The 72,089-nt window shown below is 40.4% G+C and overlaps 2 protein-coding genes across 2 annotated transcripts; one reads left to right on the forward strand and one right to left on the reverse strand.

Moving 5' to 3' along the window:
• Positions 1–19,981: 19,981 nt before the first annotated feature.
• On the reverse strand, positions 19,982–24,462 carry ptgs2b (prostaglandin-endoperoxide synthase 2b). Its single transcript, XM_015970949.3, has 10 exons — positions 24,328–24,462; positions 24,033–24,149; positions 23,794–23,937; positions 23,570–23,713; positions 23,103–23,284; positions 22,929–23,012; positions 22,589–22,835; positions 21,999–22,285; positions 21,767–21,914; positions 19,982–21,269 (listed from the first exon to the last, which is right to left on the reverse strand). The coding sequence occupies exons 1-10, from the start codon at positions 24,404–24,406 to the stop codon at positions 20,857–20,859; spliced, it is 1,845 nt and encodes a 614-aa protein (XP_015826435.1). The 5' UTR covers positions 24,407–24,462; the 3' UTR covers positions 19,982–20,856.
• A 948-nt stretch (positions 24,463–25,410) lies between these two features.
• LOC107392886 (cytosolic phospholipase A2) lies at positions 25,411–60,638 on the forward strand. The gene is made up of 19 exons (XM_015970951.3): positions 25,411–25,601; positions 27,227–27,324; positions 29,498–29,579; positions 30,072–30,220; positions 33,733–33,846; positions 35,070–35,107; positions 35,341–35,485; positions 37,716–37,852; positions 41,145–41,367; positions 41,468–41,582; positions 43,244–43,381; positions 43,450–43,539; positions 45,683–45,745; positions 54,098–54,228; positions 54,323–54,434; positions 55,233–55,417; positions 55,511–55,700; positions 57,185–57,342; positions 60,296–60,638. Exons 2-19 carry the CDS (start codon positions 27,307–27,309, stop codon positions 60,446–60,448), a joined length of 2,241 nt encoding a protein of 746 aa, XP_015826437.1. The 5' UTR covers positions 25,411–25,601; positions 27,227–27,306; the 3' UTR covers positions 60,449–60,638.
• The last annotated feature ends 11,451 nt before the right edge of the window (positions 60,639–72,089 follow it).

Raw genomic sequence — 72,089 nt, forward strand, 5'->3', positions numbered from 1 at the left:
CAACAGCCTTCTCTGCCGTAAGTCGAGATGGGTGAGACATGAGTGTTATGTGACAGTGTGACCTAGATCTATTTTCTATCAGAAGCTAAAGCAGGATATAGGTGTAGGAGACTATTCTCATGTTCAGCCTGCATGGAAAACTCAGAATGACCGATTATAATCAAAATTAATAATGGAAAATGATTTGTCAGTGAAGGACCTCTTTGATAAAGTCTATAGAAACCTTCCTGACTAAATCACACAGACTTGATGCGGGAGTTAATGCCCAGCACAGTTTTAATGATCCTGCCGCTCCAGTGCCATCAGCTAACACAACTTTTGACTAATAATAATAATGAGTTAATCACATATTCTGACCATATTCAATCTCCCATAAGTTTTATGGAAACATAAAGACACAGATATGTGGTTTAAATCAGTTAATTAATAATGACAGAAACTTAAACAATAATCAGTTAATAATTTCATGTGTAAAACATTTTTTCACCCCTCTTTGTGTTGGAAAAAATGTTCCAAGAAGGAAGTTTTAAAAGCTAAACAAGTATAGTCTGCATGACTAGTTTAAAACTAAAGATCCTTTTCAGTGAACTGAGCACCTTCATACCACCGTCAATATTTACTGACAGTCAAATGATGCTTCATGTATTGTTCACAAATGTTGTAAACCGGTAAACGTTCTTAAATTATAAAGCAAACATGAGAAATCATCATAGTGTATGCAAACTAAAGCCACGCGTCTGAAAATAACCATAGAAGAGGAAACTGACATATGAAATAGGGATGTTTGAATGTTCTTTGTGCATGAAAGTAAATAAGCAGAAACTTGTCTGACTTATGGAAATTATTATATAACAAGATTAGCTTTGTTGGTGTTTCTCTGTACAAAGAGATTTTATTTCCTAGTTGGTCAAAAGTCACAAGAAGACAAGGTTCTCTTAAAAAGAAAGAAGGAATATAATAATTAAAATTCATCCATCCATCGATTTTCATCCACTGATCCGGATTCGGGTCGCGGGGGCAGTAGCCTAAGTCGAGAGGCCCAGACTTCCCTCTCCCCAGCCACTTGGGCCAGCTCCTCCGGGTAAATCCCAAGGCGTTCCCTGGCCAGGTGAGAGACATAGTCCCTCCAATGTGTCCTGGGTCTACCTTTAGGCCTCCTCCCAGTTGGACGATCCTGGAAAACCTCACCAGGGAGGCGTCCAGGAGGCATCCTGACCAGACGCCCATGCCACCACAACTGGCTCCTCTCGATGTGGAGGAGCAGCGAATCTACTCCGAGCCCCTCGCGAATGACCGAGCTTCTCACCATATCTCATATGGGCCATTCCCATCTGAACCGGGTCGGCCCGGGCCGGGTAGCCCCAGTCGGCCCCAGCCTGGCCCGGTTGATTCCACACATCCTTGTCTTAAGCCCATGTGGGCTGATTCTACCCACTAATCAGAGGCTTGCTCTAATGGAAGGTGTGAATTTGCTGTCAGCAGTGGGTGTGTTGGCCCTGGTCGGCCTGAAGCAGACCCCCGCGAGAAGAGGGCTGAGAATGAGCCTTTGTTGGCCCGGAAAAATACCAGGCCACCCAGATATGTAAACAACCTACGCTACCCGGCCCGGGCCGACCCGGTACAGTTGGGAATGGCCCATAAGGGAGAGCCCAGCCACTCTGCGGAGAAAACTCATTTTGGCCGCTTGTATCCGCGATCTTGTTCTTTCGGTCTCTACCCAAAGCTCATGACCATAGGTGAGGGTAGGAAAGTAGATCGACCGGTAAATAATTAAAATAGTTTTGTTTTAAACGTGTTTAGGCTGTTCACCATCCCACTTATGCGTTAAACTCAGATCTTTCTTCTTTTTTTTTGCGTGTTACCATTTTCAAGTTAGTTCTTACTTCAGTATCATAAATAAGAAAATGTAAGAAACCACCTGTAGCTCATGTGAACTTTAGATTTTAGGAGACTTATCTCAAATATGGGCAGATTTTAGAACACGTTCAAAAGTAACTTGTGGTCCATTTTTTATTTATGCATGAATCCACAAATTATGCAAATCCACTTTTAAACAATTAATTTATTATAATTCAGGTGATCAAAAACTTTTTATAGGGAGTCATTTTGATGTTGGTGGTGGTCAGAGGGGCTGATGAAGAAAAATGGCAACCTCGCCTCTGTCAGACCACCCCAGGGCGGCTGTGGCTACATGGTAGCTTTCCATCACCGGGACTGCATGAATAATGGAAAGCCCTTTGGGTGCCTTGAAAAACGCCATATCATCAAATTATTATTATTATATGAATTTTTGTAAAAGTTTTCTAATTTTTCTAAAAACATTAATTTAAAAACAATTAATTAATGCTTTTAAAAACACAATAAATTTAATAAAAATCATAATTAAAACGATTGCTAAAACACCTTTCATTACCTAAAATATCACAACAGATTAAACAATAGTAATAAAATAATTAGCGAAGTTGCTGTTTAGGACGTTTATGTGTTTTTTCCCGCTTCTTTCCCTACTTTTTTTCAACCAGGACTGATAGCTTCTATATGATTAAAGTCATGATGTGAAAACACAGCTGCTATTTAACATGTTTAATAAGACATTATTCTGTATTTTCCTTTTTATAATTCCCAGTTTATCATTGTCATAGTGATGTTGGGAAATAGGAGAAAGTTAAATGACACAGGATGAGGTGGTTGTCAGTCAGCAGGTAAGTGGTTAGGGCTCTGCTTCACCATCCATACATGGTGAGTGTGTGTCTGTTGTGTAATGACGTGACATATCTGTGTCCAAGCTGGGAGTGGTTAGGCAGCCTTCGCGCTCATCCTCAGCCCAGCCTCTGCTGCTCGGCTCATTCATGGATGTTAGTCATTCCTCAGTTACGTTAGTGTTTCTGTTTGCAGCGGAGGGCCCCCACATCACTACTCCAAACACTGTTCATTCATTCGTTTTTCCATTCTGGCACTGTTTTGTCAAGGGGGCGGTGCGTAGGTGTGATGAGGGCTTTTCTCAGAGTTTGAAAGCTCCTTCCTGTGATGGCCACAGTGCAAGATTAGACTCTAATATTTTGGGTGAGACTTAATTAAAAATGAGAAAACTAATTAACAACATGAGTAAACAACCTCAAAACAAAGGGTAACCTCACCCTATTGGTAAAGGAAGCTGATCAAACAATTTATTTCTCGAAAATAAACAAAGTTTTTATAACTGATGTAAACTTTTAGGATTGGAATAAAGTTTTGTTCAAATTACATTTTAGCTTTAAGGTGTTCTTCTGAGTTTTCCTCTTTGTTTTAATAGTTGGTAAAAGAATAAAAACAGTCCATCTGCAGATTTCTCAGCAGTTTGAGTGAAAAATGACACCGGAAGTACAGATCTTTACTTTCTGCATGAGTCAGAGATCCTCACTGCAAACAAAAAGCACCTGGAAGTGGTTTGGAGCAGTTAGAACCAGCAGCAGGTTCAGTCACAGGGCGTCTATCAGACACGTGACTCTCAAAGATCCTCCCAAAGCGCTGACTGTGATTTATGCAACACAGGAGCTTTAAAGGCGGAAATCTGAGAAGTTTCAAATTTGCTGATACATCAACACAGCTCACATGTCCTGAGACGAATTGAATTTAGAGAAAACAAAGCTTTGTTTTGAAATTGTTTTCTTTAAACAAATGGTACGCATTTATCTGTAGATCTACAATTTCCTGAATGGAAACCTGCTATCTCTTTGCTCTGCTTCATTGCTCTCCGCCCCCTTCCGCTTGTCTCACATGCAGATCAACCGACTCATGCTAAATCCGGCTATGACTCATTTACTCATTTATTACAAACGGAAAAGCATTTAATAGCTTCTTCTAAGAATTATGTTGCAGCGCAATCACGAAGGACTATTTTTACTCTATTCATCCATCCATTCAAATCCATGATCACAAAGCAAAAACACAAAGAAAAGTTTGTATATTAGAATGTTTCATTACTTTATCTGTTTTATTTTACCTTTATTTAAGATCCAGTTGAGTGTAAGTGTGTGGTGTTGGCTCAAAGGGCAGATGAGTGATCAGCTGAGGCAGCCAGGTAAATGCAAAAATAACGTCAACAATAAAATGTTTGCAAGCAGAAACGTTTAAAAAACTGGGAGGTGCAGGAGACACGGGCCACACAAAGTCGGATTTTTGTAAAAACTAAATATTCTCCCCACCCATCTAGGCAAAGTCTTGGATTCACACCACCTTGCTTTCTGCTAAGAATCCAGTACATTGTAAAGTACATTCATAGGCAAGACCGTAGATAGTGATAGTTCCCAGAGGTGTGGACTCGAGACACATGACTTGGACTTGAGCCAGACTCCAGTCATTAATGACTTCTGACTGGTCTTGATAAAATCTATGAAGACTTGAGACTTGTCTCGGACTTGAACGCCAATGACTTGCGACTTGAATTGACTTGCATCTGTTGACTTGATGATGACTTGAGCATATTCGATATTTTAGCACAAAAGTGGCACGACATGGACAAAAAGGGCTGAGTAGGCTCTTTTGCCAAGTTCAGTTTGTGCAAGAATCACAGTAATAAAAAACAATTGTGTCAATCATGTATTTGTGAACTGAATAAATGAACATAAACAAAAAGAAACAGATTAAAATAGTTTGATTCCCCCCTTTACTCTGAACCAGAACTGTTAAAGATAAATCAAGCCTGAACAAAAGGCTGGGTGAAAAAGTCCATCCTGCAGACATTTGTGCTTCGTGTAACCTCTCAAAAGTCCTCATTACATTGCAAATAAAACACTCCTTAGCACTCAGAGTCCCCATAATGTTGACTATTAAAACTTTCTATCTTTCTTCATGTCTTTTATCTGCATCAAATGCCTTTCCCTTTCTCTTGTCCCTTCAGGGGTCATCTGTTTCCATTTACTCCTGTCTTCTGCATCCTCCATCCTCAAACCAACTAACTTCATGTTCTCTTTCACCGCATCCATAAATCTTCCTTTTGATCTTCCTCTGAGTCTGGTGGCTCCAAACTCAGCATCCTCCTACTTATGTTATCATTGTCTCTCCTCTGGACTTGTCCAAACCATCTCAGTCTGGTCTGCCTGACTTTACTTTAACCATCTCAAATGAGCTGTCCTTCTGAGGTATTCTTGCCTGATCCTTTCCATGCTCATCGTTCCCAAAGAGAACTAAGGTCAACAGCCCCAATTTGGTGTGAAATCACTGTTTGTGATTCTGTGACCTTGTCGCGTGCCCGTCCCATTTACCGGTTCCTTTAAAACCCAGTTCCGTTAGAACTTATGAGACGGTGCATCCATCAGGGTTCGGGGGTGTATCGACGAGTATAATCGTACCAGATCCGGGTTTGGACTATCTAATTAGAATCTTGTCTTTTATTTTAAAGGTGAAATGACTTGCACGAATAGCCAGCCTCAGAGTGCTACACTTCTTTTAAACTCGTTACCTTTTGGTTAAGATACTAGAGAGAAGTCTGGAGGCAAGCCAAGCCTCTCAGCAATTGTTTGGGCTACCCGGAATTAATTGCGCCCCTAACAGCTTATGTGGGAGGTTGGTAACTATAAAATGATTTATGCTAGTTGATCAGGCTAACATAAGTTTATCAATTTATTTATTAATCCAACCTTCCAGCTGATTAGAGACTTTTTCAACCTGCAATCAGAGCCAAAATAACCTCGAATATTTTGCTTTTATCACCCTTAAGACAACTCGTTACTCGCAAGGGGAGAGAAGTTAAAACTTCCCTTATCTTAAGGTTTCTTTATATTATTCTGTTATAAACTGTAAAGTAAGTCCTGATAATTCAGAGACCGATCTTCGACATGCTTACCTCTGTGCAATTATGGCCAGGGCCCCAAACGTGAAGCTTTAGAGAAAACCTTAAAGAATCAGGATTATGTTTCTTTTTCAAAAAAGGTTTATTACAAAATCAAAATACAAAAATGGGTAAAATAAAAAACAACTACTATCCCCCACGGAGGAATTAGTTCAAAATGATTAAATAAGAGTCAGTTTCCACCAGCTCTCGTCTTCTCAGAATCTCCCCAAGAACGAAGCCTGAAGCCCTCTCTAGAAGAACCAGCCCCTCCTCGATCTGAGCTGCATCCTTTTATATCATTTCTGAGACTGCTCTAAACAATGCAAGAGTCACAAGTCATTCTCTCCTGACAGTTTAGGTCAAGGGGTCATCTACCAGATACACTTTTTTAGCTCTACATAAGACATTTAGTATCATTTCACTACATGCAGTATTCACATGAGGGCACAAAAGTTACATTCTGCACTCCTGGAATGAGAGCACAGGTCATAAATCTTCATATTGGTAGCAAATTGTAGATCTTCTTTCAGCATTCCTGAGAGCTCCTGGGTCCAGCTGGGCTTCTCCTCACTCCATGCCATTCCTTCTTTTCCCGCCAGAGGTGGAGTTAGGGGCGGGCCCAGGGGTGTGTCCATGGGTGGATCTAGAGAAGACAGCTTGTCTTTTGACCCTTTGCCTAGTTCTGTCCTCACCAGCAAGTCCTGAACTCCTGTCCTCTTGACCCTTGTGTGACCCTTGTCTCTGACCACTGTTTCTAAGCCTTGACTGGTTGCTCGGGCTTGCAACAACCTAAGCAGCTGGTGGATGGTCTATTATCATTTACTTGTAATTTCTTCCAAAACAATCATTTAAATACTTTTACAATATTGTGCAAAAGTTTTGTGCAGTAAAAGCACTGTAAACAAAGAATGCTTTCAGTAGGGATGGGTACCTTTGACATTTGAATCGATCCGGTACTAATTCCCGGTACCTAGGGATCGATACCGGTACTTAACGGTACCAATTTTCGATACTTTTGAGTGTTTAATATTTTAATTCTCTTTTATAATTAAATATATATTTTTCTCAATATATAACCATATTTGATAAATATCACGATAAATAACATTCAACTGTTTGTATTTTAACATCGTCCTTGTAGTTTTATAAGCTGATAATTAAACTGAAGCAAACATCTTTACTGTGAACTAAATTTACTGTGTATCTTCATTCCTTTTGCCGTCCTTTATCATTTGATTTTTCCTACTGGGAAGTTAGAATTTCCGAGGAGAAAGCGAACGCACCGTTAGCTGATAACAATGGTAGCAATGGAAGCTAACATATAAAGCTAACGTTATCTTAACAGTTTATTTAGCTGCTGGAGCAGATTAAAACGATGATGCCTCACACTTAGATCGTTGTCGCTGGTTTCATCTTCACCCAATCACCCGTCGCATTTAGTAAAGTGAAGCCAAACTTTAGAGCGCGTTCATGTTCTTCTAGTCGAAATTTCGGAGTTCCGAGGAGAAAGCGAACGCACCATTAGCAAAACGGAAGCTAACATATCAAGCTAACGTTATCTTAAACATTTTATTTACCTACCGGAGCAGATTAAGATGAGGATGTCTCACTTAGATCGTTGTTGCTGGTTTCATCATCACCCAGTTACCCATCACATTTAGTGAAGTGGACCCAAGCGTTAGCGTGCGTTCTTTCTACCATGCTGCTCTGTTTACAACTGGCTCGCAGCGAGCGACGATATAACGCTCTTGCGCATGCGCAGCTGTCTTGGCAAGTTCTCGTTATGAAGGACGGGTACCGAAACGAGGCACCGTTTGAAATGACGTGAATCGGTGCTCGGTCGGTACTGTGGAATTCGGTCGGTACCTTAAAAAGTACCGAATTCGGTACCCATCCCTAGCTTTCAGAAATATGAATAATGATTGTTTGTTTTGATCAATTTACAAAAGGCAACGTGAGTCCAAACGTTAGGCTTGGGCGGTATCTAAATTTTAATGCCGCCTAGCTTCCTCCACATTTTACCAAGGTGTGCGGAATTACCGGGCCTAGTTCAAAAATTATGACGTGTGCCTGAAGTGGTATTACCAAGATGTTTGTCTTCACCGTTCAGAAACTGAATAACAAATACTATACCTGAAACAACAACAACAACATAACACACATAATATTAACAACCTTTCAAAAACGCAGCTTATAAAAAGATTTTTTGCCTGAAAAAGCAGCGTGTTCACCTTTCGCGGCTTCAAACTCCGACTGATAACCCGCTTCGATGAGCTTGTGGCCAGGGGCGGCGTTAGGCCCGGCTATTTGGGCTGAAGCCCCGGATCTTTCATGATAAGCCCCGGATCTAAATCGTGGAAGTAACATGCAGTACCAAAGTCCAACAGAGAGGGAGCAGCTGGCAGTAGTTTGTATACAGCCTGTCTGAGCCTCCACCACTGAAGAAGAAGCCCTTCAGCAGCTGGCTTCTTCTACAGTCTCTGCCTGAAACGCATGAGTGAAGATAGACATAAGGACGTTTTTTAGACCAAAAGTACAACAACAGAACCCCAGCTTTGATGAGACTGGTGTTGACTCAGGTTTGTGAGTCTTATTTGAAAATATTTGTTGTGCTGCTGGTTTGCCTAAAGTTAGCTTATCAGGTAAAGTTGTTGGGGAAAGAAAGGGAATATTTACTATCATCTCACACTAAACACTAACAGGAACAATACTCTGCCCTGAATATGCTTAATATGTGGAATGGAAGAGGATGATAATTACGAGGAAACGGAGAGAGAGCGTGATCACGGTGGAGAGCGGGACGGCAGAGAGGAGCAGGAGTCCAGGCAGCGAACCGGTGAATAATCCTTTCTCTCCAAGACGGGAGAGGACCCAGAGGTAAAGCAATCCTGTGGGTAAGTATCCAAGAAACGAGTTCAAGTTAAACGAGTTCAAAAAATCTTACAAAGTCAAAGACGAGGTTCAAGGTTACGAAGGGCTAGAGACTACCAGTCAGTAGTTAATCATCCGGCGTCGAGTCAGGGTAACCGTCCTCCTTTTAACGCCGCCCCGCTGATCAGGCTGATGAGAATCAGCTGCGTTCCCTCTCCTGCAGGCAAAAACTCAAAGATGGTAAATGATGGGCAGAGTACTCACCCCGGCTCATGACAGTTTACAGCATTTTTATTTCAAACCTGCCTAAAGTTGTCTGTGTGTCTGACAAAAGGAAATTGTACATAAATGGATTATTTCTTCTGGAAAAGGGGGCAGAAATTATAAGATGTTTTTCTTCATCCTGCTCCTTTTCGTTCAAATTTGATTTCTGTTATGTATATCCTATTGTTTATATGTTTTTTGTTTTTATTTTGAATGAAATAAACGAATTATAAATAATTTTTTGCACTGTACTGTAATGGAATCAAGATGTTTACTAAATATTTTCACGTTTATTTACCTTTTTAATCTACTAACTTAACGTTGTTTTAGCTAATCAGGAAGCCGTTATTAAGTCTAATAAATAAATCAGTCAAAGGCTCAGACAAATGAACTAACAAACAGCATTTTAATATTCCTACTTTGACATATTTTTTCTTTTAATTAATCTAATGTGTTAAATAATTAATTTACCAACTCCTGAGTTTATCGTAAATAAGCATGTTTTCTGTTTTGTTGTGACATGAGTTACAGATCTAAAGTGCTCTTTCATCAGTGCACCGTTTTCAGTAAATAAAACCTCAGTTTGTAAACAGCACTGACTAAAGTGTGCATAAGGAGTTAAATTATTCTGAAAGTGATCGTGTTTTAAATGTCAAATATTCAACCCACAAGCATAGTTAGTAAATAGTTTATACTTAATCATCTGATTTAGGTGCTTTTATGAATTATTTTTTGTTTTCTTGGAATATTCCAAATGGACTCACAGAAAGACAAATTGCTGAGAACATGGGCAGCACAACAAAAACAACTAGTTGGAGAATATTATACATTTTAAACAAACACATCATTCGTCATCGATATGAACACATATTGGGACAGATTTTTAAAAGGATAAAAACATACAATAGTTTTTTTTCAATGAAAGAACGTCCTGAGTCGTGATCTTTGTTGACTGATTGGTTTTGATCCCTAAATGTGCGTAAATAGTTGAAAAGTTTTTTACGACAGATCAGAGTTTAGGGGTTTATCTGTGCTGCTTCCTGTCAGTTTTAATGAATCTTTTTCTTACTTTGTAGGTTGTTGTTGAAGCCCTGTTTTTATTTTTACTATAAAAGTTATTTCTTGTTAATTCAGATCCATGCCTGCCCCCTGAATCTATCTTCCATTGCTTTTGATGACTCAGGAACGTTGCTAAGCTGAGTCCCATTCTGTCCCGCTCTGAACTTGAGACTGTTCTCCACACCTTCATCTCCTCACGCTTAGACTACTGTAACTCTCTTTTCACGTGTCTGAGCAGAACCTCCCTGAACCGTCTACAGGCGGTTCAGAATGCCTGTGCTCGGCTTCTGACCAAGTCCTCCAAACACACCCACATCACCCCGCTTCTCCTCCAGCTTCACTGGTTGCCAGCCAACTTCAAGGTTCATTTCAAGATCCTGGTTCTGGTCTATGGGGCCTTACATGGACAAGCACCATCTTACATTGGTGATCTTCTTAGTCTCTACACCCCCAGCAGGTCCCTGAGGTCCAGTGATCAAAGCCTACTGGTTGTGCAGCACCAGGCTAAAGACCAAAGGTGACAGATCATTTGCTGCTGTGGCCCCCAGACTCTGGAACTCTCTCCCCCTGAGCCTGAGGTCAGTGGACTCAGTGGACTCCTTCAAAAAGCAGCTGAAGACTCACTTGTTCAGGCTGGTTTTGGTGTGACCTTCATCACCACTCTCTCCTTGTTCCTCCTTTCCTCATTTTCCCAGGATCGACTGATTTCCCTCCTTCTAATTCATTGTCTCTCTCCTTTCCTCACATTCAAATCACATTTTTTTAATATTTTATTTATTTTTATAATTGAAATCATTGAAACAATTTCTTTATTTTGTAATAGCTCTTGCGAAGTGCCTCGTGATTTTTATCTTGAGGCGCTACATAAAATAATTTCTTTCTTTCTTTCTTTCTTTCTTTCTTTCTTTCTTTCTTTCTTTCTTTCTTTCTTCTCAGTAAATAATTCCAAATGTTTATTTGTACTTTTTGTATTCAGTTAAAGATCCAGGAAAAAGTGACTGAGCTCGGTTTTGTGCAGTGACAGGGTGAGGGTTGGAGTGTGTGTGAAAGAGCCGAACTGATCGTGTATTATTGATTGGCGAAGGCTGAGTTTCAAGCTGAATGTTGTTGTTTTAATTCAAATAAATCACTTTGTACTGATGTTATCATGAAAAGTTCTCTACAAATAAAGTTTGATTTGATCTGATTATGCTCCCTGGACAAAAGCCCGTTTAATTACTCTTCCTCCATTCTGATTTATTAACGTAATAATTGCATCCTGGTTGATGATGAAGTCGCCTGATTGATTTTGAGGAATGTAAAACTCAGAGCATCTACATATGCGTGTTTTTCCACCTCTTATCTTCCTGAAACGCTTTGTTAAGACTCACTCCTCATCACGGTAATAAATCATGAATAACTGCAGCTGAGGAGGAATGTCGCTGGTGACAGAAAAGCTCTTATTATGACAGCTTCTGTGCGTAAGTGCAGTTGCTTCATCTGTCTGGGTGAGGGTGATGGTGGTTTTCATCTCAGCGGGGGTGTCAGTGTTTACCTCCTGCATTTGTGTGTTTTCACATATTCTCCCCCTCCTTCTCCATGAGTGTGCGTGCCCGTTGCTTAAAATTTTTTATTTTCTCCTTTGAAATACACGCCAGCTCCTTCTCCTTGACTCTGAACAGGATTGTGTTGGACGGACGGATGTTTGACGCTTGTTTTCCCGTTTTTAAGGAGACTAGCTGTTCGAGATTTGATTGTTGTTTCCGTTTTGTCTTGATAACGCACCAGAAACACCCTTTCATGTCCTGGTAATCTACTTGGTGGAGCAGCACATTTTATTCACCGCGTCAAGATAAAACCTTAAGTCATCTCCACCTCTGGTTTAGATATGGCCTTGGACAAGTTGGCTTTAAAACATCTTACCAAGCTGTAACTCTCAGATGGGATGGCTTTGACCATCAGGAGGTAGTCTCATTTGTTCAGATTTACAGTATATAAAAGGCACTACTTGGTCTGCTACCTTCCTATATAACTTCCCTACTTAAAATGAAAATTGCAGGTCGTTATTCTCTTCGTTTACAAGACACTTAGATGCTTTTTGTCCCATTTGTACGTACTGAACTTCGAAAGAGCGCTTTTGCCCATTCAGCGCCGTCAGCAGGGAATGAGTTGCAGGAAAAATGGAAGATGACAGAGTTCATTTCATTGAATGTTTTAAAATCTAAACTAAGAAATCTTGAGACTAACTCAATAACATGCAACTGTTTTATTTAGACAGTTTTTATTTTTTGGGCTTGTTTAAAGTTTTAAATATTTGACTTAACTTTGTTCTTAGAAATTTTATTTGGGATTGTTTGTTTTCATACAAGTTTAAATTGTAGATTTTGTCTTGTATATTTGTGTGATGTTTGCTGCAAGACTCCCTTGTCAAAGAGGTTTTAAATCTCAATGGGACTTTTTTCTGGGTAAATAAATGTTCAATAAAAAAAATAAAAACTTCTCAATTCTTTTCTAAATAATAGTGACCAATAACTTAAAAAACATGCACACACGCAACTTATTTTCTAATCTTTCCTCGGAGAAGACATCTCATCACTTGATGTCACAAGTTTAAAGATGAATGAGAGGAAAGGAAACAGCTGAGTGTCAACACATCTAACCCACATTCACAACATCTTTCATCAGCTGCTACGTGCAGATTCTCAAAACCAATTAAGTGTTCATGAATGTTCTTCCCTCGCTGTTCTGAGGTTGTTCTGCCAAATCCTCCTTGTCCTCCCCTGTGGACTGAGATCCAATGAGCTCTCCAACAAAGACACACACGTCCTTTCATTTACACCATTGGCCAAAATCATCATTTAGGTGGAAAAAGTAATGAGAGCTGTTGTTATCAGGAATGAGTCCACTGACGTGTTTAATTTGAGTTGTCAGTTGTTGCTGCTCTCGATGGAAAATGACTGATTTTATTCAAACATTGCTGTTGTAACACAGGATTTTTAGGCTCCGGGTCAGTGCGTGATAAATGGACGGAAACAAATGAATTCTCTTTTGGCAAATTTTCAAGATGATTGCATGAGTAAGACTTTCAGACTTCCTGTTACTAACGTGGAAGACGTAGCAGATCAATCATCGTTTTTCAGTTGAGATGTGTTGTTAATCACTCAACGTTCGAGACACAAAGGCAGATAGAAACGTGACAACCTGTGTCAGGGTATTTTACTGAATGACATCATTTAGCTTGGAAGGGTGTGGGTTGGGTTTTTCTTTTTTATTTGCTTTTGCATAACTGTTTGTCGCAAGATAAAACAAAACCCGTTAACGTCCTTTAGGTAAATATGGAAACAAGTTGGGAGCTTAAATCTTTATTTAAGAGTAAATCCATGACAGAAATGTTTACAAATGTTTCTCCTACGACCTGAAAAGTAAACACAGCTGGCTGAAGTTTCACTCGTCATAAACTTTCTTGCTTATCTGTTTTTTTTTTAGCGGTAACTGAACTCTTAGGTTTTCTGAGAGTCTCTGGTGGAAGTTTTAGTCCAGATCAATCAAAGGTGTTCTGATTCATGTTAAACCACCAAATAGTTCCCGAGCGCAGTCAGAGCTGCAGCTCACCACTCCACACAGGGATGGGTCAAATGCAGACATTCAATTCAATTCAAGTTTATTTATGTAGCGCCAAATCACAACAAGAGTCGTCTCAAGCTCTTACTCCGACTCACACTCCAGCACAGTAGGTGGTGGAAATGCACCTAGAAGTTAGATGCCACCCGCCAATAAACAAGAAGAAGAAGAAGAAGAAGAGTCTCAAGACACTTCGCACAGTAGACGTTCCAATACAGCCAATCATTAAGCCAATCAGTAAAAAGTTTCCTATATAAGGAACCCAGCAAATTGCATCGAGTCACTGACTTGTGTCAGAGTCTTTACAGCAATCCTCATACTAATCCTAAGACATGAATTTCACCAGTGTGTGATGACTAATGGGACTTAACTTTAAGTGGAGATTTTCATCAATTTAATGTCTTGAAGGTGCAGCTTAAAAGCAAGGTGATGGAGTTTTCATTGTGCCATTAATTCCCCTCAAATGCTGTAGTTTCACCCTAATATGCACTTTAAATTTCACCAAGTTCATCTCTTTAGTTTGTTGTTTCAGTCAAGTTTTGTTTTTCATTCTGAAGCACATAATACATTATATCAATTTAGTTTCAAGGTCATTTTAACCAACTCAGATGTTTACAGGAAACATTTTCACGATCAGTTATAGTTTACAACTTTCCTTGAGCGGCGTCACGTTTCCAGTATCAGTTGAACAGATTTTTAAACAGATAGCAAACGGGGAATCCCATTTGCTACTAGTGTGGAAACAGGTCAACGTTATGGAATTTAAACTACAGCTTAAGATCCTTGTTGAGATAAAACTTTAGGTCTGATGCTTTAAATTAGTCTGTTTCACAGATTAGTCATCAGTTTAAGTGCAGGTCAGACGATAGAAGCTCTCTGACATTTCTGGTGTGTTGTGTCACCTACGGCGTCTGCCTCTTCAGGCCCCTACATGGTTATGTGTAACGTGTAACAGAGATGTGTATGTCTGGGGATGAGTATCGGGGTGTCCATGGGAACATTGTTTACTTGCTGTTTTGTAGATTCCTAGAGGTAAAGAAATGAAGAATGAAGTCAGAAATGTAGATAATTTTGAAACAACAACACCAAAGCATGGGAGGAATGATGATGATCTATTGCTCAATTGTTGGGAAGCTCTAAGAAATATCAGGTGATGGAAATTCTTCTTAGCCGAAAGTCGCATCGCGATGATCGTTACACGCTGGCATGAATGAAAACCATAAAGTGGGGTGTGTTCTTGTCATTTCCTGTTGTGTTTCTTCTTGTTCCCCTGACTGTGTACTCACACTTTCTTTTTGCACTTGCTTTTGATTAAATGTATTTCAGAGCATGCATCCCAAAAGTAAAATGGTAGGGCAAACAAATAAAATGACCATTAATCAGCCAATCTTTTCTGTTTCAGCTCAGAGGAATTTCTGTTTCATCATATGTAAATATGTTGCTTCTAATAAAAAAAAAACAATACTTCTGGATAATAAATTCCCAACTTGGTTTACATTTGTTTTGTTTTTTATTGGCCTAACCAAACAAACCCAAGCATGAAACAGTTTACGACTTGGAATTCCACCCCGACATGTCATCTTCTTTGGGCTTCGTCCTGACACGGTCTCTGTGACCTAAACTGTTGTATTCTTGTGAAGGTATGAACACAATGTGATTAGAGAGAATGTGTCAATAATGAGGTGAAACCCACATCACACACAAAAAATTACATTATTGACAGTAAAGTGATGTCATGTTGGAGAAATCTGCTTACTCTTTAGAAGAAACAATCTTTTATATACAGTAGCACCTCTCAAGATAAAAATCAGGAGGCGCTTCACAAGAACAAAAATTGAAAAATAAAATAAAAGATTAAAAAATGTTTATTTATTAACTTATATTTTAAGAGGATAAAACCACTTGAGATGGAACTTCCCATTTACGAGTGGGTCCTCCTACCGAGGACAGACAGAGGCAGTACACTATAGAATGAAACAAACTCAGTCAAAAAAACAATCAACAAATGACAACTGAGAAAATTAATGAATAGATAATTAAAGAAAAACTGGACAAAATGAGATAAAAATAAAAATATTAATAAATATTATTATTATAAATAATAAATCCTGCTTTGGTACAGCAAAAAGAATGTCAGGCAGTAGCTTCAAAACAATTACAGATCGGTTTCACATACTCGTAGAGAGAGAGAGTTCTAAAAAAATCATAAAAATGAGAAAAGTAAAAAAAAGTGATAAATGTAAGGAAGGGGAAAGAGAAAATGATAAGGAAGAGGTGAGCAGTGGATCCAGGGAAAGACAGAATTGGTAGGAAGAGCTGAATGAAGAGAGGTTGATGAACTAACCAAAGGTCAATCTGAACAGGTGAGTCTTCAGCTGCTTTTTAAAGGAGACCACTGAGTCTACTGATCTCAGGCTCAGGGGGAGAGAGTTCCAGAGTCTGGGGGCCACAGCAGCAAATGATCTGTCACCTTTGGTCTTTAGCCTGGTGCACTGCACAACCAGTAGGTTTTGGTCACTGGACCTCAGGGACCTGCTGGGGGTGTAGGGACTGAGAAGATCACCAATGTATGATGGTTCTTGTCCATGTAAGGCCCTGAAAACCTGAGGTCGTTTTTCCCATCTGTGAAGAGTGTTGTATGTTCTGCAGAATGAAAACATTGATGCTTGACCATGAGAATTACAATGTTTTTAAGAGCAGTCAGTGCTTTTCCTGCTTTTGGTCCCTTACCAATTTTCACCATCCTACACAACCCCGGCCAGAGAGTCCGAGCAGTTCGGGGCAGGCACATATTTTCACACCTTGTCATTTTTGCATGAGACAGTTGTTCATTTTGAGACTACGGTCTGATTTGCAGCCCTAATAGAGGTGTTAAGCCACTCGCACAGGAAATGAAACTAACTACGGTCACTATAAGCATTGAGCCCACAGCTGAAATGAGGAGTCCAAAAAGTCCCAGTGTGCTGCGCTGGGTGACTGAAAAGGCATCCAGGAAGCAGTTAGCTTCTCCAGTTGCACCTTGAACGCAGCATAAAATGTTTGTTATATTGTTGGACAAAAGCCCCGGTGTTGCATTTAGCAAGCAGAGGAAAGTGAGCCGTGGTGCTCTCTCAGCAGCAGCTTTTGTTCAGACTGCTTACACACTTATCCACGTAAATAAAAATTGATGATGCATTTCCTTTAATGTTTAAGATTGAAACCAGTTTATTATATTTACAGGTATTGCCATTATCCCGCCCATTTAACTTCAAACGATTAAGGCGTTTTTGAGCATCAAATTACAACTAAACACATCACAGATCATTTCAGATTCCCTTTCTGAAGTAAAAACACTAAACAGAGCCTGTGTAGTAAATCATTATGGGTGTCAGGGACTTTTTTTAAAGGATGAATGAAAAAAAAGTCTGTGCCAGTGATTCAAAAGCTACATCAACAGCCAGCTGACCTCTGCTGCACCACCTGTGAGGTGCCACGTATCTCTGGTCTCAGTCACATTCTCCACATTAGGTCCGGCTCCAGAGCGGTCAGACGGAAAACACACAATAATTTTTCTCCCGAGCTTCTCCTGCCCACGTTTTGCTCATGCTCGTTATGTCCCCACAAAGCAGGATGTGTTCTCCTTGCCCGTTTCGTAGATTAGGATCTGAGCACGCCACACATTGATGCACAATCAAATAGTAACAGTCATGCTCGGGCATCTGATAGGGAAGACTTAACAACTAACTAATAATGTGCTCAGACAGTCAGGTCACTTTCCTTCCGTGTGGTCAAGCTCCTTCCATCTGGACATCCCATGCCTTTGAAGTGCAGGACAATGATGATGAGACGGAGAAGCAACTGTTTGTCTGGTTCAGCTGAGGTTGAGGACTGATGCACATGACTTGATTTATACAATGTATTCAGCTCTGTGTGGGTTTTCAATCGGATAGCGGAAGTAAAAAGAGTAAATAAGCTCCATGCTTCAGTTGGGAGCTTCGATGGAAAATTCGTTGTCTGTGTGAAAAAGGGTGATGCCTGGAAGTCTGACGCACCCTTCTGTGCCACGGCTCACGTCTTCATTCTTTTTCACTGTGTTTGTTTTGGACCTTCACATCTCTCTATCCCCTACAAAGCTGCCAGCACATCGTGCTGAGGCACAGTTTACTGTACGCTTGTGGAAGTCCTCACACCTCATACAGTAAAGCATTGTTTTTATTCCTTCAGATCTTTTCCCAGCAGAGACGGTTACTGGAAAATTTTAGAATCCATTGACTTTTATCCCTTTTCCCTTAGCTACGTGCTCCAAAATGGGATTATGTTCCATAATCAGAACAAACGCTCTTCCCGTCATCAAGTTTTTCCTTTAGATAATCAGACTTTCACTCAAAGCCAGACAAGGGAAATCCAAACCGTCTGAACATATTTGTTGTACTGTATATCTGATCAGCTTGGTGGCAAAAAATCTTTACAAGCATCTACAGTTTTATCTTCTCCTATCAAAAAATAAACTTCTTCAGCCGTAAATGAAAATGCAGGTTGGAATAAGAAACAAAAAGGTCTTAGTTTAGCTTATTTTGTTCAAATTTAATGACGTATTCATTACTGTGGACTATGGAAGCTTTGTAGTTTGCAGGCAGCGTTTGATACTGTTGACTATGGGTTTCTTATCTCATTAGATTAGAACAGCACTAGATTGGTTTTGTTCTTTCCAGAGTTACAAGTGCGTCTGCAGTAACACTGAACATTTTCTGTCCGCTCCAGCTCAATTTTCCTGTGGGGTCCCACAGGGTTCAATCCCTGGACCTCTTCTATTCTCCCTCTTACTGCTCCTATTTTAAGGAAAATGCTATGCAGATGACTGCCAGATTTATCTGCCTTTAAACCCAAACACTTTTTCAAATTACAAAAGAAAAAATTTTGGATGATGACACAAGCTGCAACATCCTACTTCCTTCCCTTTCGGGCAAATTCGTTTAACATACTCTAACATATTTCCGATAACAAAAACAAATCAACTGTTCTTCTTGAGGTAGGTGGGGTAAATGCACTTGTGACCAAATTACTTCTAATTCCTCCTATCTCAGGTCCCCTCTAACTTTTACTGGCATGTGATCCCAAACATACATTGCCACTCTTGCCCCATTTATATTGCGATCAGTTGCATATATATTGTACCCCAATATACTCAATAAAAGAAGCTCCGGTGCACCTCTTCTGTACGTTCATTCTGTGTATCTTTTTTAACTTGCATCTCCTGGTTATTTTTAAAATGCTAAAGGTTAGCTTCTTCTACTAGTCGAGACGTTCTCTGCTGTTTTCTGAATGCTAACCCAACAACAGCCTTCTCCAATGCAAATCAAGGTGGGTGAGTCCATGAAAATTTAGTGACAGTGTGACGTAGATCTGTCAGGCTTTTCTAATCCTGCGTTTCACCGTCCATTTTCTTTCAGAAGCTAATGCAGGAGATAGGTGTGACTCAGAGTGATTGATTATAATCAGAAATAATCATTAAAAAACATTTATTTAGAGAGGCACTACTTAAAAAATTTATTTTTAATGTTCAATCATACGGTGGGAAGTTTGTTTCACAACATCTTTTTAACATTTTTAGTCTATTTTTGGTTTTATAAGCTTTTAATTTATTTTATTCTTGTACCTCTTTGGTGCTGTTTAACTCGTTTTTATCGCTTTCTGTGTGTGTTCAGTTTTTACATTTCACTATTGTACAGCACTTTGCGTTAACGTGTTTTTTATTGTTGTATATAAATAAATTGGATTCAATTGAAACCTTGGAGGGAGTTTGTTCTTGTTTTGTGCCTCTATGGTTGTGACCCAGATAAATTATCAGTTGGTTATTTGTTCTCCACTGCAGTTGCACTTTCAGGACAGTAGGAAATGTATTCAGACACTGGATGCACTGGAGTAACCCTTGCTATCAAGTTTAAATCTTAAATCTCAAATTCTGACCTCGTAAAGAGAAGGTGATGAAACGTTGTCAATCATTAAGTAATTTTTTTTTTACAAATTGATCATGATTCGAAGTCTTTGGGAGATGCAGACTGATATTAAATCCTTGTTTTGCGGAAAACTCAAACACATGTTCTGGAAAAAGAAAAATCATCTCTTTGGATTCAAGTGCTTTTTTCATGTAAAAGTAATATCTGGAGATTTGCCTCTTTGATTTATTTTAGTATAGTATCACAGTAAAATAACTGATTTTTATTCATCATTTGTGATTGAATTTACACTAATTAGAAACTGGCTATAATTTAAAATTAACAGCACTCTGTGCCGTAAAAATTTGATGCAAAAAAGCAATAAATCTGGAAAATCCTGTCAGATTTAATGTTTAAACCTGAAAAGGATTATACAAGAACACAGTGACATTTTTGTTTAAGAAAATGAAATTTTATTTCAGAGACGTAGGCCTTCAGTGCAAATCAGTAGCAACAAGCTGCCATTTCACCATCGTCCAATGACAGAACACAGTTTCTCCAGGACAAGAAGTCACACAGAAGAGTTCTGCTGCTTAGACAAGAGCAGACATTCCTATTTTCCTTTGCCAGAATTCAGTGACTAAAAATAGAGAAAAACTAAACAGAATGGGGATGAATGACACTGTACGCTACATCAGATCAAACGCCATTGTCAGCGTCTTTAGTATACTGTACTTATTACTCTGCAAAATGTCCAGTTGTTCAGCTCTCCGAACACATAAAAAAGAAATAAAAGAATGAATTTCAAGAAAAAACATTTGCTAGCATGCAGCCAACAGTTTCAAGTAAACTATAAAGGTTAAGACACAATTTCTCATAATTTCACTTATTCACTTGTCTGATCTCATTTAAAGTTGCAGGTCAGACACCATGTAAAAATGTACGCACACAATTTAAAATCTCCTATTGACCTAACAGACATGTTAAATTTTTATTTTTTATTTTGTAAGTTTTATGTTTTTTTACTGTGGGAGGAAACCGGAGCGCCCGGAGAAAAAATCCCAGCACAAGTAGCTTGTGGTTTTCAGACTGAGGCGATAGTGCTAACCACTGCTCCACATTGCAGCCATAAATGCTAATTGTTGTAAGAATAAAAATGATTTTTTTCCCATAAATAAACGACAAATGTTTAAGTTCTTAATGACAAAATATACATAGTAAAAATAAATCTGCTTCAAATGAATTTTTTTACATAAATAAAAAAGTATAAATAGAAAAATAAATAAATAAATAAGTAAATATTAACTAAATTCTAAAACCTATTTAACCCAATCGTTAGAGCTCGGATGTCCTCTCTTTCAGGATGATGGTGGGGTTGATGTCACTGGCTTGGGCGTGGGATGTGCTTGAGTTGATGACCGTGGGCCCGGTTTCTTTAATGTCGGGCACATGGAAGGACGCCACGGGACAGGGGCCCTGCACATTGTTGCAGACGAGCTTCTGCAGGGAGGCGCTGTTGACGATGTCGAAGCCCACGCTGCCTCCAAAGGTGCTGGGCTTCCAGTACTCCGGGGAGCAGATGGGATTCCCCATCAGGCCTTTGAGTGAGAAAGGAGCGCCCATCTCCACCATCGTCTCCCCGAAGATGGCGTTGGGTCGGGGTTTCTCCACCAGCAGACCAGGGTAGAGCTCCACGGCATCTACATCACCGTACATCTCCTCCAGCAAGGCAGCCATTTCTTTTTCGCCTGATGAAAACGAACAGAACGGTTTTAAGACTTAGTTTAGGTTCTAAATAAGTCCAACATCAATGTGAAACATGTCTTCTCTCTGTGCGGCTGGCTTCTGTTTACCTCCCTAGAGACACAAACTGTTTCTTTGCTAATAAAGTTAGTTTTCATCTACTATAAATTCTCCTGCTGTGAGTTTTATGCCGTCTGCTGTGAAGCAGCAAGCCTCAGTGTGTTTACATCTTGCTCTTTGTGATGACATTCTGTTTATGCTACATCAAGATTAAATGGACGTCTGGCTTTTAGAGTCATGGAAATAAATACCTAACCTCCAAAGCTGCAAGGGTATGAGTGCAGATCACTTCCTTAATAATGAGTAAACTGTGGCGTGAGCTGCGTTCAGCGGACGGACGTGAAGCAATGGTATGAAACCAAAGTACCCGAAATTCTTCACAATTCTCTTACGTCACATTTTCCGAATACAACTGAAAAGTTTTGTAATGAGTTGATCTCACCTGTCAGGTCTTCAAAGGAGCTGTAAGGCTTCATGGAGAATCGCTTCCTGTAGGCGTTGAGGGACTGGTAACGCATCTGCCTGCTTTGCTCAATGGACTTCATGGCCACATACAGGATGGGTCCCGGCACATTACGGCCACCAGCAACCTGTCAGATAAAATTCACATTAATCCCGGAGGTTTTAAAACCGTAGAGGGGCCACAGCCTCAATGTTGCTGCAACAGCTCTTACCCGTCCTGCAATCTGATTGGTGAATGACTCCACCAGGCTGCTGATGCCGTGCTCAGTCATCACAGAGGTGTTAAAGATAAACTCTTTGTAGCTGTAATCTCTCTTCTCCACCTGGAAGCTGTCCGGCATCAGTGGGTGCCAGTGGTATAGCATGTTGAATTCAGATGCGATGCGGTTTTGGTACTGGAAGCGCTGGTTAAAGAGCAGCTCTGGGTCAAACTTGAGTTTGAAGTGGTACCCACTCAGGTGCTGCACGTAGTCCTCAATCACAATCTTAATGGTCTCACCTGACGGATAATAAAAAAAAAAGGTTGATATATCTAATTTGCATGTTTTAAAAGGTTTTGAGAGCAGAGTTAAAAATAAAAGTAAACAAAAATGCTTCCTTATTAAGATGCTGAACAGAAACTGTAAAACCAGTTTCTGCTTCTCTGAATTTGCAACAATGCATCAATGATTGCCAAAACGAAGAGCGCAGCTTCCTCAATTCAAAACCTTTGCTTCATGCAACCTTCTCATTATTTGACTTTTCCAGCAACAAAATAGGAAGTCCTTTATATTCCTCTTTGCGGGAACTCCTTGAAACTCACCAATAAGGATGAGTCGGGAGGTCTGGAAGAGTCTTTCGTCATCCCAGTCTGGGTGGACTTCCTTCAGGACGTCACAAACCCGGTTGTGTTCACGGAGCCAGATGGTGGCGTACATCATGAGTCCAGGGACCAGACCGAAGGCCTCATGGCCGACGGCCAGGCGCTGAGAGTCTGGGACATGAGGGGGGTAGTGCATTTCAACACCCACATCCTTGACTGTTGGAGGGTACACCTCTCCGTTTATTACCTGTGGAGATACAACAGGAACAAACTGTGAGACACGGATGAAAGTGGGACACATTTAACCACCAGAAGTGCACCTGTCTGTCACCTTTCCTACCTGATATTTAAGCTTGCCGTCCTTGAAGAGCCTGAGCTTGTGCTGCTTCTCCAGGTCAACACCGTAGACGTGACTCAGGTCCACCTGAAAACACAGAGACACAACATTGAGCCAAAGATTTCAACTGAAGGTTTGCTCTTTTTGTTTGTCCGATACATAATCTGCTGTACTCACCCCGTGACCTTTAGACACGGTGAAAGCCGGTCCGTTCTTCATATCAGATTTAAAGAACTGGTGCGTGAAGTGTTGTGCAAAGAAGGCAAACATCAAGCTGGTACCCTGTGGGTCTGGAATGAACTTTCTCCTCACCAGGAGCTTCTCAGCTAAAACCTTCACATCCGGCAGCTCTTTTTTACCTGGAAGCAAAAAAAAAAAAAAAAAATGAAGCAGAACAATGAGCTTTAAACATGACACCACACAGACGGAGGACAGTTCCTGTGTAAAACTCCCAAAATGTTGTTTTGTTGTTATCTATTTTGGTCACCATGGCAGATTTTTGGTGTTCCTTCCTGTGTGAAGGACAACAAAAAGAAAACACCAACTCTGTTTTCTTCCAGGTGATGTAATGGGACCAAGACGTTATTGCGCAGTATTTAAGAATCTAAGAAAACTGGTTCTGCTGAGGCAAACAGTGTCCTCACCTACGACTCCCATAGGGGTTGGGCAATCCTGCGGCACAGGTGGGAGGGCACGTGTGTAGTAGGACAGGTTGGAGTAGGCTTCCCAACTTTTATAACCATAATGAGCATTGTAAGTGGGAGGGCTGTCAATCATGTGGGATCGAGCTGGGATTAAGAAAAAAAGACAATATTATTGATATACACTGAAACAAGAGCAAGACTTCATGTGAGCTGAGGGAACTTACACGTCAGCACATATCTCATGATGGCATCTCTGAGAAAGGAAATGCTGTTGATGATGTTCCAGAAAGCCTTGAAGTGGGTGAGAATGTGGTGAACGGTGTTAGGCGATGGCTTCAGGGAGACTTTTATCCTGGTGAGGAATTCAGCTGTGGAGAACGAGTGGAGGATGAGTGAACAAGTCTGGACAAGAGGCAGCTTTTAGTTTTACATTCATTTCATGCCTGATCTTGGTTTTACTTACGCGTTGTGCAGTTTTGGCCATAATATCCAGTACGTGTGCAGTCACATTCATATCTGTCTGCTCCCATTGCTGTGCACACACCTCTGTTCTGGCATGGCTCTGAGCAGCAGGGGTTACCTGTTAACACAGTTAAACTTTTACTAAGAAATCAATGCAGTGTTCGTTTAACCAGGGTGGTTTATTGCTGCTAAGTATTTAATTTCATCCTTAGAATTAAACCGACACAACACTCTTAAGTTTCTCTAACTAAGATACATTTTTTAATTCTGAGGGAAAACTCCAATTGTTGACTTACCTCCTTCGCAGACAAAGCACAGAGCCAACAGGGACAACGCAAATGTGAGTCTGTTCATACTCCAAAAGCTCCGGCGCATTATTTTTGTTCTAAATCCTTTCTCTCCTCTCTCTGATAATCGTCAATGTGTGAGCTCTCAGACATGCGCTTCTCTATATATCAGGAGCTAGTGACGTAATAGCCACGCCCCTTAAAATAAAGAATGAAGAAATTCTCTGAAAATTAAAAGATTTTATTATTTATTTAAAGACTCTGCTCCTTGGGAATTTCTTCGTCCTCTGATTGATTTTGGCTCCTCGGTCAGTGAGAGCTGTTGCTTCACCAGGTTTCCATTTTTTCCAGGTTTCTCACCTGTTGATCCAATGTGTTACAACACCTGGCATCAGAACATCCATCTCCTCCTGGATCCCAAAAGTGGACTCTAACCCTGCCTGATAAACCATTTTCAGCTTTCCATCACTTTTCTGGGTTTCTTGTTAAGGTAGGACGCACGTCTGCCGGAAGATATGTAAGAGAGTGAAAATACGGAAAACAGCAAATAAAAAATTTGTTTATTTGAAATAGGAAAACTAGTTAACTGAGAAATGGAAAAAAATAAGACAGGGCGTTCTGTGGTGATTACACATTTTGTTATTTGTATTTACTCATGTTTTCTAAAAGTCCCTTGTCTAATTATCATATTTTATCAAAATCGTTTAATTGCCTTAATTGAATAGTTTTTAAGAAGAACAGCAGGTGGAAAGTGAAATATAAAAATGCATTTACAATAATAAAGACTGCTCTTCTAAAAGTCTCAAAGAACTTTTAAACATGTATGGAATAAAAACTATAATTAGAATAAAAATCTGCAGCAGGTCTGCTCTACATTATATATTTGAAATAAAGTTATCGTCAATGAATCATCCTTATTAGTAATAATATTAAAAGGGAGAAAAAGTTAGTCAGTGCCCCCGCGTGGAGGAAGTTGCGCAGTGGAGCGCAGTGTGGAGCAGTTTGACGCACGTCAGCCGCAGTTTTGTCTGCCGAGTCAAACTTTTGACCCTTCTTTGGGATTTCCTTTCCACGACGATTTTCCTGCAACGTGATTGTTCTTTATTTGACTTTTGAATCATTTTGTCAGTTTGCCCACCTTTCTCCACTTTGGTGTGATCGCGAATCTTCCTGCCTGACCGACTGCCGGGTGTGAGTGCCGAGAAGCGCCTCCTTATTTTTCTATTTCTACCAACATGGCACATTTAACAGGATTCATTAGTTAGTAACGTCGTCCCGCTGAGGTATGTTGCGCTTCCTTCTGTTTACACATAAATGCTGGTGTTCATTAAAGAGAATTCATGTTTATTGTGGGGATGTGGAGTAAAGGCTGCTTTGAGCCTCTCTTCTGGCACAATAAAGTTACATTTGAACTGAAAACGCACAGCTGCATACGCGATTCAAATATTATGAATTAAGGCAGATGTGTACAGATTAAATACAGAAGGGGGAGATCGAGACTTATTAATTTTCTCACCTATTCTGATCTCTGTTTTGGATTTTTACCCTTCAAGGTTAGGGTTAGGGATGCATTAACAACATTGAAAGTTGCACATTCATTCACCTGCCAGCCCCTTTCTGTTCAGATAATAAGAATCAGGCAGAACCAGTTGGTGATGTCCTTTGACTTGTTTCCAACTTTAAATGCTTTAAATGCTCTTAAGAATGCACATGCAGCCAATCCTGTTGTCTTAAACTCTAAGGTGGAAGTGATGCTGCACGAGGAAGCATTATGTGTGTCTATTAAAAGGTGCATTCACTGCAGCTGTTTTGCATCATGCAATGTTGCTATTGGCCCTTCTCACACATATGCAGCCTCATATGAAAATTTAGTGCTGGGAGGTCTGAGTTATTTTGGCTCAGGAGCAGAGCTCAGCCACCTCTTTGTTCTGAATGCTGCAGAACACGGTCAGTGCACTGAGCTGGCAGCCTGGCACTGCCAAAAGTTGGACTCCTGCTGCAAAGTACGTGACGGCTGCTGTGAACACACAGACTCTCTACGTGCTCTGAGTCCCCCCGAATAACCACACGCATTGATGAACAGCTGAGAAAAGGCTGAATAAGCTCGATATGCTTTTGTCACTCATGCAAATTCCTGAACATCGTAAAGATAAATCATTAATGTAGCTAAATACAATCACCTCATCTACAAATACACACTGAGCTCTGTATTTTACTGTGGAGTACTATATAAACACATCTTTATCAAATATACTCAGCCCTTTCTTGGCATCTTATGCACGCATCACACACATACCCACACACACACACACACACACACACACACACACACACACCGCATCATTGCATTCCCTACTGCCTTGCTCTGACTTTAAACAAGGAGAAAAGGAAACAATGGGGCGGATGAACAGATGTTCACATATAGTCCTGCCTGATATGGTCCATTTTGAGCTGCTTTTTGAAGGAGAACAATGAAAAAAAGAGAATCCCAGAGTCTCAGTCATGGGATTAAATGTTCTGTCACCAGCTCTAACCATCAACACTAACTCTAATCATGGCTATATTTATACCAAGAGCTAACTTGAACAATCCCTTTGTACATACTAATTGGTTCTCACATCCCCCTCATTTACACACACACACACACACACACACACACACACATGCATGATAATACGTCTTCTGCCTGGTTTTCTTATCATGAATTTGTGGCTAAGCACACTTCCTCTTAGCCCTGCCAAGATGCAATAGGCTGTACTGATATGCTTCTTCAGCTAAGTGGAATTTTGTTTGAGGAAGTTCTGAATGCAATTTTCTGTTGTTGCAAAGAGTACTTTTGTTTTTCTGTATTATTATTCTTTACCAGTGCTTTAAAGTCTTAAATTATGTTTGCATTTCTTTGTTGCAGACTCTGAAACTGAGATGTTCTCCTGAGTAAAAGTTCAGATCTAGTTGAAGACTTCCCTAAATTACTCAGCAGAAAACACAATGGCGACCAATATAATTGTGAGTACAGCAAAGAAGAAGATACCAAACTCTGAACTATATCCTTGAAGCATTTAATGTTTTTTAGCGGTAGAGTGAGTTTCCTTCTTTTACTACAAGTACAAATAATGCAGCTATTGAAAGGTCAACACCAAGGTCGAATCGATTAGAACTGTAGGGATTGTCAGCGTTGTTTTGAAGTTTTGAATATCTGCATGAGATTATCTGTCGGATGCATTCAAAACATTGTCATGCTATTTCACCTCTGTCAGTTTCTCACTCAGCATGTTATATTTTAGGTATTAACCAGGTGGTTGATGCTCAAGGTTTTTATATAGATAAATGCTAATAAAAAAACACACAAATGACAGATTTTGTAACTTATTTCCATTACGAATCATGCAACCTCGTTATGATCCTGAATGTTAATAAACTGCAAAATCAACAGTGACGCATCATATAAATCCCCTTTTGTCTCTTAAAAACACAAATGAAAAATTGTATACATATGAACTGATTTCATAAATTCCATGGGGTGTAACCGATAGGTGCAGACAACGATAGATAGGTGAGACTATTTCTAATAATAGCAAGAAAAACAAGTAATTTACATTTGTGAGAGGTGACTCAACTCACAGGTTTTGTGCACACCAAAATGTGGACAACTCAAACATCATTCATCTGTGGGAAGCAGTTGCTGCATAAATGACGGTGGAAAAATTTTAATTAGTATAAGTTGAAAGTGCTTGGAAAGTTTTAAGTCTGAGTTGTCTTTAAGTGGGCATACACTCATTAGAATGAATGAATGACTGCGTTGTGAAAGGTTGTGGAAAAAACGCAGTGGAGAAAAGCTCTTGTGCTTCAGGAAGTACAAGTTAGTTGGTGGCGTGGGCGATGGATAACGGCAGGATTTTTAGTAGAGGCAAACCAATGTTTTTTGAAGGCCGATGCCAATACCGATTTTTAAAGAATTTACTTGCCGATGGCCGATATCTAAAGCCGATTATTAAGGCCGATATAAATACGTATTAGCAGCACATCGATTGTGAAAGACAACTGAACACTCACTGAGTGCAACATAAATTAAATAAGTCAACACATCTCTTAATATTTATTGAACTTCAAATATAAAACAAACTCAAAACATAAAAAAATGGTGTGTTGGGGTCCTTTGGGTCCTTTCTTCAGTCTAGTAGTGGTGGTAGTTGGTCACACAAGTGCCTGATTTTAATAAAAATAAATTTTATCGGCTATTAAAAGTCATTTCGGCCGATGGCCGATATAGAAAAAATCTGAATATATCGGTCGGCCTCTAATTTTTAGCCGTGTTCATTAATACTCATGATAAGTGAACATTTGGCCTCTGATTAGCTAACAGCAACATGACTCTTCCACTGCCTCCATTCGTTCTACAGTCTTGGATAAAAAATATGCAGCATTGATGTTTTATCTCCACAAATAACACAAGCTTGAAGAAGTGATGCCATGTGGTGGAATTGCTAATGCTAACAGTTACCTTCTACTAGCCAAAACATGCATTGCTTTCTCCTGGATGCTAAATAAACAGCAGCCTTCCATGGTCACAAACCACTGTGGACGGGGCCATGAATGCAAATTTCACACTAGGACATAGATCTGTGAGCTTTTTCTGACCCGATCGTTTATCCGTTCATTTTCTTTCAGCGGCTAATTCAGGCAATGGAAGACTGTTTTCCGTCCTGCATGCTTGTGAAACTCAGAGTGACTGATCATATTTAAGAAAGAACAAGACCACACGTTTCTCAATGAACCCCACCTTTAATGATTGGAATGTCAATATTAAATGTTATAGCTTTTAGCATGATTTCCTTCTCAATCTATGAAAAGTCATCAAATTGCTGTCTGCTGCAAGTCAGACGCTGACTAGTCGTTAGTACTCCACAAAACCCCACTTCAACCCAACAAAGCTTTAATTTCAAAGTGAAATCTTGTCATTTTAGAACAAATTTTTGTATTTGCACGTTTGCTTGTTAATAAACTATTTATCCACACACGTGAACCAGAGTTATGCGTTGTTAGAGTCACCTGATGTTCTGACAAACTGGAAATGTGCTGTGAACATACCGATGTTAGGACTGTGTTACTCATGCAGATTTGTCATGGTGGTTTGACAACAATGGATCTAAACTGAACTGATTGAGTCCTCGCATTGCAGGTGGAGCATCAGATTTCTCATAAATTTACAGTGACGGTGGTTCGGGCGGAGAACGTCACCAAAGGAGCGCTGGGTGACCTGTGTGAGTCCTTAATTCGATTTTGTTTTAAATATGCTGCATGCTTGGATTACTTGGAGCTATGGCATTGTTGGAATGGAGTTCAAAGTTATCTGAGTTTCTAATGGGCCATTCCCATCTGTACCGGATCGGCCCGGGCCGGGTAGCGTAGGTTGTTTACATATCTGGGTGGCCTGGTATTTTTCCGGGCCAACCAAGGCTCATTATCAGCCCTCTTCTCGAGGGGGTCTGCTTCAGGCCGACCAGGGCCAACACACCCACTGCTGACAGCAAATTCACACCTTCCATTAGAGCAAGCCTCTGATTGGTGGGTAGAATCAGCCCACATGGGCTTAAGACAAGGATGTGTGGAATCAACCGGGCCAGGCTGGGGCTGACTGGGGCTACCCGGCCTGGGCCGACCCGGTACAGATGGGAATGGCCCATATTGTCACTCAAATGTGTGTGATGTGGTTTCTGCTGTTCAGTAAGACATCTGAATATGTCTGTGCTTAGTGGATACCCCAGATCCTTACGTGGAGCTGTTCATCCCGACGGCCCCAGAGAGCAGGAAGAGGACCAAACACATAGATAACAACATCAACCCCATATGGAACGAGACCTTTCACTTCATACTAGACCCCAACCTGCCAAATGTCCTGGAGGTTAGACCTGCATTTCATTTAGTCACCTCAGGATGAGATGCAAAAATGCATTGAAGTGTGAATCCATGTAAACACAGTTTTCTATCTTTAGACTGGTCTGAGGTAATGTAGAACTAGAAAAATTGCATTTATTGCACAAATGCTGTTTGAATGCTGGATAGCTGAAACTGTAAGCTGAAGCTGCTTAACAGCTGAACTGAAGCTGAAACTAAGCTAAACTGTCAAATGAGCTGAATGTAGTGAAAGATGTGAAAGCAAAAAGCACCAACAAGCAAATAAAGTACAAAAAGTAAGTGAAGAATCAAGAAACCTAATCCTGAACAGCAGAAAACTGAAATCTGTGAACATTGTTTAAAAAACTGGACATCTAAAACATCTAAACACCTGTTATTTCAGTAGGACTATTTTAACAGTTGCATTTTTACATTTAGCTGAACTGTGAAATTAGCATCATATGCTGAATTCAGAAACTAATTGCTGAAGCTGCTGAATAGCTCAAGTGAAGCTGAAACTAAGCAAAACTGTTAAAATGAGCTGAATGTTTTGAAAGATTTAGAAGCAAAAAGCACCAAAATGTAAATAAAGCACAAAAAGTGAAGAACGGAGAAAACAATCCTAAACAGCAGAAAACTGAAATCTGAACATTATTTAAAAATCTGGACAGCAAAAATGTCTAAACACTTGTTGTTTGAGTAGGACTAGTTTAACAGTTTAATTTTTATATTTAGTTAACTGTGAAATGAGTAGCATAAGCTGAATTCAGAAACTGATTGCTGAAGCTGCTGCATAGCTGAAGTGAAGCTGAAACTAAGCTAAACTGTCAAAATGAGCTGAATGTATTTAAAGATTTAGAAGCAAAAATCACCAACAAGTGTAATAAAGCTCAGAATATAGGTAAAGAATGGAGAAAAATGCTAAACAGCAGAAAACTTTAATCTTTGAACATTGATTGAAAAGTCGAAATTTGAAATGTTAAACAGCTGGCCTTTGAAAGAGAATAGTTTAACGGGTACATTTTTACAATTGGCTGAGCTGTGAATTTAGAAATATTTGCTGATATCTGAAACTGATAGATTAACATATGTTAAGATTTGATATGGGATGGATGAATGGTTGGATGAATGAAATAACGGATGGATTGTTGGATGGATTTTAGATGGTTTATTGGATGGATTGATGGATGAATGGATGAATGGATGGATGGACGGATGGACGGACAGATGGATTTATATGTGGATGGATGGATTCCTTAGGCCAAGCCGATCGATTTGATGTCTCACATGTGTGGGTGTGTAATTTCATTTAGCCAGAAGATGATTGACCTCTCTCAACCAATCAGGGGGCTGGGTGGGAGTGGCGCACTTTCCCATCTTCTGAAGGTCAATCAAATTTAACTTGTTTCTAGTTTTAAGTACAAACAGTTAAAAAAGATCAAAAACAGGAGTCTGTTATTGGCTCAATATTCAGCTTTTTATATTCATTCCTATGAGACTTGGTTAAAGTGATTTGTAGTTCCTTGTGTTGCCATGGTAACAGATGACATGAGTCTGCATGAATAAAGCAATGCACAATGTCACATGACTCTTTTAAACTTTGAATAACATTTCTATATTAAAGTATGTTGATAAGTTGTGTCTAAAATGTTGTCAAATGTTGTTGCTAAGCACGTTGCCATGGTAACACAGAACACAATATCAAGTTAATACAAGACTCCTGGGACCAAGCAGGTTGAATTGATGTATGATACGTGTGGGTGCATATTTCCTTTTAGGCAGAAGACGATTGAAAACTCAGCTAATGAGAGAGCAGCGAAGGAGGAGGGGGCGGTTCCTGCCTTCTGACTACTGTTAAAATGTCAGCTATGCTGCTAGTTTTAAGTGTATAGAGCTCAGAAAGATAAGAAACAGCAGTATGTTATAGGCTCAATATTAGGCTTTTCACATTCATTTCAATAAGACTTGTTTGGCGGTATACTTATGCACTTGTGTTACCATGGTAACAGATACATTTAAAATTGAATACAAGATTCCTGAGACAAAGCTGGTCGATTTGATGTGTCATATGTGTGGATGCTGGATCCTGCATGGACAGAAAATGGTTGAGCACTCTCAACCAATCAAAGAGCAGCACTGTTTCCCCGCCTTTCCCCCGGCTGTTGGAGGCCTGCAGCTGTACTCCTGTTAATGAGAGAAGCCTTTAAATCTGTCCTTCAGAAGTGAAATTGGACCTGTCAATGTTCTCATCACCGTTTGAAAAGTATTGCACAGATTTGAAAAATTCAAAAAGTTTGAGCGGCAGAAGGCTTTGATGGTCATCTGTGTGAATTTTTATGTGCCTTCCATGAATTGTCTAGAAGCTATGATGAGAACATTTTAGCTGTCTGAAGCCGATCAGAGGAGAAAATCTCTTTTCCTTTAACATGGGTTTCAATGAGACAGAATCAGGGTCTCTCCTCCTTCTGAGGCTTGTAGTGAAAGAATGGTAACACTTACAGATAAAATGAAACCCATTCTGATTTCCTACTTTTTGAGATATAATTTGTTTTGGTAGTCCAAACGGTCTGGGGGTAGTAAAGAGTTGTTCACAGAAGACGTGAAGTTCAAAAGTTAGAGTGCGGAATTTTCAGTTTAGAGTGGTGGGAAACATTTTTTTAAATTTGAATTTTCTCAAACAAATGAACCGTACGACCACAATGTTTGGAGTACAGTCATGAATTATAGCTCAAAACGAAGGTATATTCGTTAGCTGTAAGCCAGCGTGTGTCTCATTTCAATCGGACCTACGGTTCTCTCGGGACAATGCCAGAAATGGAGCAAGGGAGGGTCACCACTTTTGTGAATTTTTCTGAAAATTTCAAGTCGTACCTCAACTTCTACCTGCGATTTCAGAAAAACCGTAAAAGAAAAAAAGCCTCTTTAGTATGTTAAGCAGGAAAGTCTTGTGAGTTTGTTAAACTTTGAATGAAGTTTCTAAGTTAAAAGGAACCCAATAGAGATTTAGGCCAAAAAAGTGATAGGAATTTGCTGAAAATTGACCAAACCCATTCAATTCAATGGGAAAAATTTCGCAGAAAAAGCTTAATAACTCAACATTTTTTAAAGATATCAATGCCAAAAGTAATAGCCGGAAAGAGCTTAACAAGCTGAACGTTTTGATATAAAATTGTTGAAATAGTTACAAATTTGAAGGAGTAGAAAAGGTTCAAAAAGTGTACGGAAGCAGAATAAGAAGAAAACAGGAAAACAATAGTTTGAATGCTTACAGCATTCAAACAATGAATGCTTAACAGCATTCAAACAATTATCTGCATGGGGAGATAGCACCACACTGACTCACACCGTTTAGTGTCCAGAGGAAAAAGAAAGAAAACTAAGGGTTATCTGAAAATTACACTTATCTTTGTCCCAAAGTGTAATTATTGAAAACACAAGTTACTCAGGTGAAGCAAAACATTGTTTTAACCACAAACTTGGTGCCCCCCCCCACCCCCCACCCCCCACCCCACCCAACAGTTAACGTTAATGGACGCCAACTACGTGGTGGATGAAACTCTTGGGACGGCGTCTTTTGAGATAGCCAAGCTCGAAGTGGGCCAGACAAAGAAGCACACTTGTTCCGTTGGCAAAGTAAGGCATTTCATAACATTATTTTCATCATTATTAATATTTTACTATTGATATGTTCACACACATGCTATGAAGGGAAGCGTTGGAACTTCTGGGTAATTTGATTAAAATTCTTGTAAATGGCTGCCAAAGGAAATATGTATCTATGGTTTCACAGGAAATCTGCATGAGACCTCATGTTTTTGATCTAACAGGAAGATAATTATGTAAGTTAGCCTCAGAGAAAATCCCAGATATAAATGAGAAATCACCTATTCTTGTGCCAATGAATAAACATTTGTGTTGAATGAAACTTTAAAAAAATCATAGATAAAAATTAGGGCTAGAATTAAATATTAGGCTGATATTTACCCGTTTTTGTATATCACATCAGTAGAGCCGATTTAAAGTCAGGCACTGCCAGATTTTATTTAGAGAGGTCCTTCACTGAGAAACAATTTTTTACTTATTTGTGAAAGAGATCAGTCACTCCTGAGTTTTTCATGCAGACTAAACATGAAAATAGTCTCCCACACCTATCTCCTGTGTGACAGTGTGACATCACACTGTCACTACACATTCATAGACTCACCCATCTTGCCTCCCGACAGGGAAGGCTGTTGTTGTTTTAGTATCCAGGAAGAACCAGAGAACATCTCACCTAGCAGAAGCTGACTGTTAGGATTAGCAACTCCACCACACAGCAGAACTCCTTCAGACTTGCGTTTTATACGTGGAGATAAAACATCAACGTTGTAGAGTCAGTGGTAGAGTCATGTTGCTTTTAGCCAATCAGAGATGTCCAAATACCAAGAAATGAGACTAAATCCTGTTTTCTGAAGCCACTTTGTCCTCCAGCTGAATTCTCTGTGCTGAAACGTGCATCTGAGCCCCCCCCCCCCGCATACGACTTACAAGGCATTCCCACTAGAGACCACTGCAAATGTATTAAAAATATAAGTGAAGGACCTCTTTAATACTCAGAAGTGCACAAAATTAAGATTAAAAAATTGGCAGTAAATGTCGGCCATCGGCTGAACATGACCTCTACATTTGGGCATTGGTATCAGCAAACGAATATGGGTCTTTCTCTAATAAAATATAAAATACAGTTAAATGCAAAGAAGATTCATTTACTTGAGTTGTTTTAAGTTTATTTATAAAAACAATTGAAAAATATAAGAACAAATACCCTAGAGGTAATGGACATCAGCTACCCTAACTACTGTTTTTGTTTTTGACAGGCAACCAAAGTACACTTAGAGATGACACTGGAGATCTGGTATGTACGCACAACTTAAAACAAAAGAGATTACTATGTTTTGCAATAAAAGGTTATCTTATCCTCCCATCACTGCATTAGTAGCAGGTTCCACAAAGTCTTTAATATTTAGTCATTTTATAATCTTAAGATAATTGTCTCACAACCGCTTCTCGGCAGGAACTGTCAAACATGATTTGTGACTTTGTTTTCTGACCGTGGAAACCTTTATGTCCTGCTGTTTGTTTCCGCAGCACAAACCAGGACCTGAGGTTCAGTCTGGCCTTGTGCGACAAAGAGAAGGAGTTCAGACAAACCCGCAAGGAGAGAGTGATGCTCGGGATTAAAAAGCTGCTGGACATGGAGAAACCTCGCTTCCTCCCCAGCTCTCCGGAGGAGGTGGGCACGCAGCCTCACACGCTTGTGTTTTGATCCAGAGCTGAAAAAATACAAACGGCTGTCGGGACGTTTGTGGAAGTAAATCAGAATCAGAATCAGGTTTATTGCCATTGTCAGTGAACAAGCAATTCACAAACTAGGAACTTGCTTCGGTACTAATGTGCTACATATAACATGAATAATAAGATTAAAAATAGAATAAAATATAATTAAAAAAAACTAGAATAAAACTTTCAGCTATAAAAAATGGCAGGTAGTGGTAACATGGCCGATAACGTGACGTTGTGTCGAGTACAGAAGACGAACAAGGTTGTGTGTTTATAAGCTATTCACGAGTCTAACGGCAGATGGAAAGAAGCTGTTCTTATGGCGGGAGGTTCTGGTCCGGATGGACCGTAACCTCCTGCCTGAGGGAAGCGGCTCAAAAAGTCTGTGACCCGGGTGCGAAGGGTCAGCTGCTATCCGACCTGCACGCCCCCGAGTTCTGGAGACGTACAGGTCCTGGAGAGATGGAAGGCTGCAGCCAATCATCTTCTCAGCAGAGCGCACAATGCGCTGCAGTCTATGTTTGTCCCTCACCGTGGCTCCAGCGTACCACACAGCGATGGAGGAGGTGAGGATGGACTCAATGATGGCCGTGTAAAACTGCACCATCATCTGGGCCGGCAGCTTGGCCTTTTTCAACTGCCGCAGAAAGTACATCCTCTGCTGGGCCTTTTTGATCAGGGAGCTGATGGATGGCTCCCACCTAAAACCTCTGATGTTTACTTGAATTCTTAAAATCTTTGTCTAAATCTGATGAATCCCATACTTTCAGTTATAAATCAGCAAATCGTTTCTTCAAAGGAACATCAAAAGCTAACCTGCCCTATAGAACTTTTTCATATTATTATACATAAATTATTTAATTGCTAAATGATATCAGGTTCGTGCCACTTGAAGCTGAACGCTCTTTTACTTTGAAAACTGTCAGCTATTTATGCAACTAAATGTTTAATATGGTGTCAAAATAAGTTGGTGGCAGACTGTTGAGCTTCAGTGCAGGTGCATAATTTATTCATTCATCTATGCTGCCATTTTTAACTGCTTATCTTAAATAGCACTGTTTAGGTAAGGGATTCAGAAGGGAAACCCAGACATCTCTCTCTTCAGCTCCTCCTGGGGGTAAATACTGGAAACTCCCCAGCTTGTGTCATTTTTCACCATCTGTCAAACTTCCAGTTACATTTACCGGGTTACGGCTGTGTCCTAAGGTCATGAAGTCACTTCTTTATGAAAGAAAAACCCAAACAAACAAAGAAGTTAAGCTGATATCTGGTTCAGGCAGTCTGTTTAGTCTCTAAATGTAAATTAGTTTTTCTTTGAATGACAGGAAACCTAAACTGAACCCGACTGATCTGTTGCTAACCTGAAAAACAAGAAAGTTGCAGTCTACCGCCACTGCTCCCGTTCATTGAGCTAAAGAACACACCCCCGCCCAACCCCCACCCCCTAACATGGCATGACAGCTATTCAAATTTTACAAATGTATATTTTACAAAACGGCTGTATCCTTACTTGTACTTTCAAGCACATGTGTATATTAAGTGCTTATTGTGGGATTCTTTGCTCTGTTTCATTCCCATCTCAGTACCCAGTAATAAAAATGACCAAACAAACAGCCCAGAGGATGTAGGCTTGTGGACTTTAGGCACAAATTGAAAAAAACATTTCATCATGTTGATGTTTTAAACTGGGAAGCTCCGACACAAAGCTCTAACCCTTCCTCCAGTGCCTTTGGTTGGGCTTCCCTTCCCGCCAGTGCAGTTCTGGCTAGATGCCTTTGGGGCTAATGCTCATGTTCAGCCAGGCCTGCTCGGCCCTCGTTTTACAGGAAGCTACAGAGGAGGCACGGATCTAGTTACGGCTTTGCTCTGTGAACACAATCACCAAACTCCCCACCTAGGATGACTGTGCAAATATTCAGGATTGATAGAATTAACATGCTACTGAGAGAAGTCCGCGTTGCACAATAAGAATGATGAAGTGGTTGAAAATTTGAAGGCACGAGTTGGGGAGAGGAATGTAGAAAGGCATGATGCAACTGGCTTGGTATTTTCACTGTGCAGAGGGAAATTACTCAAGCTGAGGGCCAGAGACGGGCTGAATCTGAAGGTGCTTTATTGATGTTGAAACCACGTCTGCCATTTGACTTTCTCCCATCCTAACGGCCCCTTTGTGTGTTTTGTAGGTCCCAGTGATAGCCATAGCAGGTTCAGGAGGGGGGTTTCGTGCAATGGTTGGCTTCGCCGGTGTGATGAAGGCCCTGTTTGAGTCTGGGGTTTTGGATTGTGCCACTTATGTTGCTGGTCTTTCTGGATCCACATGGTCTGTTTACACCCCTCTGACTCATTTATTCATTATCCCCTTCTTCTTTCTAAATGTTTTAAAACACAATTAAGGTTTTGATCTTCATCTGTGTTATAACTATAGCTTTTGAAACACTCCTAAGCCTTTATTATCCCATGGTCTCGAGACTTTCTAGTAGTCATATGGAGAGGTCTTCATAATGCTGAAAGTTATTCAAAGGTTTGTTTAATACTGGGTGTGTTTTCAATGACCTAAATATGCACACTTAAAGGCAGATGTAAGAATGCTAAATAAAAAAATGGATGACAAAAGCGTAAACTAAAAACTCACAAGGCTGGGGGACCAAGGGTACAAAGGAAGTAAATTGTAGTATTTGCCTGGGACTAGGTGAAACTGAGGACCACCTTTACTGGGAGGGGTGATTGGTGAGACAATGAGCAATGATACATGGTACAGATGGAAAACTCAAATCTGACAGCAAAAAAATAAAAAAATAAAAAATCTGGAACAAGACTGAAAATTAAACGAAAGTAAAAACGTATAAAACCGAGGCAGTTTGGCTGCTCATTTTCTGTCTAATATTTATAATAACCAGGACTGTAGAGGACAAAATAAGTTATCAGGTCTAATAAAGCTATCTGCAGCTGAAGGTCAGTTTCTGAAATGTATGTATTTCATAGTGTGGTTCACTGAAAACCAGTTTTTAAATGATTATTTCTGATGATAATTGGTCACTGATTTTTTTTCATGCTGGCTGAATATTAAATTAGCCTCCTGCACCCATCTCCTGCAACAGTTTCTGATAGATAAAATACGATGAAACTCTAGGATTTGGAAATCCTGACAAATCTACGTCACGTATGGACATCTTAACTCATGACTTGGAAGGCTGTTGTTGGTTTAGCGTCCAGGAAACTGCAGCAAATGTCCTGACTATTTTGAAGCTAACCGTTAGCATTAGCAACTTCACCACATGGCAGAAGCTCCTCCAGACTTGTGTTATTTGTGGAGATAAAACATCCATGTTGCAGGTTATTGGTAGGGTCTAATTGCTGTTGGCCAATCAGGAAATAAGACTCCAAACCCTGTCGTCTGAAGCTCAGCTGTGGTGTGGGTAATTGTTAGTTACTGGAAATGGTGCACCAGTATACACCCCCCACTCCCAATTAGGACTTACAAGGCATTGATTCCTACTAGAGACCACTGTAAATGTACTGATTAAATGAGTGAACCATACCTTTAAGAAACCGGAAAAAATCCAGAATTAAATCCACTTACAGTGGGTACGGAAAGTATTCAGACCCCGTCAATGTTTCACCTTTTGTTACATTGCAGCCATTTGCCAAAATCAATTAAATAATTTATTTCTCATTAATGTTCACACAAAACCCCTTATTGACAGAAAAATGCAGACATTTTGACATTTCTGCAGAGTTCTTTAAAAAGACCAACTGAAATATCACATGGTCCTAAGTATTCAGACCCTTTGCAGTGATACTCAGGTGCTTCCATTTCTTCAGTCATCCATGAGATGGTCCTACACCTTCACTGGAGTTCAGCTGTGTTTGATTTTTATGATTAGACTTGATTAGGAAAGCCACACACCTGTCTGTATAGGACCTTACAGCTCACAATGCATGTCAGAGCAAATGAAAATCATGAGGCAGAAGGAACTGCCTGAAGAGCTTGGGAACAGAATTGTGGGAAGGCACAGATCTGGCCAAGGATACAAAAACATCTCTACTGCACTTAAGATTCCCAAGAGCACAGTGGCCTCCATAATTCTTAAATGGAAGATGTATGGGATGACCAGAACCCTTCCTAGAGCAGGTCGTCTGGCCAAACTGAGCTACCGGAGAAGAGCCTTCGTGAGAGAGGTAAAGAAGAACCCAAAGATCACTGTGGCTGAGCGCCAGAGATGCAGCCAGGAGATGGGAGAAAGTTGTAGAAAGTCAACCGTCACTGCAGCCCTTCACCAGTCAGGGCTTTATGGCAGAGTAGCCTGCCAGAAGCCTTTCCTCAGTGCAAGACAAATAAATCTCACATGAAGTTTGCTAAAAGACACCTGAAAGACCCTGAGATGGTGAGAAATAAGATTCTCTGGTCTGATGAGACCAAGATAGAACTTCTTGGCCTTAATTCTAAGCGGTATGAGTGGAGAACGCCAGACACTTCTGATCACTTGTCCATTACAGTCCCCACAATGGAGCATGGCAGTGGCAGCATCATGCTGTGGGGGTGATTTTCAGCTGCAGGGGCAGAACGACTGGTTGCAATCGATGGAACGATAAATGCGGCCAAGTACAGGGATATCTTGGACAAGAACCTTCTCCAGAGTGCTCAGGACCTCAGACTGGACTGAAGGTTTACCTTCCAACATAACAAAAAACAAAGGAGCAGCTTCACAGCCACTCTGTGTCTGTTCTTGAATGGCCCAGCCAGAACCCTGACATAAACCCAATTTAGCATCTCTGGAGAGACCTAAAAATGGCTGCCCACCAACGTTCACCATCCAACCTGACAGAACTAGAGAGGATCTGCAAGAAGGAATGACAGAGGACTCCAAAACCCAGGTGTAAGAAACTTGTTGCATCTCTACCAAGAAGACTCATGGCTGTATTAGCTCAAAAGGCTTCACCATGTGTTTCTTTTTTAATAAATCTGCATACATTTCTAAAATTCTGTGTTTCTCTGTCAATATGGGGTCATGTGTGTACATCAATTAGAAAATAAATGAATTAAATTGATTTTAGCAAATTGCTGCAATATAAAAAAGTGAAAATTACTATTTTTTGTGCTAAAATACAACTTTATATGTCCGACTGTGTTATCTTTAGTACATTATTCATTGACTTGACTAAATAAAGGGGAACATGTTGTGTCTGCAGATACAAAGTGCAAGATCCTGTTTAAAACGGGTTCTTTGTCAAATTTTGTGTTTTGTGAGAGAGACAAAACTGGTTTGTCCCTCAAGTTTAGAAACCTTTTCAAGCTTGAATGTTTTATGTGTCAGATTTAAATGACCCAATAATAAAACAATCCTCAGAAACAGGTCAGGTTATGGACTGTAAACGAGTGCAAAAGAAGCTAAGGTTCAAAGAAAGACCTTCAGAGAGCTTAAAAGACACATCCCTCATGACCTCTGCAAAAGTCTGTGAGGCAGTGTGTTTGTTTTTATTCCCACTTCCTTTCCTTTGGTTTTGTTTTTCTTCGCTCCGTCAAACTTTCCTTCCTTTCACTTCTGAGTTTTGGCTTAGATCACACTTGTCAACTTCCTTCTAAAACACGATTTCTCCTTTTCTCCTTGCAGGTATATGACCACTCTGTACTCTCACCCTGACTTTCCAAATAGAGGCCCAAAGGACATAAACAGTGAGCTGATGAATCGAGTCAGCAGCAACCCTCTGAGGCTGTTGATGCCTCAGCACGTCACCAACTACATCCAGGCACTTTGGACTAAAAAAGCCTCTGGACAGCCTGTTACCTTTACCGATATATTCGGTATGCTCATAGGAGAGACTCTCATTCCTGCGGTAGGAGTCAGCTTATTACTGTACTTTATTTCTCTTTAGTTTCATTTACTCTGTTTTAGCCTTCTTGTATCACAAAATCAAAAACATCCCTTCCTTTCAGAGGATGCACATCAAGCTGAGTGGCTTTCAGGAGAAAATAAACCAGGCTCAGAGTCCTCTCCCCCTCTTCACATGTCTGCACGTCAAACCAGATGTATCAGAGCTCATGTTTGCAGGTAATTAAATTTTTTAATGGGAATATGAAGTTCCCATATCCTCTTTCCCACAGAGACATAATTTGCATACGTAGTGAGATACTACAGTTAATCAGATAAGTGAGAGAGGAGAGGGGTGCCACACCTGGTGTGGGGTGCGGTGCCTTGGTCTGCCTGGGTCGTAGCTCCCGGGTTAGAGAGTTTAAGATTTTTGGCATCTGCCTGACCAATCCCAGTGGCTGCCTGGTGGGGTCTGGGTCCCTGGGCTCTGCTGGGTCCCCGGCGAGGGTGGTCGCCCCTGGGTCCCGGGCTCGGACGGCTAGGGGGTGGGAGGCTGCGGGCGGGCCTGTGGGCGGGCCTGTGGTCTTGCCGCCGATATCTCCCGGGACTCTGCCGGCTGCTGGTTGTGGCCCCCCGTGGCGATCCTCTGTGCCTCTCGAATTGAACGGGGGCTTTTCTGGTCGCAGTCTCCCTGGAGTTCCTGTGCTCTGTGGCAGCTCCTGGATCTCTGGGACTTGGAGCTCCCTCCGTCTCCTGCACATCTTTAGGGGGTAGATCTGTGGCCCCTCACACTCTCAATTGGACGCTCCTATAGAGAAACCTTACATAAACAAGCGTGTGTACACACACAGGTGCTCACATGGTGCTCTCATAAGTATGGAATTGGGCACGTTCAAAACAGGTCTTAAGACAATGGTGGGCACTTAATGCACTGTGATTTATTATCGTGTGATTGTTCAGTTAAACAATGTTGATTATATATTTCTTCATCATATATATATATATATATATATGGGCAAACCATGTGGGTGCCAACAGGGCTTTTCCACGGTTTCCATGACGGCCCTACATGAGTTTTTGCCCACATGAATTTTAACGGGCCCTACATGGGTTTTCAGAGGGACCCAGATGGTATGGCTCATATGTGGGCCATGGAAACAGCAGACAAACCCAGTTGGCACACATATGGTTTGTCCTTATTAATTCATATGGGGCTCACCTATGCATGCTGTCTGGGAGTACTTAGTGGAATCTGGAGAAACCGAGGACTATTTATATATGCTGTTAAGGTGAACCAAATAAAAACAGGAGGCCTGATTTTTAAACATGTTTATTTGCTTGTTGACCAGGTAACCAAGACCAGATCACTTGGGACCTGTTTTTTCAAAAGGGAACACACCTATTTAGAGATGTCTGGTGGTTATTCGATCACTCAAGGTGTATGTTTAGAACAAAGATGAGCTTGGTCCCACTCCCACAATAGATTGTGAGAGAAAACCAATTTCCATTGGGCCTTTTGTTCTTTGTGTCCAATGAAGAGATTATTGTGCAGTGCAGAGATTATATGTTTAAGAATGACGCCAGACTTGTTCCCAGTCTAGGGTTACATGGTTTTCTTTCAATCCCATGTAGATATCATTTACCAAAACATTTCAGTTTTGAAGCACATGAAAAAGAAAAAAAATAGGTTTATTTTTGATCTCCTCTTTCCTAAAATACTCACCATCTCCATGAACCAGCAGAATGGTTTCCTGCTCTTTTTTTCTTGGGATGTAAATGAAATAGTTTGGCGTTTTCGAGTGTCTTTCCATGCCGCCTATTTCTCAGTCTTCTGGTAGTAATCGGGTGTTGGCTGAGTGCTTAAGGTGCCATTGTATAATTATTGGGATTTCCATCTGCAGACTGGGTGGAGTTCAGCCCGTATGAAATCGGGATGGCGAAGTACGGGACTTTCATGAAGCCCGACTTGTTTGGAAGCAAGTTTTTCATGGGGACTGCCGTGAAGAAGTACGAAGAGAACCCTATTCATTTTCTGATGGGTAAGAATACTTTTTAGAATAAAGTCAGAACTTCTGTTGCCATTCTGATGGCCGTGTTTTTGATTTAGGCGTGTGGGGAAGTGCCTTCTCCATTTTGTTCAACAGAGTCATTGGAGTAAGGGACACATCTGATAGAAGCACTATGGAGGAGGAGTTAGGTAATGTTTTTATATTTTCTTTGTTTTTTGTGTTTACACTCATCATATAATAAAATAGTGATGAAGAAGCCACCATAAAGTGTCTAAAGTTTATGAAGTTGGTTCTGCCAGTCAGAACCACGGAGACCCAGAGCTAATAGGTAGGAACCTATATCTTCTCTGACCTGGGAGCAGCTTCCTTCCCCCATGAGGAACTAGCGAGTGTCGTCAGGCACAAGGATGGCTGGGTTTATCTAGATCTGTTAGCTTAGATAAAGGGTGAAGGATGTATAATAAGACAAAGCCATGAAAGTACCAAGTCTAAAATTGATTGTTTTTAGAGGACAGATGTTAAAAAAGTAGGCTAGGAGTTCCTGGAAAAGCTTTTCAGGAAGCAACATTTTTAATTCACACAGTTCAAAGGTTCAAGCCCTTTTCTTTCCCTCTGAGCCACGCCTCCATAATTCAGGAGAATGTCGGTCGCAACCGAAACTGTCAAACAACCATATACCTTACCTTTTCCACCCGTTGTTGGCATCTTTTCTGCCATAATTCCTATTGCCATACACCCACGTAACCTTATAACGGTATAGTATGTTAGCAAATATAGCTAGCCCGGCTCTGGCTCTGCTTCCTGTTGAGCTGCTCTAAGCCTAGAACGTGCAACGTGTGCACATAGAGGGGTCTGTGCAGTGGAGGGGGAGGAAGTCAGAGGTCAGTTTGATGGATGACTTATGATTCAAACATTAACTCATTTACTGCCATTGATGACTAAAGTCGTCATTTTAAAGCCAACCGCTCGCTGCCTCGTCAATTGCATTTTTTTACTAAGCGAGCGTGGGAATGAGCCCCCGCAGTCTTAGAACAAACATCACGGCTCTAAAGTTGATCTTCATCCACGCATGTCACATGTCACATGATCAGGAAGCAGAAAATTCATGAATTAGGAGATCGTTTTGGGCCGCTGGTGTGAAAAAGGCGAGGCGTGAACCAGAAAAGCAGCTCACAAACGGATTATAAAATTACGGATAACGCTAGAAACACGCCGGTTAAAAAACCCCCAGTTAAAATGCTCAAAAACGTTGCCAGCCAGGGGCTTTCTGACCAGTAAATGACTGACAGTTAATGAGTTAAGAACGGGCTGTTCCAAATTTAATCAGCAAGAACTCAACAGCAGAGGCCACCTCATTTGTTGTTGGTAAATTTTATGTCGAAATTCTACAGTAGAGTTTTCACAGATGCAATTTTAACAGTTGTATTTTAGGTTTGAAAAATTCAAAAACATAATTTCACAGAATACAAATTCAGTGTCATAAAGTCAATATCTAAAAAAAGTTGTTTTCTGGTGCAACTGTACTTCTTCCACAGGTAGAAACAGAATTTTTAGTTTGTCTTTCACTGTAATCTATTGATTTCTGGGAAACAAAGACAGTGTGTGGCTTAATGCCCAGATATTTGTATTCATTAACCTGCTGAAGAACGTCCCCATTGAGAATCCTCACCTTCTATCCGTGTTTGGGGGTGCTGGAGCTGGACCACCAAACTGGAATGTGAAGTACAACATTTTTTATTTCGTCGCTAGATATGATGGAGGTTGGAGAGTAGCTCATACCTGCATTTTTAGTCATGGCTCATTTGTCTTTTTCCCACGCACTTTCTTTGTTTAAAGCTGATAAAACAACTTCCGTGGAGCAGCCTACCACTGATACCGAAATTACAACATTCCTGAGGCGTTATCTCCATCAGTCATTTCCTAAACTCGCTTTTAGTCTTTGATTTTATACACCGCAGACGCGCATAAGTCCAGCAGTTCTCACCATACCATTACAACTAGAATTAAGACCTTGTTTCCTAATGCTTCAAAATATGTAGCATGAGTTTGTGCGACGGTATCGGCTTTCGGACAGCTCATTGGATGTTTGAATGCTTTTGTAAGTTTTGACCTTTGCGTATTCAGACGCACAAATGTGTCACGGTGTTTCCACCTAATTTAAGAATGTGTCGCTTTATCAGGTGTTTCATGTTTCTAATAGCAGATTGCAACATGATAATGCCACATCTCTGACAAAAACAGAGGGTCAGGTGCAGTTTAGTGAGATTTCAATAAAATAAACTTCTCCTGAAAGCTGAAGATGAAAAGATGTGTTGTTTTTTTGTCCTGCAGAGCAGATCAAACCGCAGCACATCGTTGGAGAAGACAACGACAACGACGATGAGCCGCGCAAAGGTGAGAGTAAATATTTATTTGTGTTAGGAATTTAGAGAAAGGCAGATTGGCTGATTTTTGCAGTTTCCTTTGTGTTGAAACAGAGATGTGTGGCTTTGACTGGAAACAAACATCTGAGGAAAAGTTACCGCCTTTAATTGATGACACAGCTTTATTAAAACAGCCACTGTGGTTGGAGCAGGAAAAAAGTGCGGTTAAAAAAGTTTCTTCCTCTTATTCATTTATACTTATTTTTGTTTGTTTCCTTAATTAACGATACTGCTCAAAGGCACTGTTAAGAGGACGGTGGCCTTTATTATAATTTGTAAGTGAGAACTCAAAGGACTTCATAAAAATCTAAAATAAGAAAGGGGAACAAAAATGATGAGAAACAAATTGCTTGCTGGCTTAGAATAAGACAGACCTCAATTTTAAATTAAGATGGAATTAAACAGTTTTAATGACATCTAGATGAAAACGTCTTCCAAATAATTTACATGTAAAAATGTAAACTTTAGCTCTAAACTCTTCCAAAATTATCATTTATTATTTGCAGATTGTTATAAATTTAAGATGATTACTGGCATAGAAACACAATCAGCTCTACTCTGATAGTTATTGATATTTCAGTAAAGAGATTATAAGGTTTGCAAAGAAGACTTAAAAGGTGTGGAACACTGAAACAACATTTTCAATTATTATTTCAGATTATAATCGATCACTCTGAGGTTTTCATACAGACTGAACATGAAAATAGTCTCCTACACCTATCTGCTGCATTAGCTTCTGGTAGAAAATAGACAGTGAAAATCTAAAGCCCCCTTCAGACAGGCCATGAAAAACGGAAATGTTCCGGCTCTGTCCGTAAGACCTTTGTGTCTGAATACAAACATCCGGATAACGTGTTCCGGAATTTAACCGGACGAAGCCCCTAGTAACAGGTCCGGACTTGTTACGGACAGGGTGGCTGCTTCAGACTGGTGAGGTAAAGTTCCGGACAAGGGGGAGGGGGAGGAGGAGGGGACCGGGGGACGCTGTGCGCACCTAGATAGCTCGCTCCTGTAGCATGCGGCGAACCACGGCAGCTCGCCTCCTACGGTACCGCCTAGACGCGCGACGGAGCGCTTCACACCGCTTCAGTGATTCCTTTAACCATTGAGCTTCATCATCCAGGTCTCTTATGCGTCTTCGTGTACTCAGAATTATGCTTAAGCGCCTCGTGATTTTTATCTTGAGAGGCGCTATAGAAATGATATTTTCTTCTTCTTCTTCTTAACATAAGTCCGACCCCCCCCCCCCCCTCCCCCGCCGCCGTCAGACATCTGGAACTTTTCCCTGCTGTGTGAACGCAGCCGAAAGGACAAGTTCCGGTACAAAAGTGGTGTGTCTGAAAACACAGTTCCAGTTAAAAACCGGATTGAATTGTCCGCAAATGTTCCAGAATGTCAGTCTGAAAAGGGCTTAAGTTTATAAAATCCTGACGGATCTACGTCACACTGTCACTTAATGTTCACGGACTCACCCGTCCTGACTCACGACGAGGAAGCCTGTTGTTGTCTCAGTGTCTAGGAAACAGCAGAGAATGTCTCAGTTAGCAGAAACCAACTGCTAGCATTAGCAACTCCGCCACACAGCAGAACTCCTTCAGGTTTGACTTATTTGTGGAGATAAAACATCTACGTTGCAGATCAAATGGAGCCAGTGGAAGAGTTGTGTTGCTGTTAGCCAATCAGAGGAGAGGTGTCCAAGTATCAGGAAATAAGACTCCAAATCCTGCCGTCTGAAGCTCAACTCTGATGTGGCAATCTGCTAGTTCCTGAAACAAATGCACCTGAGCTTTGTTTATCCCAAGTATGACTTGCAAGGCATTGCTTCCTACTAGATACCACTGCAAATGTATTGATTAAACCAGTGTTCAACACTTTTAAAGAAGACAAATGAAACATTGGGACAAAACAACATCAATAAAAACATTTTATATAATCTTCCTCCTTTATAAAGTAAAATTATTCATCATTATTTGAGCTGAGTCTTCTCAGTATGAAGCGTTGATACTAGGGATGAGCCGGATACTCGTTTCAGAAGAGTATCCGGTACGGATAAAGCATTTTTGACGAGTACGAGCATGAAACGAGTAAAACTCGTAAATATCTGTAATCATAATAATAATGCTGAAGAAAAATCCTCATTGGGTAACTGACTGTCTTCACGCTCTGTGATTGGCCAGTCAAATAGAGCGCCCGCCCCTCCCTACACACAAAACTCTGCAGCCGAAAGCTCACAGCTCAGTCCGCATCCGGTCCATCTACGCACACACACAGACAGTAACGGATCTCTCTGTGCTTGCTTCACTGTTCACGTTTCTTCAGTACTCCCTGTTTTCTTCAGTTTGCTTCTTTTTAAAGTTACTTTAAAGTTATTTAAAGTTACTTTTTTCGTAACGTGTGTGGTGCATTTGACAAGACAGAGCTGAAAACGGCTCGTGCTGCGACAGTCACTGCCTCCGCTCCAGTCTGTTTTTTTTCCCTCTCTCTCTCTCCTCTTCCTCAGGATCCACTCCCTCTTTCCTATTCACTCTCTCTCTTTCTTTACATTTTTAATCACAATTGTCTATTTTTTTGCTCATTTTAAATATATTTTAATCATTTTCTAAATTCTTTTTTCTATTTTACATGTTTTGTTTTTGTGAAGCGCCCCGTGATTTTTATCTTGAGAGGCGCTATAGAAAAGATCTTTTCTTCTCTCTCTCTCTTAATTCATGCACTTAAATATTAATGTTCTGATTTTATTGAAAAACTTGTTCTGTAATAGTTCCTTTACTATTGTGATCAAAAACATTTAATCTCAACTCTGAGGCTGCTCTGTAAATAGTTTTCAAATAAACAATACACATAGCAACTTCTGATCAGACTTAAAATAACGTATTGATGTAAACCACACCCACTTCCCGTTAAACTACACCCACTCCCGGGTTAGGCCACGCCCACTCCGAGTACAGATACAGATACAGATAATTTAGATGGTTGAACAGATACAGATACAGATAGTGGTGTACTCGCTCATCCCTAGTTGACACCTTCCTTCAGCAAAAAGTGCTTCAAAGCTGATGATTTATCATTGTTTTGGGGATTGTAGCCAAATTCTCATTTAAGAGCAAATTTATCTTTTCATGCCTGAACAGAATAGGGAGCTTAAATCACGCCCATTTACTTCTGGAGCATGGCTCACCGGAAGAACAAAAAAAAAAAAAAAAAAAGAATAAAAGTCAATGGAGCAATAAATGCTATTTTCTAATCCTGTTTGTTATGTGCCATGGATTTCACACATGATGTCTGACACATTCTGATGCCATGAACGCACTTATTTTCAAATGGTGGCAAAGTTATTTTAGGTTTTGTGTGAAAATATGTTCAAGACTACAACTGCTCATCACCAAGTTGACATTATTGAACCAGAAACGGAGAAGAGCAGAGGAAAAATCGCTGTAAGTGTAGTGAGCTTTAAGTCCTTCCTTCAGCAGGAAAGAACCGCCATAAATCTGGCTATGTGGTAAGTAGCAGCTGCGCTAGGGGAGAGGAGATTACGTGGTGACATCATATATGCGACGTGCCAACACCTGATTTGTAGTCATAGTAAGTGCGAATATTTACAAGCTGATTAATCTCAAAGTACCTGACGGGCGTGGTCGAAACACACATTGCTTTTCATTTAAATTGAAGTACAACTAATTCAGAGCACAAGGCGAAGAGGATTAAAAATATCTTTTTCAGCCCCGTTGACTTGCATTCATTTTTTCATTCTTTCGGGGACCCGGAAACGGAGTCCTAGGCTGCCTATTTAATTATTTTGTAATAGAGCTGCTGTGCTTGAACTCATCTTCATGCATAACTCAGTGTTTAGAAATACGGTACAGAAAACGCCCTGTGGCATTTGTGAAACAGACCCCCACCCTGCTGGGTTACAGTAACCTTTCACATCCTTTACCTGATCTGCTTCTGTTTGCGGATCCGTCAAATTCGCCACTGTTAGGATAATTTTGGCTTTCTTTGCATTCTTTGCTCTCAGTGATCTCTGTCGGTTATGAGTAGAGAGAGTGCAGTGGTCTAAAATTTTCTTATTTTGTACACAAACAGCTGTTGTAACTTTAGAGTTGGTGTCATTCACACTCTTTAAAAAAAGCTTTTCTAAGCTTTTCTATCTAAATAGCACCATCAGCTCTTTTTCCAAAGTCTTCTGAAATCCTCTCAGATCATGTCAGGACATCAAAATAACTTAATTTTCTTTTTTGCAAGAAAAGTGTTTACAGATTTAAAACTGTTTATCTCGTACCTGCTGACAGTCTGACACAACGGCAGAAGTCAGATGACACTCTGAGGCCCTGTCCACACGTAGCGGGGGATCTGCCAAAACGTAGATATTTTTCTACGTTTTGGCCTGTCATCCACATGAAAACGGAGTTTTTTCACACGAAAACGGATCTTTTTAAAAACTGCGGCCAAAGTGAAGATCTGTGTTTTCTCCGTTTTGGGTGTCTGCGTGTGGACAGACAAAACCGGTGTCGGTACAAGATCTGCTCGGGTGAGGATCGGCTCGGGGTCCTTCAACTGCCGATGACGTCAAAGTACGGCCAGGTCTGCAACGTCACTTTCCGCGGCAAAAAAATGCTGATATCACGTGTGCGACCTGTGTTTACACTAGCCGACAGCATGGATGCCCTAAGAGCTGCGCTCGCTTTATCAATTGTCCAAGCGCTTTTTGCTTGTTTGTTTTTGCAAGCGGAATTACTGCTCCTTGCGGAAGACCACAGATGAAGGACGAGGTTAAGAACGGGGGAAGTACTGCCGCCAACGTATTTATCCGGGTACGTGTGGACGGAGTTTTTTTTAAACGAGGTGGTGTGGATGCAAGTTTTTGGAGGGGCGGATATTCGTTTTTAAAAAAACCCGGCTATGTGTGGACTAGGCCTGAGGAAGACTGAAGCTTTCAGTCGAAACTGTCAGCAGGTATGAGGTAAATATTTTTAAACCCGCAAACGTTTGTCTTACAAAAAGGAAAACTGAGTCATTTTGATTTACAACGAAGACAAAATGAACTTTTTTAATCTATCATGTCAGGACATGTTTTCTCAAAGATCCTTGTTGTCTTAAGAAAAGCTGAAAAGCTACACAAATGATGCTGTCGTACTGATCTAAACACCTGAACTTCCCTTTCAAATCAGTAGTTTGTGATATTTTGATGTTGCACTGAAACCTAACATAGCCTATGTTTTTACCAGTTTAGGGCTTAAAGAAAAAACAAAAAAATATTTCAGTTCAGTTTCATGCCGTTATATTGAATCTTATACAGAATTATTCATTCGTATGAAGGTATAATTGTAGATTTCGTTGCACTTAAACTGCTCATGTTTCCTATCTGTTATGCACTCATTTGGCAGTCTTTGTATTTATCTTGGGGATTTCCCCGCATTGACCTGTCATCAATGTCTGCTTCCAGAATGGAAAACAAAAGAAAGAATTGCTTAATAGAAGAGGTACAAGGGTTTATGCTCATGAAAACTCGTGAAAGAAAATGCAGACATATGGCAAGCAAGCCAGTGAACCTGTGACTGCTAGGTGTTTCATTAAATTGAATCAGGTAAATGTTCTTGTCATCAGAGAAAGGACGACAAGAACATTTCTTTCTGCTTTAGCTTCTGATAGAAATTAGACGGTGAAACGCTACGATTAGAAAAGCCTGACAGAACTACGTCCCATTGAAAAGTAGCAATCACAGACTCACCCATCTTGGCTCACGACCAGGAAGGTTGTTGTTGATTTAGCGTCCAGGAGAGAACAGAGAGTGTCTCAGTAGAAGCTAACAGTTAGCATTGATCACAACATGGCAGAGCAAACAGAGTCAGTGGTAGATTTCAAATTCAATTCAAAGATACTTTTTTAGTCCCAGAGGGAAATTAGTTTCAGTACACACAATTCTGAGATCAGACATACATACATACATAGGCATAGACACATGACAAGAATTGGTGACTGTGGTTATTCGCAACCCGAGTCGCGCTACCTTAATAGAGATCAGAGGGTTTACATGAGGACTGAGTCAGGTGGAGAAAAAAAAGGCACTTCAGAGTTACCCTCCACATGGAGGGCAGCTTTGCTATGCAAAAAACACCTCAGACAGAAATGCAACAGACCTCAGACATTACACAACATAAATGTCCACTAGGTGGGGAGGTAGGGTTGGGGACTCTCCTCACATCAGTGCATGCAGCCGTGATGAGCAGTGCTCGTCACCTCCGTTTGGACAGGGGTGGGAGGTAATTGGGTTAGAGAGCACAGTGACTCCTGGAAATGATTTAATGACCTTCACCAGTCGCAGTCCCACCCAGGCTGGGATAGGGAGATAGAGTTGCCATGGCGATGGCAGCATTCCACATTTCTTCTGAGGGGGAGTAATCACTTCAGCCTCACAAGCTCAAGGGCACCAGATTCAGATAAGAACTTGTTTTGGGGCCAGGCAGAGATAATTTCCTCTCTGTTTTTAAGTTCTGTTGGCCTCCAACCCCTATGTTGCTTCTAGCCAATCAGAGACGAGATGTCCAAATATCAGGAAATAAGAGTCCAGATCCTGCCATCCTCTGCTGCCCTCTCCTCTGGCTCAATTCTAGTTCCTGAAACAGGAGCACCAAAGCTTGTTTCCGCCAGAGATCAACTCACAGGACATTTATTTTAAGGATGTCCCGTTCCGACATCGATATTGGAAGTAATTTGATATCGGCCAAAAAACACTGTATTGGATTATATCGAACTGCATCAAAAATCTCCAATATAATCAGTCCGTTCCGCCTTCATTTCATTCCAGCAATTCTATCCAGCAGCGCCCAGATCCTGCATGCAAATCCCACGTGATCAGAACAGTGCATGCTAGCAAAGTAAGCAGCAATGTCAGCTGTGTAGCAGTGTTTCTTGTTAAAGTCCATAAAGTGTGGCTCAGTGCAACATTTGCCATGCACGAGTTTCCAGTGGTGGAACAGAACCAGGAGAGTTTAATACTGTACGTCCAACCTCATCGCACGTTTGAAGCAGCATCAAAAAACACTGCATGAGGATTTTCAGTGTGTGAAACTGAAATCTAGGACACTCAACTTGTATCAGTTGGTAAATGGACAATATTGTGGGTTTTTTTCTTACGGCCGTGCCCTCAGCAGTTCCTACTACTTGCTGACAGTAAAACATAACTGAAGTGATCCTGAATTAGTATTTTGTATTTTCTATTAATTTAATTCATTTGTCATACATTATGTTTAAGTTTTACATCTATGCAACCAATGGTTAATAAAAAAACAATTGTTATTTTTCCATACTTACTGTTACTGGCTCTTGTTCTCCAATTGAGTAATACCACTTGATCAATCCTTTCATAAATTCCACACTATGAAATAGGTAAAATTATGTATGATTTGTGCTGGTATCATGTCGGATTGATATCAGTATTGGTCAATACCGAAGGCTGCAATATCGGTATCGAATTGGAAGGGACAAATCCCTAATTTATTTATACTAGAGACCACTGCAGATGTACTGAAAAAATGAGTGAACAGACCATTTATTGTGACCAAATGATATTAAAAATATGAATTCTTGCATTCAGACAGAATAAATGAAAAAAGAGGTGAATTACCCTCCATATTTATATAGATAGAAATTTGAACTGCAAAAGAGAAGACAGGGTGGTGCAGAACTGATGTTGATGAAATCATTGCTTAACAGCTGAAATTTTTATGGAGAAAAAAAAAAGATAAAAGACGAAGACAAAGAAAGTTTTTTTTGCACCTCTCAAGATAAAAATCACGAGGCACTCTCATGTAAACATAAAACAAAACACAATATTTAGCTGCATCTGTAGTTGTGTATTCATTAGTTCCACTCCAAACAATAAAAATATTAACGAATATATTTGATACAGTGAATAGTATGAGTTTTTTCCCTGGTTGACTAAACCAGCCAAAGTAACATCAATCACATCGTGCTATTCTAATAGACGATTTATTTTCTAATTTAATGGAAGATTGAATAAAGGAATAGGTTTTTAATAGCTTTTAATTTAAGTCTTACAATTTAAAGCACCCATAGAAAGTTAGGTAGAAAGTAAGGTTAGTAAAACAAAATCTTAATATGTTTTTATTTCCTAATTTTGTACATCACATGCATCAATTTTGTTGTTTTACAGATCAGAGCAGCCAGTGAGATGCAATTTTATTCTACTTTTAATATAACAATTACTCCTAAGATCATATATTTATGTTTGATTTTACATATTTTATTTGGGATTTTATTTTGAACTGTTTATTTGCACCTGTGATGATAATTTGGTGTTTAGGTGGTACAGAAAACCAGGAGGCCGAGGAAGAGTTCCATCGCACCGCTCAGGCTAGCTTCGTTCAGCGGATGTTCACCTCGTTCTTCGGCGAATCGACTTTGTTCAACACGAGGGAGGGTCGAGCTGGGAAGGCACGTTATTAAAACCTCCACACTCTTTTCTGTAATCACAAACACATGCGTTTACCACTATCGCTGTATAAACACCTCCTCGTCTTTTCACCAGGTGCACAACTTCATGCTGGGCTTGAACCTGAACACCAACCAGCTCATGTCTCCGGTCAATGAAACGCTGTTTCCTGCACACGTGCCTGAGGAGGAAGTGGATGCCGTGACAGGTGAGAAGGATGATTAATAGTTTACAGTTTAACTTAGTTAGAGACACTCAAAGGAGAACCACAAAGAAAAAACAGGATGGGACTTGCTCGTTGCAAACAGGATTCATTCAGTAGCTGCTTGCATTACATCTGATTATGGTTAGATGAACCCTAAAATGAAAAATCCTAAATGTGCAGCTGTGGCCAAAAGAGGGTTTGTATCACACTTTAGCTCAAGCTGTCATTATTTAATACTTAACTCATTAACTTAACTCAAAGGCCGTCGCTGCCAGCATTTCTCACCGTTTTTACTGTTTTTTTAAGAGTCAAACAACGTTGCACGCTAGGATGATGTCGACGTCAAAACAACCAAAACAAAGCGGAGACTCACCTCTTACATCAGGAAGAATCTGCACGTTTCGAGCTTTATCGGTTCTTTCATAATCCGTTGTTGAATTGTGATCAGCAGAAGCTTTTCCGGTTCGCGCCTCACTTTTTTTTACAGCAGCGGCCCAAAACGATCTCCTAACACATGGATTTTCTGCTTCCCGATCACGTGACGTGTGACGTATGCAGATGAAGATCGGCTTTATAGCTGGAATGTTTGTTCTCACGGTGCGGGAGCTCGTTCTGACGCCCACACAGTAAAAAAATGCAAATGACGACTTTAGTCGTCATTGGCAGTGAACGGTTGGATTTAAAATGACGACTTTAGTCGTCAATGGCAGTGAATGAGTTAAGGGTGTTTTTTTATGACTTATGAACTTGATGTAAATTAGAAAAAGTTGTCTCTTCTTGAATCGTTTGATCTTCTTTCAGATCCTGATGAATTTGACCGGATTTACGAGCCGCTGGACGTGAAGAGCAAGAAGATCCATATCGTGGACAGCGGCCTGACCTACAATCTCCCCTACCCTCTCCTCCTGAGGCAGCAGCGGGGAGTTGACCTCATCATCTCCTTCGACTTTTCAGCTAGACCAAGTGACTCCAGCCCTCCATTTAAGGTCTGAATTTTAACTTATTTATTTATTTTCTGTTTTGTTTTTTTTACCGCCACACGTTTGTACAAGAATCTAATCCATTAATTTGTCCCACAGGAGCTCCTGTTGGCAGAGAAGTGGGCCAGAATGAACAAGCTTCCATTCCCAAAGATTGACCCGAGGGTGTTTGATCGCGAGGGTCTGAAGGAATGCTACGTGTTCAAACCCAGGAAAGGAGAGAGGAACTGCCCAACTGTCATCCATTTTGTCTTGGTCAACATAAACTTCAGGAAGTTTAAAGCACCTGGTAAGAATACACACGTGTGAGATTTTAACAGAAGGAAGGGAGATGGAGGAAAGGTGTGTTGTTTTAATTAGGTCATTTTTCTCTCATGACACATGAGGTGTTTCTCATCTGAAATTACCGTTTGGAATTTATCCACAATCAGTCAGCAGCAGTTTTTCTAAGAAGCTACGCAGTTTGACTGAGAGCACCCCCTAAAATAAAGCCCCTGTCTGGGAGGTTTTCGCTGTCTGCTGTGTGTGTGCGCGTGCATACACGTGTGTGTGTGTGTGTGTGTGTGTGTGTGTGTGTGTGTGTGTGTGTGTGTGCCCCTGTAGATGCAGTGTGTTCAGGGTTTATGGCCCACCTGAGTGCACTATGGTTGCTGAAGGAGCCAGGTGGTGTTAGTGGATTCTTCAGTCCAGTGAGAAAGCTGTGTATGTAAACAAACCATACATCAGGAGCCCTGCAGAGACACACTATCCCCACATCTCTGCTGATCCTTCTTTAAATTCTGTAGGTCATCTGCCCACATACATCCTCAGTCTGTTTATAGATGTTTCACAAGGATTTTACCCATAGACCTAACAGACCCGAGGAAGTTGAACCATAAAAGGACTTCCGCTGTCAGGATTTTTAAAAACTGCTACTTCTGCTTACACGTAGGATCTTGCACCAATTGTATTGCAGTATAAACAAGAAGATTTCATTCATGAGGTTAAATCAGTCCAGATTGATTTATCCTCATTGGGAGTTCAGTTCTGATCCAACAGGGTTCAGGAAGCAGGGATACTGACAAGTGTCTTCATGTTGACCATCCTTTCTAGTTAACCCAACACACTCGGACTCTCTAACAACTTGCTGACATTCACTTGTTCATTTTCTTAACCACTTGTTCCTAATTAGCAATGGCAGCTGGTTTCTATCTCTAGCAGTCATAGGGCAAGAAGCAGGGGACACACTGGGCATGCCCATCACAGGGACACATAAGCCATGTTTCCCCCATAGGGGATAATAATAACAACAATAACAATAATAATAATAACAATAATAAAAATTATATCTGTAGGTTCAACACATTAATGTTCACACAAACAAAGCAAAAATCTTAAGCCAATAAAGTTTAGAATTTATTGTGAATTGATCATAATAAAAAATGAAAATATTATTTTTAGGCGATAGTAATTATAATGTGATTTTCTACTTTTTCAATCATCTCCATATTTAGTCAAATGTATGTAATTTAGTAGATTATTATTTTCTTTTAGCTAAGTTCCTCTCATGCTGATGGGAAAGATTAAAACATGCCACCAGTCAGAGGAGTGAGCCAATCCCTTGAGTCTTGAGTAATTCAATAAAAAAGCACCAATCCATTTTTTCCACTTTCACACAGGAGAACAGCCTATCGGAGAATTTCTGGGTCACCGCAGATCTGGAAGTCCTCGACAGTCACGATGCTCCATATAGCTTTTTTGATTTTCTGTCCTTGTTTGGTCATGTAATCACAGGTGTTGCCAGAGAGACCGAGAAGGAGAAAGACTTGGCAGATTTCGACATCTTTGATGATTCCGAGTCACCCTTTTCCACCTTCAACTTCCAGTACACCAACGAGGCTTTCATCCGACTTCATGACCTGATGGAGTTCAACACGCTCAACAACCTCGAGGTCAGTCAGGCCCCTTAGCACAACTGGTAGATATAAGGTTTTTGTAACAGGAAGTAGAGGTTCAGTGTTGTGACTGTTCCGGTGTGTAAAACACAAGGTCATCAAGAGACTGAAGAGTGACTCACCCAAACAGCTTACGCTGACAAATTGTTTATTCGTTTCCTCAGCTTTTCGCTGTTTATTTACCCTTATTTAGTGATGGCAGCAAGGAAGTTTTGGATTTATGCTTTTTGATTGTGCAACATCAAATTTCTTTTAAACCTGGATCATACAAGCTTGGACCGGTTCCGTGGGTGTGTTCAGAGCGAGGTCACACTGACTCCCCTGAGTCACTTCCTCATTGAGTAGAAAATGTGTAACCTGATGCGAGATATTTGGTTTCACATGTCAGATCAGACATGCTTTCATAGCATCCTCATTGCATAACAGCAGCATCGTAACCCCGAGTATGACTTACAAGGCATCCATAACTAAATGTTATGCATTTAGCTTAGATTGTTTTCACATCATGCACAGTTAAGTTTTTCACATCATGCACAGTTAAGTTTAAGATTTCAATTTTATGATTTTGCATACTAGGATAATTAAAAATGAACCCTGACCCCCCTAATTCTACTTTTTGGGTTCTTGCTTGTTTACGTTACCCAGATGGCTTCTAATCCAGAAAACTTTAATCTACAAACAGAGACCCGTGAATGTTTCTGCTGGAAAATTTAGCTTTCCTTTGACTAAATATAGGAATTTTAGTGTTCTCCTCTGTTTATTTTTGAGCATTTTCCCTGACAAATTAGCATGTTAAAAAACCTAAACCAAGCTACAATGCTCTTCCCAGAGAGAAGAGGCTTTTAAATATAAAATAGCATTTAACTAAGGGCTCAGTCTCAGAGCTCAAAGGAACTCCTATTTTAAACCTTTCATATCAAGTCAGAAATAAGACCCTCGGGATTTGATGAAATCCCACCTCCACCTGTGTGAATTCTGCCCATTCCATGGCACAATTCTAGTTCCCCAACAAAGCATCATGGACCATAGAAGGAAGCAGCATTGACAACTTGCACCCTAGTGGCAATCTGGCCATTGGTAGCACCGGGACATTTGCCGGTGGCCTGGCTGCCGACCTGAGATTGCCGAGTCCGCCTACCCCCCGGAGATTCTCTGCCAGCATGCACACACAGCGCACACACATACGTCTTTTGCTTTCCGTGACTTCAAAAAGTGTTTTTATTTTTGAGACTCTGGTAGTTTGTCCTAAAGTTGAAGTGGTAACAGCCGGCTGTTTCTCCTTCTCTAATATTATTGAGGGGACAACCTCTCACACCAGTGGTGTTCTGTTGCAAACGAATGGAAGACCCAGGCTATCGTAGAAGTGCCGTGATCCGGTGAGACACACAACCGGATGGTCCAATCGTTGGTTTCTAACCGAGCTGTGTTATTGGCTGAGGTTTTTATACAAATGAGGGGGAACCACTTCATTTTTTTTTCAAATCTCCACAATATAGCTATAGCTATGCTATGTTATAAATTATTAAGAAGCATGAAAAAAAATTTAACTTCTGTAGCTTAATAGGGTACTTTACTGAAAAACCATTTTTAAAAATTATTGTTTCTGATTATAATTGGTTTAACTACTTGAGTGTGAAAGTAGACTTATATCCCTATTTCCTACATTAGCTTCTGATAAAAAACAGACAGTAGAATGCTAGAACATCACATTATATCATCCCGCTTCTCCTCCAGCTTCCCTGGCTGCCAGTTAACTTCAGAATTCATGTCAAGATCCTGGTTCTGGTCTATAGGGCCTTACGTGGACAAGCACCATCTTACATTGGCAATCTTCTCAGTCCCTACACCCCCAGCAGGTCCCTGAGGTCCAGTGACCAAAGCCTACTGGTTGTGCAGCACCAGGCTAAAGACCAAAGGTGACAGCTCATTTGCTGCTGTGGTCCCCAGACTCTGGAACTCTCTCCCCCTGAGCTTGAGATCAGTGGACTCAGTGGTCTCCTTTAAAAAGTAGCATTTTCTCATTCCCTTTCCTCACATTTTTTAATCACTTATTTTTCCTCATTTTTATATTTGTTAATCATTAAAATTTTTAATCTTTTAATGTTTTTTTTATTTTTGTATTTTTGAAGCGCCTCGTGATTTTTATCCTGAGAGGTGCTGCATAAAAGATTGTTTTCAATCTTTCTAGAACTTGAAAAGCCTGACAGATCTACATCACACTGCCACTGAACATTCATGGGCTCACCCATCTTGATGCGTGACGGGGAATGCTGTTGTTGGTTTAACAGGAAACAGCAGAGAACGTCTCGACTAGTAGAAGATAACTGTTAGCATTAGCAACTCCACCACACAGCAGAACTCCTCCAGGATTTCAGGCTTGTTTTATTTGCGGAGCTAAAACGTCAGCGTTGCAAAGCAAAGAAGAGTCAGTGGTTGCTGTTAGCCAGTCCAAGACAAGATGCCCAAATATCCTGAAGTAAAACTCCAAATCCTGTCGTGTTCAGCTCAACTCCGATCTGAAACAGGCCCACTGGAGCACCCCACCATCCCGGAGTACGACTAACAAGGCACTCATTCTTAATAAAGACCACTGCAGATGTATTACAGACATGAGTAAAGTACCACTTTAAAATAAACAATCAGTAAAAGCTGAACTTTTACTCATATTTAAGACCAAACTGTTACCACGGTGATCCATTATCAAACACATAATTAAATATTATGTTGATTTTTATGCATATAGCCGAAGCTAAAGCAGCTCACATCTCTCATATCTTTGCTTTGACTGATTTCGTCCTTCAGGCATCAGGCCTGACATGGAAAAACACTTCCCTGCCTGAAATAATGTTTTTACCAGTTGGGACAGTGCATTTCTGTCTGTGTTTGTGTGTGTATGTATCTTAGCATTTTGTATGTAATTAAATCTAATTGAACTAATTGTGCCTCCCAGGTTATTAAAGAAGCCATCAAGGACTGCATCGTGGCACGGAAGGAGAATCCCTCTCTTCCCTTCTCCCTGAGCAATATTCCTAAAAGGAAGTTTGCTAAAAAAGATTCTCCACCCAACCCGTTCAATCATCATGGAGATAAGGATCACCAGTAACTAACGGCTAAAACTTGGGATAAATTTGGGGGATTTTGGTCAGTTCAACCTTTTAAGGTTCGGCCTTTTACTTTGGAAAATGCTCTCATCCTGATCACTGTGTAACGGATTTATGAAACTCAGACTTTCTGCACTTTCAAGTGCACCAATGTGATTTCTGGAAAAGCAATCCTCTCATAACTACTTTCCCTGCTGGCTGGGTGTTGAAAGTTAACATTTGTAATGCTTTGCTGCAGCTGGATGGCTGTTTTTTCCACCACAGACAACATAACGTTTGTCTGGAAATGTATTCTTTTGGTTTTAATGTCCACGAAAGCACCAGAACCACTTCGCTGCTCTTTATTTTTCTGCTGCAGCTCCAAGATTCCTAATGGGTGAGGATGCTTCATGGTGTTAGTTCCTGCAAGGAAAAGCAAAGCTGCATTTGCATCTATTCAGTTACTTTGTTTGCAGTCATGACGCTGGCAAATTTCACCTTAGGTTTTATGGATTGACAGTGCGAAGCGTCACCTGGAGGTTTTTAAACTGAAGATGTGGCTTCAGAGCATTTATTTTCCCTGTATTGGATGACTTGTTTTAACATGTAATCCTGTTTGAAAACATGGATGAGGAGTTCGTAATCTTTGGTTTTGTTTGACGGCACCTCATAAACACAAATCCGTGCACTACCTCTGGATATCCCAAACATCTTTAGGATGTTTACCCACCTACGGAGAGGGAGCACTCCCTGCTGCACTGGAAGGGAGCGCCACTTTAGGTCCACCACTTTGGAAAAACAAAACTTGATGCCATAGCAACAGCCCTGCCCCTCTTTCTCACTCTCTGAACCCGCATGAGAATAAGTATGCTTATCATTTTTTGAGTATATCAGCTCAGAGTGCTAAAGAATCTGGTCAGTTTGATATTTTCTGGCCATTTTCTGCTCCAGAAAGTCAAACTCTCTGGACGCCAGGATGGCGTGACCACAGGGTGGAAGAATAATAGCTTTTAGCAGCAACGGGTGGAATTTTTCACACTATACCTGCAGCAGCAAAGGCCTGGAATCTGACACTACTCCTATACCTGCAGGGGCCCGAAGGCTGCACACAGAGCTGTAGAGTTTTGCACTGAAGCACTTCCCGAGCTCTCCTAGCTCGTGTTTCAACCCAAACAATTTGGAAACTGAGAAGATGCGTAAAAAGCAGATTCGTAAACACACCGATTTATGATCAGGGAGTTTTTATTAGCAGATTTTCTATCCGAATTGTCTTTTTTTCTCTAAATAGATTTAATGTGAGTCATATATTCACTTTCTTATGTAGACTTACAGTAAAAGATCAAGTGCTTTTTATGTTTATGCATCACAAAACTCATCAACGCTTTATTAAAGACTGGAAATGGGTGCAAAAGGTGATTTTCTGGTTTGTACAGGTGAGTTTTAATTACTAAACTTTACGTGATGCTGGAACTGATTTAGTTACAGTTGGAGCATTTTAACCCCGTATAAAAGCTTTTAGCGGTGTCGTTAGCTTATTTATGTGTGTGAAAAATGGAGGTTGGCTTAAAGACAGATTTTTAGCGTTTGATGAGCCAATTTGTGTTTTTTTTTTTTTGTTTGTTTTGCTTTTGTTTGGCATGGGTTAATTCCTGAGAAACACTGCTGACTGACATCTCAGCAGCTTTTCTTTCCTCTGTTCAGAGTTGTTATTATTCTCTACTGAGTTCATTGTGGTTCTGGAAGGGATTTATTTGAGTTTAAATAGATGATATTCTCATGAAAGTGGTTAAACGTGGCACTCAAAAGAGGTTGTTTGGTTAAAAAAGCAAACTTTGATGCGTTTTGAGGACATTTTTTGTAATGTGTACCTTTTGCATAACAGCTCAGAGTTAACAAGTATAGCTAATTTTCTAGTTTTTTAAGATGTTTACAAACTAAATGGTCAGTTCTGTGGAGAAGCAACCGCCTGGGGTCATTAAGTGTATTATAACTGGCAAAAAAGAGGTATATAACATTTATGTTAATGTTCAATAATAAAAGGCAGAATTTATCTTTCGTTTGTGTTTTCTGTTCAATAATTTGACATCCAGTAAAATCCTCCTGAAATATCACCCATCGGGTGAGAAAAATAGAAATCTCGCAGTTTTTTTAATGTCCTGTTTCCTTTTGTTTTGCTTCCTTTCATGTTTCAAAATTAACATTTGATCTGTAACTGAATGGAATTAGGAAAACCAGAAGGCTTGCTGCATCTGAACACCAAAAAACATTAAAGAATAAAAAGAAAATTAAGCAGACATAAACAGAAAACATGTTTTGTAATTCCTCCCTAAAACGGAGCTTCTTTTGTCATCTGGGAGTTAATTCAAGATCTCAGATTGAAAGGTTTAAAAGAAAAGAAGTTAGGTTAACATGTTTATTTATGCTTTTATTATGTTTGAATGTTTAGTCCACAAAGTGTAAATGACAAATATTCAGGTATAGGTTAAAAAACAATAAAACAATAAAATGAAGCAGAGTTTTGATTATTAAATGACTCATCAGGATTTAGGAGAAAATTAAAGAAGTTGTATTTATCATGTAGAATGTTGATTTTTCTTTTTTCTGTTATTAAACCTGTCATCACAAACTTTACTCATCGTGAGTCGTTTTTACAGAAAGCACCTCTTATGTTTGAGTGTATATCACATGTGAAAAGGACATGCCGTTGAGATGGTTTCATCCCTGTCAGATGGAAAAAAAGAAATGTTTCCTTGAAAGATTTCAGCTTCTTTTTTCTGAAGAATTCCCATTCTTGGATAATCCCCCCACGTGACCAGGATGTTTGTTTCAGGAAAAGCTGTCAGTTTTCCATAAAATGTCACTTCCTCAAATTTACTTTTAATGTTTAAACAAATAAAATCTGTGACGTGTTTTGTATTAGTTATCCCACACTAATTAACTAAATAGCAATTATACAAAATGTTATAAATAAATAAAATAAATCTCAGTAGTACACAAGTGACATTTGCTTTACTCCATTGTATTTTTGTGTTAGACAATGAATGCATCATTATCCTGAAGCATGAAGTAAAATGACCTGTTTCATATTAATTAGGAGGCAGAGAGCTGTTAAACATTACACACAAAAAAAACCTACTTTGACACACTCAGAGCTGGAAACACTATGTAGACTCAGGAGAGAAAATGGGGGGAACTCAGTTAAAAAACAAATAAAGATAAAATCATAGAAAAACGAGTTACATCAAGTATGATCTAAAAGGCCCTACTTTCAGTTTCAAACTTTTAAACGTGTTGGTCCTTTTTGGTTCCTAAAGAGACCGATTGTTTGCCTTATGTGTGCACAACACAGATTTATTACTGACAGGAAGCCTTTTAATGCCTGAATGATTCATCGGTCAGAGTTAAGTGGCTAAACCAACAAAAGAAACAAAAAAAAGCAATGGATTGCAAATGAGCCAGAGCCTGCGTAGACTACGGGAAAACTTCTGATAAAGAAACACTTTAAACGCGTGACTGCATGGAAATACAGTATAAAGGCATGAGAGGAGACCCAGCTGTGGACGGAAGCAAATCCCACATGAATCAAAACTAGCTGGTTGAAGGAAATCCATCCTAACAGGGAAACGTGGAGGTGGTGATGTGATGGTTCGCACACTATCCGTTAATACCTGTACATGGTGGGGTTGGTGCAGGCCAACCAGATGTTTCCAGTGACGGCATGATGATAAAGTACACAATCACCAAACTCTAACATAATCAAACATCTCTGGTGTCTCCTGGAGCAGCAACATCTATGTGAACACGTTTTCTCTGAAAGTCTTTAGTACTTTTACTATCTCATCTCTGCTAAGTTCTCTCTACAGAAGTCTTTTTTGCTTCCCCTTTTATAGTTTTTCTAAATCTTTTTACATTTGACCTACTTTAGTCTATGCTCTGATCTTTTAGATTTTGTTATGGACCTGGAGACCATGTATAAACAACTTCCTATTCACCTGATGATGTCAGCAAAAATGGAAAATTAATTTAGCCTGCACGCATTTTTACATGCAGGCTGAATGTGAAAATTGTTTTCTCGTGCATTAGCTTCTGGTATAAAACAGATGGAAAAATGGTCAGTTCAGACCCTCATCTACGTCACACTTAGCATTCATGGACTCATCCACCTTGACTCGTGACGGGAAAGGCTGTTGTTGATTTAGTGTCCAGAGAACAGAGCACGTCTCTGCAAGTAGAAGCTAACTATTAGCATTAGCATCTCCACAACATGGTAGAACTCCTTCAGGCTTGTGTTATTTGTGGAGACAAAGCATCAACATTGCAAACAAAGTCAGTGTGACCCCAACTTCACACTGGAGACATCAACGGTACAGATGGGCAGCGAAACGTCTCTGCTCCAAATATAATCCATTGTAGTCTATAAGGTTGAACCAAACCGGCCGTAGCGCGGACATTTTAAGGCAGAATGCAGAAGCAGCACGCTGCACCGCTAAAGATGAGGCTGGGTTCTATTTTTGCTGCAAGCCACTTCTGGAACACATCCATTTATGCAGTAAACATAGGGCTAGACAAGAAGTCACACATGGTTTCAGTGTAAAATGCCTGGTCATTTTCAAAATAAAAGGCCATTGCAGCGACACAATTTCATTTCTATGTAGATTATGTCAAAGCATGTGACCTGACAGTTTATTTACTCCCAGCATTTTTCGAAAAGTGCAACGGTGTGTTTTTCAATCAAATCAAAGATACTTTATTAATCCCAGAGGGAAATTAGAGTTTCAGTACACACAATTCAGAGATCAGACATACATGGGCAAGACACATGACAAGAATTGGTGACTGTGGTCATTCGCAACCCTGAGTCGCGCTACCTTAATAGAGATGAGAGGGTTACATGAGGGTTGGTTCAGGTGGAGGGAAAAAAAGGCACTTCAGAGTTACCCTCCACCGGGAGGGCAGCTTTGCTCTGCAAAAAAACACCTCAAACACAGATGCAACAGACTTCAGACAGCACAACATAAGTGTCCATCAGGTGGGGTGGTGGGTTGGGACTATCCCCACTTCAGTTCCTGCCGCCACGATAGAAGCAGCACATGTCACCTCAGTGTGGATAGGGGAGGAGCAGAGGGTTGGAGGGTTGCAGTGACCCTGGAACGTTTCAGCGGCCTTCCCGCAGTACCGCCCAGGAGAGGAGAAGAAAAGCGTCTGCACCCTCCAAGAGCCGGAAGAATATATTTTCATGGCTTTCATGAATTCTCTTCTCGATCCCCAGTGAGTCATGGAGGATGGTTGCTTATACTGAGCCAGGATCCTCTGGAGATTTCTTCCTGTGTAAAGGGAGTTGTCCTCTCTACTGTCCCTCAATGCTTGCTTAGTATGAGGGTTCTAGTCACACATCAAGTCAGTGACTTGATGCCATCTGCTCCTTTTATTGGAAAATTTTCACCGCTAAAGTTGCGTTTCCAGGATTTTCCAGCACCTTCTATGATGACCACATGCATTGAAAGTGCACCTGTGTTTGAAACATTAAAGGTTTTTACATATAAATAATTTCAGCTTCAAGTAATTAAAAAAAAACATGCACCAAGCACTCATTTCACTGGTAAAACAGACACAACATTTACTCATGTCTGCAAAAATGCTTTTCTTAGATATAAAAAAAAAATCTAAATATTCCTTCGACTATGTAGACACGTGTAAATGTTTGTTATTTAATGAACTGAACTGCATTGGAATGTTTACTTTGTCAAGTGCCTTGAGACAACTCATGTCATGAATTGGCGCTGTATAAATGAATTGAAATTGAATTAATCCTGACAGTGGAGTGGAACAACGTTATACATGACATCAAACGTGATTTCCTTCTTCTTCTGCAGATGACATAAACAAACCTTTGAAGTCTTGAGGGATTTTGTGAGTCCTGCGAGAAGGACAACGAAGAAGCCGCTCCGCGGCTGAGACTCTCCTGGTGTGGACTCAGCAAATCACAGGAGTGATACGTAGTTTATGCTTCTGCGTCGGTGCGGAGACACGCAAAGCCATTATCTGTCCATGCAAGGGCTCTCCAGCAGGCTCGCAAGGACGAGCTGAGTCTAATCCACTTTTGTAAACATCCATCAAACAAGACAGAGGCAAGCTTGTGATTGGTCAGGATGCAACTTTCGTCAACAGCACCGACGTTTCCACCTCAAAAACATAAAGAGCCTAAGATATACAACAGCAGATGCGGGGCAGCTTCAAGAATATCTCACAGAAAAAACTCAAACATTTTATTCACCCATGACTGGAGGAGTAAAAAGATACACAGCAAGTGATTTATTCATGGATGGAAATTGCGGGGAAAGTGGGTTTAGAGGTGATAAGCGCATGAAGAGGTGGAGGAGGATGAGAGACATTTTTTCTCCTGTTAAAAAGTCTCTGAAATGCAAAAAACACAATATAAACACAATAGTAAAAGCAGTCACTTGGACTGGATACATGACAGGATACCCCAGAACAGCACTATGCCTTCTATTGTTCCGGTGGGAAATTGCTTTGCAACACTCCCCAGGAGACGGAGGCCCAATCTCAATACTCGCCCTTCAGCCCTTCAAATGCGCAATCCCGACCAGGGGTGCGAGTGCGTAGGGTGTCCCAATAAGAAGCCTAAAGGGCCATTCCCATCTGTACCGGGTCGGCCCGGGCCGGGTAGCGTAGGTTGTTTACATATCTGGGTGGCCTGGTATTTTTCCGGGCCAACCAAGGCTCATTCTCAGCCCTCTTCTCGAGGGGGTCTGCTTCAGGCCGACCAGGGCCAACACACCCACTGCTGACAGCAAATTCACACCTTCCATTAGAACAAGCCTCTGATTGGTGGGTAGAATCAGCCCACATGGGCTTAAGACAAGGATGTGTGGAATCAACCGGGCCAGGCTGGGGCCGACTGGGGCTACCCGGCCCGGGCCGACCCGGTACAGATGGGAATGGCCCATAAGTCTCCCCCCTTTCCGGTCAGCTCATGGGTCCCCGGAAGAACGAAAAAATTAATGCAAGCCAACGGAGCTAAAAACGCTATTTTCTAACCTGTTTTGCCTTAGACCTGGATCGCACATATGTTGTACTGCAATTTAAATGAAAAGTAACGACGGGTGTTTTGGCCACACCAGTTGCATACTTTGAGATTTATCAGCTTGTAAAAGTTCGTAATTAGCATGACTACACACCAGAAGTCGCATATGTGACGTCACCACATAATCTCCTCTGCTACTTACCACATGACCAGATTTATGGTGGTTTTTTCCTCCTGTGGGAAGTTTGCTGAACTTACAGCCCTTTTCCCTCGGTTTCCTCTGTGTCTGGGTCAATGACGTCACTTTCGTGAAGCGCATTTGTTGTCCTGGACTTATTTTCACACAAAACCTAAAATAGTGTTTTCCCCCTGTTCGAAAATAAGCGCGTTCTTGGTATCAAAAAGCTTCTTTAAACTGTCCACTGACATCATATGTGAAATCCATGGCACAAAACAAGCGGAATTAGAAAATAGCATTTTTAGTCTCATTGACTTGCTTTCATTTTTTCATTCTTCCGGGGACCCGTGTAGTTGGGCGTGACTTAGGCTCCCTATTCTCAAGTGCGGATGTTGATCACGCCCCTTTTGCACCCTTGATCCACACATCGGACTTGGGTGATGGGTATTACCCACAATCCATTGCTATGGGAGAAACGTCTCATGTTCTTTTTCTGAAAATATGTCTTTTCTAATGAAAGTAGTTCATTTTAGGACAATTAATTGATGCTCTGAATGATTTTGAAAAAACAGCAATTAATGTAAATGTATTTCAAATAATTGGTTGTTTGTTTTAAAGTTGTTAATAAAGGTTTTTAAATAACCTATCACAGCGACCAGCATCCCGGTCGATTACACAACAATCCCTGTCTCAATTCGGCAATTATTTGCACATTTGTGTACCACGTACTCGAAGCCTTACAGCACACTTTCTCCTAATGGACTTTGCTGAAGACCGCAGGGCGCAGTGCGAATATTAAGGTTGGGCCAGAGAAGTCCGAGAGCAAAATGTCTATCAATACGTTTGCGTTTCTCCTTTGTGGAGCCGACACAGAAGCATAAATTATCCTGGGGTCACTCCGTGCTGCTGATGCCTCCAGTGTGAAGTCAGGAGTAGAGTCACGTTGCTGTTATCCAATCAGAGGCGAGATTTCCAAATATCAGGAAATAAGACTCACAAATCCTGCTTTCTTTTGCCACTTCCTCCTCCAGTTGATCTCCGTCCTCAAACAGGCGCACCAGAGCGTTTCCCCCCAGAGAACGACTTACAAGGCATTCAATCGCTGCAAATGTATCAAAAATAAGAGTAAAGTTTTTAAAATATGTTTTTTAATTAGGCTTTCTAATATTTTACCTAATCTTTGCGGAGCTGACTGAATATCTCCTTATAAAACTGATTCATGAGCGTTTTTTAAAATCACATTCAGGAATTCCCAAAGCTTATCACTCAGGATGTCTTTTGCTCACCTGTCAATAAAAGCCACCCACAGTCTAAAGACCTGCTCCCACGCAACATCCACTAAAATCATTACATTCCTCAATTAAATCATCATTCAAGAGGAATTTTCCTTGTATTTGAGAGCACGAATTATGTGATTATGATACCTTTCAATCTTTAAATCCTTCTGTTTGCTGTCGTGAGGGCCTGCAGACCCGCCTCAGAAACAGTTTCAGGTTTCGTGCCTTTTGAAGTTCATCTTTGTCTCAGAGCAGATCGTTAATGAGATTTTCCAGAGGTTTATAGTTTTTTTAAAAAGATGTGTTATCTAAAAGGTCATGTATGTGCCTGCATCCTCATCTTTTAATGCACTGAGTCATTCACATAGCACAGGCAGGTTGAGGCACTACACAAAAGCTGCACCGAGGACTCTCATGACCAATGCACGCGAGGTGGTGTGAGTGTGTGAGAGGGAGGGAGTAGAGGGAGGGAGTAGATGGAGGAAAGTGGGAGAAAGAAAATTGTTTATGCCTGAATGCTCTTTGATCTGCGGGAGGGCAGTACATTTGTTTGAGGGGGCAGCTCAATGAAACTCCACAGTTTCACTATTTCACCATCTTTCCATTTTTCATTTAGCTGCCCACTCCTTCCGTCAGCACCTCCTCGTACATGTTTGTGTTGGACGCAAAGGTTGAAATCAGTTATCCCATCTCCTCCTGAGGCCAAAGGTCAGCGGTCTAGACAGGTGTAGGGTTTGAGAAATTGAACACTTTCAGAGCTCAATATATATTATCTCTACTTATGACCAATAAGCTGTGATATTCTATATAAATATAGAATATCAACCTGCTTGGTCTTTACTGAGTTTAATCAGAAGATTCTGATTGTTTGTTTTATTAAGGGATTGTAAACACTTTGTTTTGATTCAGGAAAGAGTCAGGTTTATAAAAGTAAGAATTAATTTTACAAACAATTAAAACATGACAAGTTAACTAAGCATTTACTGTGAGTGGATGCATCTAGATGGAGATGTAGTACATGGTGCCTATGTGTGAATATGATGTTATCAGAACTTCCGCATCTAGGAAGACTGAGTTCTGGGTGTAAAAGGGAAAGCAGTTGGTTTGCGTTAAGCTATGAAGTTGATTATTATCAAAAAGCATCAGACGCTATCTGTGTGTCTACTTCACCCGTTCTCGGAGACCCTCTTGGTGGACCCAAAGGTCAGATAGGTCGGATGACCTCTGGCACCTAGGGCTGTAGAATACCGTAGTACCGACTCTTCAGTCCAGAGATGTCTCGGGTCACGACAGAGAGATGAAACTGCTCATCTGGGACTCTTAAGGAGTCAAAACAATATCAGTTTGTTCTGCAGGAACCGTTTGCTGAATCAGCTTTGCAGGTGCAAAAAGGATTTGACGACGTGTCAAAAGCTTTGATGGTTAAAGAGGTTTTGCTTCAGGTGGCTGGTCTGAAGCTTTTTCTAGAATTGAAGAATCACCAGAGGGATCCAGTTTTAATGTTCTCATGTTATGATTTGTGTAGCCAATCAGAGGCTGACAAGTTGTGGAACGTTACCAAGACAACTATGAAACACGCCTTCTTTGATCCACATGCTCTGATCTGGGGTAAAGGGTTATCTATGTGTCACACGTTTAACTTAACTTTACTTTGTCCTTGTGTGGGTGTAGATGGTGATGACCTTGTCATATCAACATGCTGAAACATATATAAATCAATGTAATCATAACATAACATTCATTTCAAACTTCAATCACTGAAGCACAGATTAATGAAAGCATTTCATTATATTATAATTATTATAAATAGCACTAAACAATGTTTATTTAATGATTATTTAACTTATAAGTTTTAAAAGTTCATATTTAATTTAGGAAATCATTCTTTGATTCAGCAGCTAATCCGAGCTGCGAGTGTTCCTTAATCAGAGGCATGAAGAATCCTGTAGGACGATAAGGGAAGCTTGGGCATTGAGGAGAGAACATTATTGTTGACAATTCGTTATCATGTGTTCAGAGCTGCAGAGAGGCTCTGAGCTTCAGCTGGTGAGATGAAGGCAGGCTGATTAAAGCGAACACATGCGGTCTCATGTCTCCATTTTGACCAGATGTTGAACGGTCAAACTGTTCTTAAAAACTGACCATTGCTGGATGTTACACAGGAAAGCTACGGAAATTAAAAATTCCACCATAAACAAAGAAAAGCATCAAAGATATGTAATTTCCACTTCACTTGCTTCCTAGAGGAAACAGTGAACTGTTTGTATCCTTAGCAACATCCCTCCCAAAAACATGTGAAAGGTGACAGAAATGCTAATTATTTGTATAGTCAGACCGGACGATTTGGGAACTTCTTTTTCTAAAATGTGACGTGTTAAAAATAAATCACAAATCAGGAACAAACCAGCCTGCTTCTCTGTCTACGGCTTTCACAAAAGTCATGACGGTCAGAAAAAGTCTGACATCACACAAGTGCAGTCTGCTCAATCACCGTAATCTAGTTCATAAGAACTTCCACTGCAGTAAGATGGTCCGAAAACACACTGACTCAGTCCTCACACACAGGCCGGAGCCTCAAATACGTTCCCGGCAATTTCCCAGATTTCATCACTGCAGATTCATCTGGATCCCTTTAGACTAAATAAACACTCATCCAAACTTGGAGGGTATCTAAGACAGCACGTACAATTCATCATTGAACTTTATGCCACGGATCATTTGTGGGTGAAAAACATCAGGGTGAATTTCAATTCATTGCTTTGCATGCAAAAAAACAAGTTTATAAACCTTTTTCTCAGTTGGAACAAGAGTCCTCTTTCTTATATAAAATGATGACATCTGAGGACTGCTTTTCAAAACATTTTTCACATAGAAAATTTAGATAATTCCTTCATTAGAAAATATGTTTGAAAAAATATATTTTTAGGACTTTTGCACAGGAGTCGCATATAGGCGTTGCTTTCAGAAAGTGAAACTGTTTTAAACTGATTTATGAAACAAAAGAGTTAAATATTTTAAGCTTTAATTTATTTTCTTTTTATGGCTTTTAGATAGAAAAATACTAAAATTCATTGTCTCAGAAAATTAGAATGATGTGAAAAAGTTAGATATTGGAATTTTCTCAGAATTGAATTTTGTGTCTGTAAGCCACGGTTATAACTGAT

Source organism: Nothobranchius furzeri, chromosome 8 (assembly GCF_043380555.1).
Source record: "Nothobranchius furzeri strain GRZ-AD chromosome 8, NfurGRZ-RIMD1, whole genome shotgun sequence".
NCBI lineage: Eukaryota > Metazoa > Chordata > Actinopteri > Cyprinodontiformes > Nothobranchiidae > Nothobranchius > Nothobranchius furzeri.

Excerpts from the sequence above, each read along its gene's own strand:
- LOC107392886 (XM_015970951.3), top strand. Across the intron at positions 30,221-33,732 it reads ACCTGCCAAATGTCCTGGAG|TTAACGTTAATGGACGCCAA; the intron begins GTTAGACCTGCA and ends CCCACCCAACAG. Across the intron at positions 37,853-41,144 it reads GGTCTTTCTGGATCCACATG|GTATATGACCACTCTGTACT; the intron begins GTCTGTTTACAC and ends TTCTCCTTGCAG.
- ptgs2b (XM_015970949.3), bottom strand. The coding sequence starts at position 24,406 with ATGCGCCGGAGCTTTTGGAGTATGAACAGACTCACATTTGCGTTGTCC. Across the intron at positions 23,285-23,569 it reads AACCCCTATGGGAGTCGTAG|GTAAAAAAGAGCTGCCGGAT; the intron begins GTGAGGACACTG and ends TTTTGCTTCCAG. Across the intron at positions 23,013-23,102 it reads CCGTGTCTAAAGGTCACGGG|GTGGACCTGAGTCACGTCTA; the intron begins GTGAGTACAGCA and ends CTGTGTTTTCAG.